This window comes from Erigeron canadensis, chromosome 1 (genome assembly GCF_010389155.1).
Source record: "Erigeron canadensis isolate Cc75 chromosome 1, C_canadensis_v1, whole genome shotgun sequence".
Classification (NCBI taxonomy): Eukaryota; Viridiplantae; Streptophyta; class Magnoliopsida; order Asterales; family Asteraceae; genus Erigeron; species Erigeron canadensis.
In genome coordinates this window covers 50,386,770-50,458,858 of record NC_057761.1, presented here as the reverse complement: position 1 = coordinate 50,458,858, position 72,089 = coordinate 50,386,770, and the positions used below count along the sequence as shown (strand labels likewise).

The window sequence follows — 72,089 nt, the reverse complement described above, 5'->3', positions numbered from 1 at the left end:
TCCATAGGGAAAATGACGATTTATGGAACTTTGCCAAAATAAAAACGTTTTTATTTTTCGTCAACAGAAACAAAATTAAAAGCCACCTTCACATTCATTAAAAAGAGAAAAAAAAAAAACTGCCAAAAACCATATATAGAGGATGCTAACATAAAATTTTCACAAAAAACACAACTGCAGAATGGAATTTTATTTTTTTTCTTTCTTATACTCAGAAAAACCCCATGCACTCAACAACCCGGTTACTCAAATTTTGACCAAAATGCAAGATCATTGAACCCTGTATATATAACGGGGTTTCCACAAAAATACGTTACAAAAAGATAAACTAGTTTATATATATATATATCAATGACATTTCCAAAAAAATTAAAATAATAACAGATTGTTTACATACATGAAAGTTTGGAGGTTTTTTGAGCAAGTCCATTAGAAGCATACTTGTTGATAAGTTTTGATGGTTATGAATGTTTTGGGGTTAGTGGGGGGTCTATATGTAGGATTGGGAAGCCATAATGTTTTAAATTTTTTTAAAATGAAAAAAGTAACTACTTTTCTGTTCTGTTGGGTGCAAGATTGAGTGCTTCTATATTGGAACTTGGAGTACCCGAAAACTAGCTACTGAAGATTGTGAATAAGTCAAAAACAATCCTTGAAGTTTTGTGAAAGAATTATGCTGCAATTGTTGGTTTTTGACTAAAGTTTTAGAAAGATATCACGTACGAGTATTATGTGTTGCTTTTACTTTGAAGCTTGAGCTTGTACTTGTCTAAGTCAAATAATAATATCGTATTTTAGTCTTTAAAGTAAATTGATTTTAAAGTAAATTGTTTGTAGTTTCAAAAGGATCAAATATGAATGGCTTGGTAGTCATTTTGTAACACAAATGGGCTTATGTAGGTATCACTTGAACTATGTTCAATTTGATTTAAATATGGACTTAATTTTTTTGAAAAATTATTTATAGTCAAGCATCCTACGAATACGAGTGTGATGTTCAAAGGAAACGATCGAACAGGAGCCACATGTACCGTTGGAGGGGCCGTGTCTATAAACATCAACAGTAGAAATTTAAAGGTACTGTATAATTTAGTGAGGTTTTGTTCTATCAAAATGTTTGGCCCACGCCTAGGTTAAACCTTCAAAACCTGTAAATAGATTGGCCCACTTACTTAAAATATCTCTTTGAAAGTTTTGATTTTAAACATTCGATCCGCTAAATTTCGAACTCAAGCCTTACAGGCTTATTAATATTTTTATATACCAACTTGGGGACTTGATTACGTATGTTGTTACATACATATTAACGATGCTCAAGAGCACGACAAGAAAACCCCTTTTAGCGCCATCCGTGGGACCCGACAAAACAATTTTCGTGTCAACAAATCGATCAACAAACGAGACAGATCCTCGTATCTGGAAATACAAACACGCCATTACCAATTAATCTGTGCTTCATTAGCTTTTTGCATAATGTAAACAATGCATGCTTGATCCAAGAGATATTAGTTGTCAAAGCTCCTTTTTTTTTTCTCATTTGATGTTTTATGATTATCACTTTTCTTCACCTTACTCTTTTCCCTTAAAGGTTTTATATATTCCATACATTTATGTTAGATTGTTAATGTTATGAGTGTGCTATTTGAAATGCTTACTGACCATTAATAAACGGTGCAACTAATACTTTGTAATATTCACATGGACCAATGGACGTCACAAACGAACTTTTTTACTATATATAAAACCCCACACATAATATATGGAAATTTAAATAATCGCTTTTGTATAACAAAAACAACATATAGTTTATTAATTATTGGCAACGTAATTAAAGTTGATCCATGGTCCATAAAAAATATACACAGATAGCTAGGGACAAAATCGATAAAAGTTGTAATTAACTTTTATTTTATTCATCAATTTCTGAACTTTATCTAAAAAGTTGAAGTGTGGAACAAACATAGATAATAATAGAACCAACAACAAAAACGTTTATTAAGTATAGATAGCTAACGAAATTTACAATGTTTAAAACTTAATTTCGAAACCATTTTGGTACTTGTCTATTTCGATACATCCGCCTCAGTAGTGCCCTTACCCACGACACCGACCATTAGCACCTCGACCATCATGTTTTGTACGAGTATATACTGAAATAAAAATAAATAGTGGGTACATAAAAACGACAAGATCAAAGTGGGAGAGAAAGGTCACGGGATGGGAGAAAAATAGGCTAGGCTTGTGACAAAAGAAGCAAGCGTGATTAAACTCAACCCCACCCATCCATGATCCACCTGTCTTTCCTAACTCACGTGACTTGTCACGTGGGATTGTTCTTCCTACATATATCCCTACCAGTAGGGGTGAGTACGGTTCAGTTTTGGTCGGTTTTTAACAAAAACTGAACCGTTATAATTCGGTTTTTGAAAACTAAAACCATTAGTTTTTAGGTTTTTTCGGTTTGGGTTTATATCGGGTTTTAATCGGTTTTTAACCACTTGTAGTTTGAGTCAAATTGAGCTTGAAAAGTTTATAAGTTTATACCTTATAATTACACCATAGTTAATTTCAACAAATTTTCAAAACAATATTACTAGCAATAACACTACAACAATGACAACAAATCCATAAAAACAAATTGTACAAATTTCAAACAAATTTTATATATAACTATTTATATGTTTTACGTGTTGTTTAATTATACAATTATTAAAGCAAATTAATCTTGTTATGTATTTTCACTTAAAACATATAAATGATATTATTATATACACCTAAAATGCAAATATATTAATATATTTCTCAAAAATTAATAATAAAATGATATAAATATAAAATAAAGTAAACACTATATATTTTTTATTCGGTTCGGTTTTATGGTTCAGTTATTCATTAGAAACCAAAACCCAGTGTCGACCCCGAGGATTTATGGACCTAGTCCGAGCAAAAAAAAAACTCCTAAACTAAGTGTAACAAATTATATTAAATAAACTGATAATCAAAAATTAATTTGTGAGACGATTAATATTTTAATAATCTAAATTTAAAACATAAATAGAGATTCAATATGTTCAAAATAATATAAAAATCTTTAAAAAATGATAAGCAACAAACTGTTATGTTATTATTTTCTTAAATAATATATGAGAAAAGTGAATATGTGATTGTCATGTACCTAAACTTAAATATAAAATACATACATATTAATTTTTTTTAATATTTTTTGTATAATGAATATTAAAAAAATGATTGGGCTCAATGTTTTTATGATTAAAAAAATTAAATGTGTGAGTTTTATACATAAATTCAGGTACATGACAACTACATTTTCCTCATTTGGAGATAACATACCGAAAAATGACTACTTACGCTGTCAAAAAAAAGTAGACAATCAAGTGACAATGTCACGGCGTTTTGACTGCCCAGTTAACGTACTGAATAAACTTTTTTCTATCTAAAAAAGTATGTAAGTAACTTTTGTATGCGGGTTAAATTATATACTTTAGTTTTATATTTATTGTTAGAATTTATAATAGACTTATTTAATTACATATACGAATACATAACATTTTAATATATACAAGATTAAAAATAGAAAAATCGGATCCCCTTAAAAATCGGGCCTCGGCCGGTCGGCCACCATCTAAGTCGGCCATGCCAAAACCGAACCATAAATTTCAGTTTTTAGAAAACCAAAACTAATGGTTTTCGGCTTTTATGAGTTTTTTCGGTTCAATTTTTGCACACCGCTGTCTACCAAACTCGCTACCATCAAATATCCATCTATTTTACGTATTCCGTGACCGTTGTTTTTCTAATATTAATAACATAAAACAAAACGATCAGATATATAAGCTAGCTTTTATTAGAAACATATTCAATTCGTGTGATAATCTTATTTATAAATTCTTTTATCAAATTTGTAAGCTGATCACACACCTAATTCAATAAGAAGTCAAAAAAACTAAAACGAGTAACAGTGCTAAACCTTTTTATTTTTTAAATCTGTCATGCAACATTGACGAGTTATATCTCTTGGATCAAGCATGCTTAACATTATGCTTCATGTTTCTTTTTATGGAGAAAACTAACATCAATAGTAGCTCCAAATCTGAATAAACTTATTTGGAGAAGATTAAGACGCGTTTAGTAATGCAAAATGTTTTTTAGTTTTCTATTTCTATTTTTTGAAAACGGGATGAACTTTTATCTCTAGAACATAAATGAAAATTTTGAAAACACATTTAAAACTAGAAAATGTTATTATCATTTTCCATATTGAAAAGCATGTTCTGTGTCACACCCCACCTTAGGCGGAATCGTAGGATATGACTAAAAGATATAGCAAAGGCACATGGACTTTATAATAGAGTCATACTAAATGAAATTCAAATAAATGTAAATTCCATAAACGGAAGGTCTAGGCAACACGCCTCAAATAGCAAAGAAGTAATAACTGCAAATAGCGTTCAATGTTTCACATGCAATCTAGGAGTCCATGAAGGATCTCTTTATTGGTCTTCCTAAAGTCCATAAGCTCAATCTTCTTAAACATTGTTATTACCTGAAAATGAATGCTCGAAAATGTCAACATAATGTTGGTGAGTTCGTAGGTTTAAAGGAATTCAAATGAATTTGTTGTGCATGATATATGAGGTTTGGACAATAGTGTAAAAATAAACATGTAGCAGCTTGTATGCAATCCAAATAGTAATCAATGTCATCATAGTTATCCAACAACACAATCCCCATCACTCCTGCCAACAACTCAATCATGCTTTAAATACCAACAACTACCAGCTGTAGTATATAGTTGGTCGATAGATATCAAATAGTCTTCAATAGATATCAACAGACATCTATTGCATCATGGAATCAACACAAACAAGCTAGCATACACATTTCATAATTACACGTATTTGTCCAAGAAAACAAAAAAGTTTGGCACAACTACTAAAGAAATGAAAAGTGTTTTGAGCATCATTTTCCCCAAACAAATAAAATAAAAAGGGGCCACGAAACTCACCTCAACAAGCAAGTAGTTATGCAATTCCAACAAGGTCGCTAGAATCTACACAACATATAAATATGAACAAGTTACAATTATGGACATGGTCAAGAACTGTCCATTGTAACCCGTATTTGATGAAATACACATATGGCTACTTTCAAAATATTCACAATTGATTTGTCATATATTATTAAGTTACAAGTCACATAACTTAATATATAATATTTGTTTTACTGATTTAAGATTAAATTCTACAAGTTCATATTAACTGAAATTTTTGGTAACTTTATCTATTTTTTTATTAGGATGAAACGAATGATTCAAGATTCCAAATCTTAACTACTGTTACCTTAGAGTGTTATATACTTACATGAATTTTTTTATAATTTATTTGGCACGTTAACTATTTTTAAAAATTCAATGATTACAGACTAGTCAGAAAAATCACTGTTTGCGCACAGAAAAGTTTTATAAAAGTTAAGGGCCTTCGAAGCTTCAAAAAAATCCAATTTTTTACTGTACAATCTTAACATCTCAAAAACGTTTCTGGAGAAAAATAATTTTCCAGTTCATAAAATCGACCAAGATATGACTATTTGAAGTCGACCAAAATCTGTTCGGAAAACTCAGCTTTGCGCAGTTTTGTTATAAAATTCGTTTGACAACCTTAAACTTCATATTTTGACACGAAACCACTTCCACCAGAAAGTAGACTTCCTGAACTTAATTTTAGACACCAAAAACGTGACTTAACCATCTCCCATGACCAAGATACGACCTCTCAAAGTTAACAAAATGAATCTGTCCAGATTCTGAAATAACCCAAACAAACTGTTTTAAAGACTACTACAACTAATATTTATATATAAAATTTCAAATCTTTCCAACACCTAATTAAATCTGTTATTATGATTTTCATGCCTTCATAATTGGATTTCTTTTATTACATTAATTATTATGCTTCATTGAATACTTAAACTTTTAACATTAATATGATTTATTATTCAAGCTTTTGATTTAACCCTAAAAAAAAAACCCTTTCATTCATTATTATAAATTTGCCATAATATATTCATCAAATAGGTTACTTATAAATAAAATTAATAAAAAAAAAATATGCTTATATATATATATATATATATATATATTAATAATTAAAAGACTAATATATATGAAAAGAGAAGACAAGTGATTTTACCCCAAGATTGATGATCTTCTTCTTAGACACCTTGAAAAGAAGAATAGAATATAATCTTTAAGAATTTTATTATTAATTGTAATTTAAATCAAGATTCAATAGAATTATAATTAAACTTACCAAAATCCAAGAACTCCTTAAGATGATTTTTTTGAGAATTGAGTGATAAAAAAAAAAATAGATTTGTGATGGTGTTTTGTTTGATGATGTTCGACGGCAGGAGGAATCAAAGATAGGTTATATTTTTTTTTTTTTTTTTGTTTAGGGTATAGTCATTATTTATATATATATGTGATAAGTGTTTTAGTTAGTTTATGATTAGACTTAATGTATCATAAGAATTCTAATGGAATTAAAATTCCTTGCTCACCATTAAATTGTGGTAATATATATATGACTAAAATTTTTTACTAAACATATGATATTTACTATTACTATTACCATCTTACGACTTATACTAATTATATATTACTTTTATAATTATTGATTTCGTTCACCACTAAATAGCGTATACTAATTTATCAATGTCTATAAATAAATATGACTAACAACTACAAGTCTAGAAATTACGGGGATAGTTATAGTCATCTACGTTTAGGAAGATCAAATATCTCAATCCTAAACTATTGAATATCAAGTAATAGAGATCCCATATTGGAAATGATCACCACATTTCTATGCTTGTTATACTATATAGGCACATTGACTAGTCAAGAAATTTGGAATGTAAGTTAGAGACTATAATAAATTACCAGTTTTGTTGACGGATGTCACAGTCTCCCCTACTTGAGAAAATTTCGTCTCGAAATTTTGTTGGAGTTACGGTTGGAAGTCGTAGCATCAAATAGATGTGGATATTTGATTTTCATTTGATCCTCTCGCTCCCAAGTAAACTCTGGCCCTCGTTTTGAATTCCACCGGACCTTGACAATTGGAATTTTACTACGTTTTAATGTCTTAAGTTCTCGATCCATGATCTCAACTGGTTCTTCCACAAAATGTAACTTGTCATCAATCTTAATGTCGTCTAGCGGTACATGCAAACTTGTATCCGCGAGACACTTCTTGAGATTTGACACGTGGAATGTATCATGTATCCTACTTAGTTCTTGAGGTAGTCTTAAACGATAAGCTACCGGACCAATCCGTTCAACAATTTCAAACGGTCCAACGTACCTTGGTGCCAACTTTCCTTTCTTTCCAAATCGAACCATGCCCTTCCAAGGCGACACTTTAAGTAACACTTTATCACCAACATAGAATTCTAAAGGCCTTCGCCGTTTGTCGGCGTAGCTCTTTTGGCGGTCTCTAGCTGCTTTCAGTCTTTCTTTGATTTGAAAAATCCTATCTGTTGTCTCTTGTACAATCTCCGGGCCAATCAACTGACTTTCTCCAATCTCAGCCCAAACAACAGGTGAGCGACATTTCCGCCCATATAAAGCTTCAAATGGAGCACACTTAATACTTGAATGATAACTATTATTGTACGAGAACTCAACTAGAGGAAGGTGAATATCCCAGCTTCCCCCAAAGTCCATCACACACGCCCTAAGCATATCTTCCAAAGTCTGAATAGTACGCTCACTTTGTCCATCGGTTTGAGGATGGTAAGCCGTACTCAGGTCTAAACGTGTTCCCAATGCCTTTTGCAATGACTGCCAAAATCGTGATGTGAAATGACTATCACGATCAGATATAATAGACACCGGAATTCCATGCTTTGCCACTATCTCCTTTATATAAATCCTTGCTAACTGCTCCATTGTGTAGCTCTCACGGATAGCTATAAAGTGCGCAGACTTTGTCAATCTATCTACTATCACCCAAATCTTGTCATGCCCACTACTAGTTCTTGGCAGCTTTGTAATAAAATCCATGGTTATTCTTTCCCATTTCCATTCGGGAAGTTGTGGTTGCACTAATAAACCCGGTGGTTTATTATGTTCAGCTTTGACTTTTAGACATGTTAAGCATCCACTGACATAACTGGCTATATCTCTTTTCATTCTCGGCCACCAATACAAATCCTTAAGGTCGTGATACATTTTATCAGCTCCCGGTGTACGGAGTATCTCGTACTATGTGCCTCGTCCAAAATCACTGTTCTTAATCCACCTGCAAGTGGAATCCATATTCGTCCTACAAAGTACAGTACTCCATCCTCTTTACGCTCCATTTGCTGATCAAGGTCACGTAACCCTTCTTTTTCTACATTGATATTCTGCAATGCTTCATCTTGAGCCCGACTTATCATTGATTTATATCCGAATGAATTGTCATGATCAATGCTCGTACTTGCTTTGACTTAATTCTTTCTTTCCTACTTAACGCGTCAGCCACAACATTCGCCTTACCCGGATGGTAACGAATCTCACAATCATAGTCACTAAATAATTCAATCCACCGCCTCTGTCGCATATTCAACTCTTTTTGATCGAAAATATGTTGGAGACTCTTGTGATCGGTGTAGATCACACTTTTCGTCCCATAGAGATAGTGCCTCCAACATTTGAGTGCAAAAACCACTGCACCAAGCTCCAAGTCATGGGTGGTGTAGTTTTTCTCATGGATTTTGAGTTGCCGAGAGGCATAAGCAATCACTTTACCCCTTTGCATTAGTACACATCCCAAGCCTTGATTTGAAGCATCACAATAAACTACAAAATCGTCCGGACCATCGGGGAGGGTAAGAATAGGAGCGTTACATAGATTTTCTTTCAGTGTTTGGAATGCCTTTTCTTGCTTATCTCCCCAATCAAACTTCTTATCCTTTTGGGTTAACTGAGTAAGTGGTTGAGCGATTTTCGAGAAGTTAGCGATGAATCGTCGATAATACCCGGCCAAGCCTAGAAATGAACGAACCTCTGATGGCGTCGTAGGAGTCTTCCAATCTTTTACTGCTTCGATCTTACTGGGGTCAACATGGATTCCTTCACTATTCACTACATGCCCAAGGAAATGAACTTCTTGTAACCAAAAGTCGCACTTCGAAAACTTAGCAAACAATCTCTCTTTCCAAAGTAGTTCAAGAATCATTTTCAAGTGAGATTCATGTTCTTCCTTAGACTTCGAATAGATTAAAATGTCATCAATGAATACAATAACAAACTTATCGAGATAGGGTTTGCATACACGGTTCATCAAATCCATGAAAACTGCGGGTGCATTAGTCAAACCGAAAGGCATGACTAAGAACTCAAAATGTCCATATCGAGTCCTGAATGCTGTTTTTGGAATATCTGCTTCATTAACTCTGAGTTGATGATATCCGGACCGAAGGTCTATTTTCGAGAAAAACTTCGCACCTTGAAGTTGATCGAATAAGTCGTCGATTCTAGGAAGAGGGTAACGATTCTTAACTGTCAGTTTGTTCAACTCCCGGTAATCGATGCACATACGAAACGAACCATCTTTCTTCTTGACAAACAATACTGGTGCTCCCCAAGGCGAATGACTAGGTCTGATGAAGCCTTTTTCTTGGAGCTCTTGGAGTTGATTAGACAGTTCTTGCATTTCGGTAGGTGCTAAACGGTATGGAGCTTTGGCGACTGGCGTCGCTCCCGGAATAAGATCTATACGGAATTCAACTTGTCTTACAGGAGGTAATCCTGTTAGATCTTCGGGAAAAACTTGTGGAAAAACCCGTACGATAGGAATATTTTCGAGTTTCTTCTCGTTAGCCTGAATGCCCATGAGGTGCTTCTGATTTTCCTCCATTAGCTACCACTTGATTCTGATTGTTAGCTCTTTGTCCCTGATTATTTCCTTGATTCTGAGTTCCACCAATAGCTAGTACTTGATTTGGATTATTACCCCTCTGACCCCATGCTCGGTTCAAATTTGGACACGTGTTGCGGTAATGGTTATGACTACCGCACTCATAGCACGTTCCACGGTTATTTATCGGGTTAACAGCATTCACCGGAGCCACCTGCTTGACTCCCACTCGACAGTCCCTAGCAAGGTGTCCAAATCGGTTGCAGTTTGTACACAAACGGCAAGGTGAATTTTGGAAATGATGGAATTGACATTTTGTACACTTTGGAGCAGTACCCGTATATCCGATCTTAGTCGCATCCGTTGCCATCAACCCCGTTGCCATTTTTGCCTTCTTGTTATTTCCATTAGTATTCTTTGACCCACTTGTCTCAGTACCATCCTTCCTTTTCTCATTAACCTTAGACAATGACCCATTTCTCACCATTTCATCCGTTAAAGAACCTGCTTTCTGAATAGCACTTTGAATCGTGGTTGGCTCAGTTGCTGACACAAGCCCACGAATTTGGGGAACAAGACCATAGATATACCTCTGGATCCTATTTGATTCAGGTCTAACTAGATGAGGTACTAGTTTGGCAAGCTCATAAAACCGATCAGTGTAAGCGGCATGTTTGGCTCCTACCATTGAATGATTCCAAAATTCATTTTCCAACTTTTGCATTTCATTTTTCGGACAGAATTCTTCCAGTAGTAATTCCTTAAACTCGTCCCATGTCATCCCCACAGCTGCTACTCTACCCCTAGCTTGTATCTCAGTGTTCCACCATGTCAATGCTTTATTAGTCAGTGAAGCTGCGGCATACTTCACCTTTTGATTCTCTGCACAGTTGCTAATATCCATGACAGCTTCCATTTTCTCTATCCATCTAGTGGCTGCCAATGCTCCTCCCTTGCCATCAAAATCTGGTGGTTTACAATATTGAAACTCCCTATAGGTGCATCCATTATTATTGCCTCCAATGATGTTGTTATTCTGATTACCATCATTGTTATTTTCATTATTGTTATTATTGTTCTCATTATTGTTATTGTTGTTCTCATTGTTGTTATTGTTATTCTCATTATTGTTATTATTATTAGGGTTATTGTTGTTGGCATTAAGAACAGCAGCGGTCACTTGAGTAACAATAGTAGGAATAGCGGCAGCTATTTGCTGAGTGATCATGTTTGCAATATCCGGATTGCCACCATCACCTTCTCCATCATTAACCCCATTATTTCCACCACGTCCACCACCTCTACCTCCACGTCCTCCATTTCTTCCTCCTCTATTCATTTTCTACACAAAGAGAAAGGATTTATAAGTACTTGATGAAGACTTTCAATGAATAACTACTACTCATGGCAAAATTCTTACACCTTGTCCAATTTGTTAATTGTGTTGAGTTTGATCAGCAAACTTGGTCATATAAGCGCATGTGTGTTGTGATGTATTTGTAATTACGTTGCGCACCGTAATTACAACTACATCCCACCACACACGTTTTTATCGTCCAAATTCACATGTCACAAATTCAGCACATCCTTCATAAATAATTGCCACAAAACACATAGATCCATATACCAAGCACGACATTTCGATTAATCAATCAATCTAAAAAAAAAAATTTATAAATCCAAGAAATTTCCAAATTCGAAAGAAGGAATCCAAGACATAAGAATAAAATCCAAAACTAAGAAAGTAAGAAAAAAGAAGCTAATGCAAGTTCGATAGGATTCCTAGATAGTCCTTAAAGGCTAGCCCTCCCACGTGCAAGTGGCGTCATAAGGGGAGTTGGAGGAAATGGTGGGAGGATAAGAAGCTTGTTGTCGTGTTGGTCCGACCCGGCTCTCTTGAGAGCTTACTGAGCTAGTAGGACTATAGCTTCTGTTGTCCTTTATCGTAGCCTCCATTGTCTTTCCCTTATGAACGCTTTCGGAGTCTGCCTTAGAATCATAGTCCGATTCTTCCTCCGGCTCGCTGTCAGAATCGATGATTATAACTGTCTTGGAGTAGTAGTTAGGATCTTCTGACGGTTCGCTTTCAGAGGAAACTCTAGGCTTCTGAGATGGTTCTTGAGCGGGGGTTTCCTTGTTAGCTGCGACGTCCCTTTTAAGTTGTCGACGGATGATTATGTCCCTCCATGCGGAACTCTTACGGGCTGTTTTCTTTGTACGTGCCATGACTAAGTAAAACTAGCTACGTTAAAATTACAGGCTGAAACTTTGCACTAATCTAAGCACATAAGGCTTCATCATAATTAGCAATTAAACGCAAATATAAGGCTCACATAACTAGTGCTATCTAATGAAAGTACTCACACATATACGATGCACAAATAGTTCCTATAATGTACACTATATGAGGGTACTTAGGTTATAGTCTAGGCCAAACCACCTAATTCTCTATAACCACGGCTCTGATACCAATCTGTCACACCCCACCTTAGGCGGAATCGTAGGATATGACTAAAAGATATAGCAAAGGCACATGGACTTTATAATAGAGTCATACTAAATGAAATTCAAATAAATGTAAATTCCATAAACGGAAGGTCTAGGCAACACGCCTCAAATAGCAAAGAAGTAATAACTGCAAATAGCGTTCAATGTTTCACATGCAATCTAGGAGTCCATGAAGGATCTCTTTATTGGTCTTCCTAAAGTCCATAAGCTCAATCTTCTTAAACATTGTTATTACCTGAAAATGAATGCTCGAAAATGTCAACATAATGTTGGTGAGTTCGTAGGTTTAAAGGAATTCAAATGAATTTGTTGTGCATGATATATGAGGTTTGGACAATAGTGTAAAAATAAACATGTAGCAGCTTGTATGCAATCCAAATAGTAATCAATGTCATCATAGTTATCCAACAACACAATCCCCATCACTCCTGCCAACAACTCAATCATGCTTTAAATACCAACAACTACCAGCTGTAGTATATAGTTGGTCGATAGATATCAAATAGTCTTCAATAGATATCAACAGACATCTATTGCATCATGGAATCAACACAAACAAGCTAGCATACACATTTCATAATTACACGTATTTGTCCAAGAAAACAAAAAAGTTTGGCACAACTACTAAAGAAATGAAAAGTGTTTGAGCATCATTTTCCCCCAAACAAATAAAATAAAAAGGGGCCACGAAACTCACCTCAACAAGCAAGTAGTTATGCAATTCCAACAAGGTCGCTAGAATCTACACAACATATAAATATGAACAAGTTACAATTATGGACATGGTCAAGAACTGTCCATTGTAACCCGTATTTGATGAAATACACATATGGCTACTTTCAAAATATTCACAATTGATTTGTCATATATTATTAAGTTACAAGTCACATAACTTAATATATAATATTTGTTTTACTGATTTAAGATTAAATTCTACAAGTTCATATTAACTGAAATTTTTGGTAACTTTATCTATTTTTTTATTAGGATGAAACGAATGATTCAAGATTCCAAATCTTAACTACTGTTACCTTAGAGTGTTATATACTTACATGAATTTTTTTATAATTTATTTGGCACGTTAACTATTTTTAAAAATTCAATGATTACAGACTAGTCAGAAAAATCACTGTTTGCGCACAGAAAAGTTTTATAAAAGTTAAGGGCCTTCGAAGCTTCAAAAAAATCCAATTTTTTTACTGTACAATCTTAACATCTCAAAAACGTTTCTGGAGAAAAATAATTTTCCAGTTCATAAAATCGACCAAGATATGACTATTTGAAGTCGACCAAAATCTGTTCGGAAAACTCAGCTTTGCGCAGTTTTGTTATAAAATTCGTTTGACAACCTTAAACTTCATATTTTGACACGAAACCACTTCCACCAGAAAGTAGACTTCCTGAACTTAATTTTAGACACCAAAAACGTGACTTAACCATCTCCCATGACCAAGATACGACCTCTCAAAGTTAACAAAATGAATCTGTCCAGATTCTGAAATAACCCAAACAAACTGTTTTAAAGACTACTACAACTAATATTTATATATAAAATTTCAAATCTTTCCAACACCTAATTAAATCTGTTATTATGATTTTCATGCCTTCATAATTGGATTTCTTTTATTACATTAATTATTATGCTTCATTGAATACTTAAACTTTTAACATTAATATGATTTATTATTCAAGCTTTTGATTTAACCCTAAAAAAAAAACCCTTTCATTCATTATTATAAATTTGCCATAATATATATTCATCAAATAGGTTACTTATAAATAAAAATTAATAAAAAAAAAAATATGCTTATATATATATATATATATATATATATTAATAATTAAAAAGACTAATATATATGAAAAGAGAAGACAAGTGATTTTACCCCAAGATTGATGATCTTCTTCTTAGACACCTTGAAAAGAAGAATAGAATATAATCTTTAAGAATTTTATTATTAATTGTAATTTAAATCAAGATTCAATAGAATTATAATTAAACTTACCAAAATCCAAGAACTCCTTAAGATGATTTTTTTGAGAATTGAGTGATAAAAAAAAAAATAGATTTGTGATGGTGTTTTGTTTGATGATGTTCGACGGCAGGAGGAATCAAAGATAGGTTATATTTTTTTTTTTTTTTTTTGTTTAGGGTATAGTCATTATTTATATATATGTGATAAGTGTTTTAGTTAGTTTATGATTAGACTTAATGTATCATAAGAATTCTAATGGAATTAAAATTCCTTGCTCACCATTAAATGTGGTAATATATATGACTAAAATTTTTACTAAACATATGATATTTTACTATTACTATTACCATCTTACGACTTATACTAATTATATATTACTTTTATAATTATTGATTTCGTTCACCACTAAATAGCGTATACTAATTTATCAATGTCTATAAATAAATATGACTAACAACTACAAGTCTAGAAATTACGGGGATAGTTATAGTCATCTACGTTTAGGAAGATCAAATATCTCAATCCTAAACTATTGAATATCAAGTAATAGAGATCCCATATTGGAAATGATCACCACATTTCTATGCTTGTTATACTATATAGGCACATTGACTAGTCAAGAAATTTGGAATGTAAGTTAGAGACTATAATAAATTACCAGTTTTGTTGACGGATGTCACATTCTGAGCTACCTAGTGGAAAGGAGCAAGGGGTGACCGAGGGAATATTTTAAAAACTGATATATTAGTCATACCGGTGTGGACAAATTTTGCGGTATTATCGGTATTACTGGAAATACCGACCGATACAATTATTTTAAATTATTTATTTTTTAATAAAAATTATACAAAACTTGTTACAATTTTAAAGAATAGTCAAAATACATTTATAATCCACTGAAAAATATTAGTAATTATGTATTTCATAACAAAAAATAAGTTTTAAAGTTTACTAATAATAAAAAATAACACTAAAGTATGATAAAAATAATTTTTAAAAAAATTCAATTTTTTTTTTTAAATACTGGAAAGACCGGAATGGTAATACCGAAAAATATCGGAATACCGAAAATACCGGCCATTATTGAATAATGAAAATACTGGGCATAAAATACCGGAATACCTTCCAATACCGATAATACTGGTAATACTGGCTAGTATTTACCGGTATTTAAAACATTGGACCGGGGGCCAAGGGCTGACTGGGGCAAGGGCAAAGGCGTAAGGGAAAGAGTTAACATATTTTGAGATTTTTAGGACAAGTTTAGTTGGAAAAAACACCCATTATTTTTAATTTTTGTTTTCCAATAAAACATGAAAAACAGAAAACGCGTTTAAATCATAGTTTTCTAAAAATGTTTTCCATATAATCAGAAAACATTGCTTTTCACTTTTCTATGGAAATTTAGAAAATATTTTTTTTATTGTTTTCTACTTTTCATTTTCTAAAATTTGAACGCGATTTCAAAATTTTAATTTGCATCCAGAGACGGAAAACTCATTTTATTTTCTAGAAAATTGAAAATAGAAAACTATATAACATTTTCTACAACTAAAAATGCAATTAAAATATGGAAAATAGAAAATGAAAACTGGAAAACCATAAAAAGTGTTTTTTAATTTTTCATTGAATAGTGGAAAACAATGTTTTCTGTTTTCTTGAAAACTTCTTTAGAAAAACTATAATTTAATCGCGTTTTCTGCTATTCATGTTTTTTTTTAAAACCAAAAATGGAAAACAAAAAGTGTATTTTGGAATAAACACCTTCTTACATATTAGGGCAACCTCATTCCCTTCCACACAACTAATTTATTACGATTGAGTTTATCAGTTAACCTCAAGCTCCTACACCAGAGACAGAGCCACGAACTCTTTTGCGAGGGGACAATTTTGAAAGTTGTATGTCATACTTATAAGAGTCGTATCCGAGAATGTAAAAAAAATGGGTCTAGCTCGAGAATAGAAAATGGACCCTCAAAAGAATTTTGTTCCCTACAACCCTCATATTTACATACAAGTTTTTTTAAAATAAATAAAGACCACACGTATCGCCGGACAAGGTCTTATTAAATGAAACCTATTCAATCATAATGCAAGAAACAACAAAAAAAAACTTTTTTAGGATATAATTAGCTTGTATATGTATCTTTTCTACATAACTATTATGATTATTATAATTAGTTGTTCGTGATAAATATATATAACAATTTGAAAGAAAATCACAAACAGCTACACTATTAATGTACTACATATTTAAACACCCAAATAGAGAAAACTTTTTCTTTAATCTTTCTTCATTCTTTGTACTAAAAATCAAAACAACTCAAGTTTTTTATTCTCCCAAAGATCTATCTTAAAATTAATGCTTCGATGACCAATGATTCTAAAGAATGGGATTATGACGACGAAGGGAACATTTGTATTTAGTTACTACTTATTTTTTCTTACAATTTTTAAAAATTACATTGTATTAAAATTGGAAGCCATACTCCTCCGTCCTTGCATTTGGCCATATATATATAATAACAAATAAGAGTAGGGGGAGTTTCACACTCATTTTCGACACTTTCTCTCATCTCATACCCTCCTTTTAGGAATGACAATGGATTGTGCATGGATCGGGTTAAAGACCTAATTCAATATCCAATTCCAAATCCGGAATCAGACTTGAAGGATCGCTGTTTACTTAGTTACTATCAAATTAGTAACAAGTTTATTCATGGATAATGAGGGATTTGTTAACGTTTTATTTTTATTTAGATCTATTTACTTATTACAAATCTACTAAAAAAACAAAGTTAAAAAAGCGAAAATGTACTCTTAGAGGGATCGATGAGGACGAAATCTACTAAAGAAAAACTTAAAGGACGAAATCTACTAAAAAAACCTTAGAGGGATTGATGAAAACCACGAAAATGTGCAAACCCCGGATGATTTGTGCAATTAACTCTTTCAAAAATTAACACAAGTTGGCCCAACTAAGAAAGTAAGAAACAGATATAAACATAATGGGCTAAGCTATATTATTGGATATTGGGCTATGATCAAACTACGGGCCTGAAGAGGTTACCCATTAACCTAGAAGCCAGAAGAGGTGACTTTGACTCGTTGAGGTTGAGCATTCATATTCTTCCTATAAAAATGTATTCATGCTATAAAATTTCATAAACCATCTTTTGGGGACATTTACTTTTCAGTCAACAAGGATAAAGGAAGAAAGGTGCTATATATATATATATATATATATATTAGTTAATCAGTCCGGCTTCAACCCGGACATTTTTAATAAAATTTTAAAAGCAATAAAAAACTAAAAAAATGTATATAATTTTTGTTATTGATATATAATAACTCGGCTTGAAGATATTAAATTGATTAACACAATAATTATATATATTACTACCTATTGCATTAATAAAACATAAAAAGACATTTATGATATTATATAAAAAAGTATTTATTTTGTTTTCTAATAAAAGAATAAATTTGTAAACATTATAAATAAAATAAAACATTTTGAAAATATTTAATTGGCTATTTATCTTTAAAATTTTGCTAATTAGATATGACATCATAAATAAAATAATTAAAAAACATTTTAAAAAAATTTGTAGACATGCCACATCATAATTGTTTCTAAAAATAGTTTAAAAAACAATCATTCTTTATTATATATAAAGATTAACAAAATAAAATAAAATCGAAACCCAGTTTTAGAAGGTCGTCACACAGTAGTTTCCGTTCAAAACTTTTGTAATCCTAATTTCTATAGTATTTGCATCATTGAAATGCTTTTGTTATAGAACTATATATCTCCATTCTTATATACTAGCTACACAACGAGTCTTAGTATCCGATCGATAAGAACTTACTTACAAAATTAACTTGTAGTACTAATTTCTTTTACTTGTAGTACTAATTTCTTTCATTCGGTTTTACATAATTCTATTTGAATGAATACATAATTAATCAGGAGTACTATATATAACTGATCAAGGCCGGCTGCCACAAATATATCATGTAGTAGGGGAAAAAAAAGGATATTAATGATGTTATTACGTACGTGTATATATATAATTCATTGCTTATTGAAGCCAATTATAATGTTAATGCAAATATCAGCCGAGTTTATTGGTTATTTCTTCTACATGTAGTTGTTACATTTGCATGAAAGACCAACCAATGAAGTAAACCAAATCAGATGCTATATATATATACACACACATTGGTAATTAATCAAACATACATATATTATTAGTTTTAATTTATTAATTTCACACATGATATGCAAACAAGATAACAAATTAAATACGATCGAGCACTCACAAACATGTCCCTAGCTAGATGATGAAAAAGCTGTCGAAATGAAAGACTCAAAACATGCTGCAATTAATTGATTGATGGATCACTACTTATCTCCAAACAAGTATCCAATGGATGAGTTTCCGCCAGGAGCTGACGTAACTCTAGTCGACGGACGCCCCTAAAATTACATCACGAGAAAAAAGAAAGTAACTTATGATCTAGCTTGTTTAATTAAAAGCCTTAATTAATTAAGGTTGAAAGATGGGCTTACAGTGATGAGAAAACCTCCTGACGATGAACTACTTTTATTGCCATCAACTTTATGGTATACTACACAATTAGTATTACTACTACTCTTGGGCGAGGGGCGGCCGTTGTGGTAGCTGTCATCTTTCTTGATCAATGGATGAGAAGGTGTTGTGTTCATCTCCACCATGTCGTCGTCGTCATGGGTGCCATAGGGTGGTAATAATGTAGTTGGTGAAGAAGATACTTTAACTAATTCATCATTATGATGGTTGCTAGTTATTTCTTGGCTTAATAATAATGCAGCATTGGAACCAAACAAGTATCCTAAAGAAGTTTGACCTCCACCGGAATTAGAAACTGGTGCAGGTGATCTCATCATCTTGGAGTGATCTTGTTGGTCATCTACCTCATCATCATTAGAAGAAGTAGTACCAAACAGATAGCCTAGAGAACTTTGTCCTCTGCCGGATCCAGAGCTTCTCCTTTTACTCATGATTCGAGTGCGCTGCCAAGAAAACACAAACCAAACCCTAAGCTTATGTTTTGCTTTTATAAATAAAGTATATATTTTGCTTCAATTAACTTATAGCATATGATATGATCGAGGAATGTATGAGAAGGACTCACTACCCGCCTCTAGTTATAGCACTACATATATGTATGAACATGAGTAGCATCGATCACTTTATTTATAAAGTTCATAGCTAGTGGGTATCCTATGTACCAGATTAAGGGGACGCCCGATGTATATTGTGTAATGATATCCAGAAATATCAAATATGTATGTTTTGCACTAATAAGCTTTTCCATGAATATTTAGAGCATGTCTTTCACGTAGGAGTTAATGTAGCTATTGCAGAATACATTTATAAACATCGGTTAGTATAACTTAGATGGTAATGATTGAAATTTGTTGGATATTTTAGTGTAATTGTGTTAATATAAATCATAATAGATATCTTGTAATTCTGGTGGTGCGGGGTGTGCACGTTTATTATGATTTTAGGGGCGAAGCCCCTAATTAATGGGAGTCCAGGGGAAGTGCCCCTGGTAGCAGGGTCCAAGGGGCGGCAGGCCCTGGCTGGGGTCGAGCTGTATTAAAAACTGCCTAAAGGCAGTTTCCAAGCCCTAAAACGGCATATGCATATTCCCTGTATGTTGGTCTCTCTCTGGTTCGAAATCCTCTCTAAAACGCACACACTTTTGTTCTTCGATTCTCCAAATTGTATCATATCAATTTATTTGGGGCGAACCATCAAATATATTTGATCTGAAAGTGTTATAAATGCTTTTCAGGAACATCTTTTCAGTAATTTCCCAGTAAAATTTTGTTACAGTAAATAATAAGTTGTAACGTTTATTATGCAATGATAATTTGAGAGAAATTTATTACATTTCCCTGCAATAAGTCATTACAAATATTCCAGAAGAAAAGAATTTGAAAGTTACACTTTAGTTCAAACTTAATTATCATTCGTATAAGTTGTAATTTGTAAACTACATTTTGGGGGAATTAAACAAAGACTATATGAGTGCATATCCGCTATACACATTTTCTTTTAACGAAAAAAGTTATGGGAAAGCGATTGATTAATGGGGTTCAATCAGCAGAAAGAGACTTTAAATTTAACAAGTTTTAAATTAATTACTTGGTTTCACTCAAAAGTGTTTAGAGACTTAAGGAGTGTTTGATATGATAGAAGGGAGAGAAAAAAAAGTAAAAACTTCTTTTGTTTGATTGTATTAAAAAAGATATTGAGAATAGAAAAGTGAGAAAGATTATTAATATATTGACATAAAGATTAATTAAAACTCATGATTTTCAGATAAAAAAAACCATCTGTATTCATATTATTTTATACTGTACAGCACATTTAACCTACTATATAACTTTTACTCGCAATAAATCATCTTTTAAATATTATTTACCTTTATAATACATAATTATTATTTTTTTTCTCTTAGAATTTTTGCAATATTCTTTCAATAAACAAACTCTAATCTCTAAACCACAAACCAAATTCACATCTCGTCATCACCTCCATCATCTCACCACCGCCATCACGGTTTCTACCATGACCCTGCCACATTATGCGAACAACTTGCTAGTATTTATGTATATTATATTCGGTCCATCAATAAATTGGTTGTCATGTTTGAAATTGAAAGTTATGGTCGTGTGGGAGGGAAACTTGTAGGCCAAGGTTATTAATAAACTAATTAAGACTTTATTGGTTGCATCTTACTAATCTAGCCATAATTACACCAAAGAAAACACTTAACCAACCATCTAGAAGACTAAAGCATACGTCTTAGACCACCATTAATCCATTATAATTAAACATAATGACAAACAAGTTAATCAGAAGGGAATTCTAGTCTTTTCGTTCTGTAAATAATCTCGAAGACAATTCTAATATCTTTAATGCTATGGACACATATCGCACAATAAAATTCCAGAGATTCACATAGAAAGACAGTATCGGGCTTATGAATGGGACCAGAAGTATGCTATAAACCTTTAACAATACTTGCACTATGACATTTTGACTCCGAAAGAACCCTGAAATGAAAACAGTCAAGTTTTAACATTTGATATTGACAATCGCTAAAAAATCAATTATATACAAAGAGTATTTAATGAGGGTGACTATATAAACATACATTCGGTAGCCTCTGGGAAAGCATCAAATAATGAAGTCACAATCTTTAAGAGGATCTACACAATCGTAATCCACAATTCAAATTTACCAATAAATTAAAACAGGATTGACATATTCTTGAAATGACACGTAGCGTAATTTTTATCGACACGTGTCTTTTTAATTTATTTATTTAAATTAGATTTTTTGGTTGTATATAAATTCAATTTCCTTATTAGATTTAAACTCTAACTCTTAGTTTATTAATACAAAAGACATTATAACCTTATTTGATTAATCGTTTTCCCATTAATATATTGTCTCTTTTTCTTTCTCAATTCTTCAATCCTACTACTTATATTAATTATAATAAGTTATTAACATGGAGACTTCAAAAAATTGAGTTTACGATCCGAAATCACAAGACTATTTGTCATCATACCCTATGCTTACAAGTTCCGATTTTGACGTGGTTCTAAAAATTTAAGGTAAATCCAAAATTGTAACTACATATATTATATTTATCATTATTGTTTATTATAATTTAGTTTCGATCATCGATTTACTTTAACAACAATTTATTTTATACTCACGAATCATGTATAAGGCATATTCGAATTTATCTATGATACAATCTATATAGCTACCATACATTGTACGGGTATTAGGACTATTGGAGTATATAATTGTGTTTAGACTAACGCATAGGTACATACCAGGAACAAATCTCCAGGTTTGATTGGTGACTCAACGAAAACTTGTGCATTCCTGCATGCGATTTATCATTCTATGGTATTGTTAAGTTGCGCTTAATTGCGCATATTATGCATGAGTCTAGCAATTCGTACCTTATTATTAGTCTTTCGCCTTCTTGTGTTAATGTGTAGAGACTGCATCCTCTTGTAAAGGGCACCTGCTTGTTTTTCCATTCTGTCGTACACAAGTAACACAACTTTCAAATTAATCGGAAATAGCAATCTTTGAGTAATTTACTTATAGATGGCTGGTTACAATTTATCTCTAACGGGTCAAACAAAATATTAGCTGAAGGGGAAAGAGGTCAAATGTACAAAATGGGTTGAAATTAGCCCGAAATGCACTTTGAATACATAAGATCTCCTAAATTACTTCATTCCAACAATAGATTATCTGAACTAAATATAAATGAAATTTAAACCTGTTTGACATAAGAGTTATCTATAAAAGGTGAGTCTCAAGTGCTCAACCTGGTAGAGCACAACACAATCTGACCCGTTACCCACAACCAAATAACCTATGTATTTTACCGCTCTACGACTAATAAAAATAAACATAACAGAGTCTGATTCTTCAGTTTCTGGTTGGCAGACATACCAAGGTGCCAATTTACTCCAGCTGTAAGATTATCGTTGCCTTCATAGATATGACCAACATGAAACTGGATGTTTGGACCCATTCCTGTGATTAGTTGATCAAGAAAATGTACAACCTCCTGCAAAATAGTTTCAATTATTGTCTTAATACACTAACAAATTAATCGTTTTGAAAAAGCATTACCTTTTTGCCCTTGAACGGTTTTGGAAAGGAGAGGTCTTCAAAGAAGCAATCACTCGATATGTAGTTTTCAAGTTGCTTTACATTTTTTTCGTTAATGCAGTTGAAGAATTCTTTGATCGTACTTGATGGTGTAGGATCACATGCAAAGATTGAATCCTTGAATGATGACATGGTTTTGATCCTGTAACATAAGTTGTCACTGTGTGTTTTTAGACGCAGCTGCATTTTGCACTTATTAGCTTCGTGTTTGTAAGATGATGTTGAAAGGAAAACACCAAGGGGTGAAAATGGTGTTCTGGTGCCCATTGGGTAAAAGTGTTAACTCAACGTTGTTAGCAAACGATATGTATGTCTATGTATGTTGATGAGATTGGGATGGTTGAATTTGTTTATTGATGAAAGCTTATTTGGATCGAAAGCGAAGAACCACATTGTGTGTTCCTTGGGCAATAATCAAAGAACCAATACTTTGGTTCTCAACACATCTTTGCAATAATTGCAACGTTTATTCTTGATTAAAAAGACCTGATAAACAAATTTCACATACACTAACCACATATACAATTCCTACATATATTGCTGACTTGTATTCAAATGCAGTATTAAAAGAATAACAAAAGGTATTGGACACTAGCACCACACCTTCGAAGGCAACTTTAAATTACTGAAATAACTAAACATGGAGCATATTATCATCATTTATGTATCTTCTAACATTGAATAAAAAAAGTAATCACATAAATCATTTTGCAAATTCAAAACAGCACCAGTCATAAAAGTTAACAAACGAAAAGACTCAAAATTATGTATGTCCTGGAAAGGAAAACATAAAAATAAAATTATTCGGTGGGAGTGGTCACTTCTTGCCATTCTCCATCAGCAGCTTCTTTCCATAAAGTGACATTATTGTCCCCAGAAGCGACAGCCAACAAGTTTCCAGTAAGAGACCAAGAGACCCTCCAAACAGGGGCCTTGTAGTCATTTAACACCTTACCCTTCCATTCGCCGCCTTCTTTTCCCAGAGTCCATATCACAACTGTACCATCCTGTGACCCACTTGCAATCGTGGACTTTGGAAGGCCCAGACTTGGAGCCCAAGCCACATCCCGCACCATATCAGTGTGCATTTTAAGGGCTGAAGCGCAGTCTAATTTCCATTCTCCATTAGAGAACTTCCAAATTTTCACAGTGTTATCATTACCACCAGAAGCCAGTTTCTGAACCGGGTCAAACTCACCAGAACCGATTAACGAGCCTGGCTCCATTGAAGGGGCCCATGTAATCGAGGTGACTCCTACAGGGTGAGCTTGGTATATCTTTGTGGTGTCCCACCCACCATCTGACCTGGCAGTGTGAACCGAGATATTCCCGTCAGAAGACCCACAAGCCAAGACAAGACCAAGCTCGTGAGGTGCCCATGCAATTGAGTTTACCGATGACTTATGGTCATTGAAGGTATGAACCGGTGTCCAATTGTTTGAATTCCCTTCTTTCCAAATAATCACAGTGCCATCGTATGAACACGATGCAAGAAGTGACCCGAACTTAGGATGGGCCCAAGCAGCCTGCCAAACAGGCCCATTATGACCAGTCAAAGTGGCAAGGTGTTGTGAGCCTACACTGCTTATCTTAACAGTGGCATCAGAGGAGGCAGATGCCACACGCTTTCCATAGTAATCCATGCTGACATCATGGATGATACCTTCGTGACTTATTTCAATCTTTTGACCAGGCATAATGTCTACCACCTTGTTAATCCTGCAGTTCCAAAAGTTCAGCTTTAAAAAAGAGATTTTTTTAATTCAAATAATGGTAAAGTTTGATAGAACAATAGGTTCAATACTCATATTGTAACCACACCATGTTATATATCGTTGAATATGCAGGCAATTACATACAATAAACCAAGCATTATGAATAAACTGAAAAACGAAGATTCCATTACTTCAGTGAAGTATGTCATCCTCAATAGAATACAATGTATATTAATTTGTGAAAACTTCAACTTTCGTAGATATTAAAACTTCGTTCAAAACTAAACTATATCTCCGAAAAAGCATACCAAGTAAAGGTACTTATATCATGCTTTATTTGGATTGTTTTGGTATTCGTGAAATAATCAAAACCTACTTCAAACTGGGGAAGTGTCAATCGCATATCAACGACGTATGTATCCCCGCAAGCTACACTTGAAATTTGATACTAGACCTAGTAATTTACATATTAAGTGTAATATAGATTTGACAAAAAATACTACTCACTTGTCTTGTCTAGCTCTATTCTCCAATCACAATGTACGCAACCCATCTACATTTTTACTCAATCAAACGCGACACAGAATAATACCTTCGTTACTCGTAAGCCCTAACACTACATAAATGAGAAACACATAAAGGCAATGATATCTTAACACCTTCGTTCTTCTGTTATAAAGCCATCTAAAAAGTTTAATATACTTTGAAACTTTTCTCTGTAAATGCTTAAACAAAATACCAACTTGACCAGTGATTTCCCCTAAATCCTAAATCAGCTGGAACTACCTAATATCCAAATTCAACAAAGACGGCGTAATAATATTTAACGGCACGAAAGAGAGGATATGATCGAAAATATAAAGTCTCTATATCATCTCAATTCTTAATTTTCCTAAATAGACCAAAAAAAAAGGAAGTTGTTGCACGACATGAATACAAGGTTGTACATAATAGAATTTTGCAAATAAAATCACACAATTTGATAAACATCAACTAATTGCACATTCATAAAAGTATGTATATTCATTTATATATAAATAATATAGATATATAGACACGATTTTATGATGAAGGATTTTCAAGATACAGACATAGATCTGAACGTATAACATAATTATAAGGATTGATTGATCGATACAGATCGATCTGATGATAGATATAGATATAGATATATAGATAGATAAATAATAAAAAGAAAAAAAAGATGGAGGAGGAGAAAGAGTACCTTTCGAATCAGTTGCAGATGTGAATTGGTTATTTGGATCCGGGTTGTATACTTGTATCGCCTAAACCGGCCTCCTTCAGCTATGTTTGTGATCTGATTAAAGAAGAACTAAAAATATTAACCTTTATTGAGTATGTTAAGCAACCATGTTTTTTTTTTTTTTTTTTTTAACTAAAATGATATTTTTATCACAACAAATGATAAATATATTTTATAAATTAATTAAAAATAAAGATATGCTTATCATTTCTTTTATTTATCCTTCATAGAATTATTTACCCTAGTTTATCTTTATACTTATAAACTTATAATGACTTAAAATTGGAGAAAATATTAAACCGTATAAATTAAAAAACAAAAATCTATCAAAATAAATTATATCAAAAAAAAAATCATTAGTTGAGACAATATGACAATTCGAGCTTTAACACAAAATAAAAAGTTTGAAAAATATATGAAGAGTAAAAGAATGAGACTCATATATCAATTTTTGGATTTATTAAATATATCCATTATTGTCTCTTATAAGATAGCTAATTCCTTCCCTTTTTGTATACAATTAAGAAAAATGAGATATTAAAAATAACTCAATTTTCATTAACGAACATTAATAAAAATTCATAAAAGTTACTCAATTTGTTTAAATGAATTAATTTACACCTAAGCTTTTATCTTGTTAATTTAGCAGCATGGTTGAATCAGTGGTAAATACCCTTGCCTCTGGAGACAGAGGTTATGGGTTCGATCCTCATCCCATGCAAAGGTTGGAGGGCTTTTTCTACTATTTAGGTAGAAACTGGAAGCAGTCTCTCTACTTAGGTAGAGGTAAGGTCTGCCTACATCTTAACCTCCCCCATACACCGTCGAGGTATTGAGGCTCAAAACCCGCGGAAGGCGATACTGAGCAGTTACTTACTTACTTACTTACTTCTTTTATCTTGTTAATTTGCACCCTAAACTTTTATAATATAAAAGATTTTAGATACTTTCTTTACATCAATTACATTTACATCTTATATTACTCGAGCACCACCATCACCAATAGTCGCCATTATCACCACCTATCGCTATCACTGCCACAACATTACATGATAGTATGAAACCGTGCTAATTTGAACTAATACACGTACATTTTAGATCTATATATCGAGTTGTGAGTCTTTTACCGTAACACAAGACCTGAGTATTCACAGGACCGCAGCTATATGGTGGGAAATCTGTCGGCCCATTTTGCATACCCATATGGCCATATGAATACCCCATTAGCTAATTGATTCCTGGCCCAATTCTTAACGGCCATAATTCACAACAATTTTTCTTTTTAAACAGTGAAACTATTTTTTTAAGGAAATGATGAATGTACCACAGTTTTTGATTCATCTATCACATTGTAAAAATTTTATTAGGGGTGAGCAAAAACCAAACCGAAAACCGAAAAAACCATAAAAACCGAACCGAAAAAACCAAAAACCATTGGTTTTGGTTTTCTAAAAACCGAAAGTTGTGGTTTGGTTTTGGTTTCTAATGAAAAACCGAATCATAAAAACTGAACCGAACCAAAAATATATATTTTTACTTTATTCTATATTTATATCATTTTATTATTAATTTTTGATAAATATGTTATTATATTTGCATTTTTAGGTGTATATAATAATATCATTTATATGTTTTAAGTAAAAATACACAACAAAATTAATTTGTTTTAATAATTGTATAATTAAACAACGCGTAAAAGATATAAATAGTTATATATAAAATTTGTTTGAAGTTTGTACAACTCACTTTTATGGATTTGTTGTCATTATTGTTGTGTTATTGTTACTAATAATGTTTTGAAACTTGTTGAAATTAATTAAGGTGTAATTATATGGTATAAACTTATAAACTTTTGAAGCTCAATTTGATCCAAACCACAAGTGGTTAAAAACCGATTAAAACCGAAAAACCGAACCGAAATAGACCAAAACCAAAAAACCGAAACCGAAAAAACCGAAACCCAATGGTTTTAATTTTCAAAAACCGAATTATAACGATTCGGTTTCGGTTTTAGTCAAAAACCGAACCAAACCGAACCGTACTCACCCCTAAGTTTTATAACTAACTGTACAAGTCAGTAATGCATAATAGTGGTAGATATATTAAAGCTTGTGGTACATTACCTCCCATTCTCTTATTCCGTCCAATATTAATTTTCCAATTTTGACTTGTCAAGTCTTCTGCTTGCAACTTTGACCATAAATATCTTTTATCGTGTTATATAATAGTTGATGAAAGTTATATCAATGAAAAGTACATTGAAAACTCAATCTATCCATATATTTTATATGAAGTGTTATATAATACAGATATATATTTTTCGGGTCAAAGTTTAAAGCAGAAGACTTGACAAGTCAAAATTGGACATTTAATGAGTATGAGATAGCTACAACGATGATTATGCTATCTTTTTTAATTAAATAATCTCCCAATTTAACTAAAAGTTAGTAATTTGACTAGAAAATCCACGTTACCATAGTATCCGTGTAATGTTAAAAAAAAAAAAAGAAATCGTTTATATATTACTAGGTATTTTACCCGCACGATGCGCGTTAATTTTAAATGATTACTCAATGTTTTTTGTGAAAATTAGACGTTAATAGATAATTATTCAATTTATTTAGTATAATATGTTATTTGTTTTAGAATTTCTTTTACCTTTATACATGAATCTAAGATATTAAAAAATAAATATTTAATTAGAGAACTTGCTAATATATTAAAAATGAATTAGGAATTTGCTCATATGAAGATATCTCGTAATGTGTTAGCATGGCAAAGCAAACCTCAACCTAACACAACCAAATCTTATACAACCATTCAGATACATCTGACAACAAAATTAGATATAACCGATCAAAGTAGAATAAAATATGATCAGGCCCTTAATTAAGCATAAATATTACAACCCATCTCCTTATAATACAAATAAAACTACTATACATACATATTAATAATGTGTAAGTGATCTGTAAAATAAACCAAAGAGGACCGATAGGTTGATCAATGGCACATAAACAATTTCTAAACTACTTACCATGAGGACCGATCAATGGAATACATAATCAACCTCCAATAACCCACATACGTTATGCAACAAAGAAACTAATTTTAAATTATAAACAAAAAATTAGAGTGAAATAACTCATTATCAAGAAAGACTTTTCATACCAATATTTATATATTAAGAAAAGTCAAAAATTGGAAATACGTATATATGACTAAAAAAAAAGAGAAAACTTAAAGAAAAAATCAATTTAGAAGCAAATGATTTATCTCTTTTTTCATTTTTTTTTTCTTATAAAGCTAAGCAATTGAATTTAAAGTATGGAACGTGATGGACGGATTCTTGAATGGGAAGAAGTCGAATAGATTGTTAAAATGAGATTTGATATATATTTTCAAGATTTAATTTATATTGTAGGATTTGGTATTATCTTTCCCTAAAAATATTGAATCTAATAAGGGATTTTGTAATTTTAAATAGTTTTTTATTTAATAAAAATTCAGATTAATATGGAGATGCCACATAGGATTTTTCCTATGTGGCAATTTTATAAGCTAGTTTTGAATTGAAGATGGTCTAGAAACATTCGGTTAACTACGGTTTTAATAAATATATAGATAGATTGTAAACTTTTATACTATCTGATGGTAAGTAGATGAAAACAGCTTGACCAAGAGTTGCTAGAGGATTATTCAGCTAAGTCAGTAAAGCCAGAAAAGCCTTGCTCTAAAGGGGTTAAACCCTTTTCAGTAGTGTTTTTCTTTGAGTGCGAGAGCCTACCAATGGGTAGCTTCGAACAGAAAAATCCAGCGCCTATCCACATTCCCATAATGAGACAAAAGAAGTCTAGGAAAGAAGTATGAATGTTAGCTAGTTACTCGAATTAATGTAAAAGAGCCAAAGAGATCGAAATATATCACATGTTAAAAATCTAACTTAGATGATTAAAAAAAATAGTTTTCTATAAAAAGTGTAATTTATTAAAAAGATAATAATTTATTTATAATTGTCTCTCATAAAAGTATACGTACGGTCTTAATACGGTACCTCGAGCTTTAAGAATTTAAAATATGATTCCAAGAAAAACATTATAAAACTCGCATATATTTTTGTAAACTTTTTTTTCCCCGTATATATTCAAGTTTCTTGTCCCCGTAAATATCAACAAATAATTTTCACAAAAAAAACCATTTCGGACCCTAACATCAAAATCTTAAGCACCATCAAGAGAATCGAATTAAATATCACGATTTTAATCTGGATATTGCATACACTTTGTGAGACATCATCATAAATATATATTCACTATTAATAATTACTCACATGGTTTAATAATGTAAAATGTTCTTAATTACTCTCTTCTACTGTTTCTTCTTTATTGTTTGGCTTGCTAAACAATTTCGATCTTTTTTGCAAAGAGACCGATACTTTCCGCAATTTTAATCACACATTACAAATCAAACAAGTTATAAATTAAGGACAATACCGTTCATATATTGTTACAACATATCTTGGGCACAACTGTCTGGTCCTGAGCCCATGGTTAAATCTTGAAGATGATGGCTCATAAGTGAAGTGATAATATAGCAAATATAGGTGCGTGGTATGTTGTTTTTCTTAATTTTGAGCTGTTGAAAGGCTATGAAGACGTTGCCTTGTATGGTTGATTGTATTTTGAAACCGTTATTTTTTTATTAATTTATTTTACTTTCACCAATTTTATCATTTTATGTCACATGTCCACTGCAAATTTTATGCTATGAGCTATGATGCAGTTTCATACGCAATCAAATGGTCCAATGCTAATAGATTAAATCAAAGACGAAAACCATAAAAATTTTTTTGACAAAATGTTAATATTTTTATAAACTCAAATAATAATTCACCTCTAATATAGGAAACAAATCAATTCATATTTATCATAATAAATAAAAAGATAACTTATAAGAATAAAGATTATTTAATAAACCATAAAAATAGAAGATCACGCTACTGCATTATTCTCTCCCTCTTCGGAAAAAACTCATCCTCGAGTTTTGTATTCCCGTTAAAACCATCGGGATCAAATGGAACCAACATGTAGTCAAGCTAGGCTCCACTTTGCAAGATTGGTATTTGGCGTACTAAAAAATTAAGGATTCAAATGTCATATTTAATCCTCCATTATCTGTATTCTTTTTTTGAAATTGAAATCTATTTTCAATTTTTCAGTTTTTCACCATTAAACAAATGGATTGACCTCTTCAGAATTCTACTATATTTGGTTGTCTTCATTACCTTGAATGCATTCACACATAAATTATTGTTTTTGAAGATAGATAATTTATCACTAGATGATTGCAGATAATGTTGAAGTAGAAAACTTTGAGCCGGGGAAACCCTCATGATTATTGATCGTGACCCAAAATTGTTGGATGGGATTTTCTCTTGATCTTCATATAGATCTAATTTCTTTACTTCTACGTTAACATTATCGTTTTTTAAGCACCCATAAAATAACTTGGCAGCAAGTTCACCAACACCACCATCTAACCAAAAATACTATTCTTCATCTTCGTACTCATCAAACACGGGAGGTGATTGATAGAGGGTGTTACAATTCCCAAGATACTCCTCCTTCTCGAAGTTCTCATCCCGGATGAAAGCCTTTGAGTCGGTTTCTTGAAACTTGTAACCATCTCCGTCTTCAGGATGCTCCTCTTTCCCAATGATATCATCCCAGATGACATCTTTTGGGTCAGTTTCGTGGATCTTGCGATCTTGTGAATAGAACACGATTTTATCGCTGCCTTGTTCAGCGATTCGGCGAGTAAAAAAGTGGTTCTCATCACGCAAAGCCATTTGTATTAACCTGGCTCAGATACCAACTGATGCAGTTTCACACGCAATCAAATGGCTCAATGCTAATAGATTAAATCAAAGGCCAAAACCATAAAGGTTTTCTTGACAAAATGTCAATATTCTTATAAGCTCAGATAATAATTCACCTCTAAAATAAGAAACAAATCAATTCATATTTATCATAATAAATAAAAAGATAATTTATAAAAATAAAAAATTATATAATAAACCATAAAAATAGAAGATCATGTTACTGCATTAAGTTGTTTTTAACAAAGCAATTGTATTGTAGTACAGTGGTACTAGGAATTTCAGAATTTGTATTTAAGCAAATATACAAGTAAATTTTGTCATTCATTGATTTATTCCTGCAGGTAAAATGTCTATATTCAGATTTCTGATTAATGGTTATGAATTATTGATTCTCTTTGTCAATATATAAAAGTTGTTGACGTGACCAGTGGCGGATTCAAAGTTTTATTAGGGGGGTCACAGGCCCACTCTCAAATAGAAAAGAGCCCAACTATTTTTGTTAATTTTACTATTAAACCACAACTAAAAAAATAAGTAAACTGGAGTTTTTTTTGTTTTTTTTTTCATTTTCCATTTATTTGTTTTTATTTTTTAAATCAATCCAATTAACACTTCTTTTCAATTCACATGCTATAAGGCAATTTCTCAATCCACTTCTTCACTATTACGAACATTCAATAGAAAGGTAATTAAATTATGAAACAATTAATTTGTTATTATTTTTTTTATAATGGCATAACTATTTAAATTGTTGGATGATATGACAATTTGCTATGAAGTTTGTTATTAAGAGTTACACATAAATAGTAATGTAATGTGTAATTTGTGAATTATTAATAAATTGTGGATTAGTTATACTTTTTTTTTTAGGAAACATGGAAAACTATCAATATGCATGTTTATTTGTTTATGCAGGTTTTTTGTCAGGTTTCTTGCTTTTCATTTTTCCTTTTGTTTTGCATTCATATTAGTGTTGTCTAAGAGCTATTTATTATCTTGTTTTGCAATTGTTTGGGAGCTTTTTCGCAGCTGTTTTGGTTTCGTGTTGTTATTTTGTCCTTTAGCGGCTGTTATTATTGTTGTTATTGCAGTTATTTGGACCTTATTTCGCAGTTGTTATAGCTCTCTTGATGTTCTAGTAATTTTTTTTGTTTGCCCCACCCTCACACAAATCTCTGAATTACAAATCTCTGGATTTGTCACTGGACGTGACTGCAAGCATATGTAAGAAATGATTTTTTTTTACTTGTGCTACATGCAGCCATATTTAAACAATAATTAATTTACGCGTTAACTCGATCAAACGTACGTGTTTTGACATTTGCTTATACTTCAACTAGCTAGTTACTTGACTAGCTCATATACAATAGTACGTATTTAGTCTAGATCAAATTATTATTGTTGGAACTGGCTTTAATTGGTTGACAACTTAAAATATGCGTTGCTAGTCATATCTCGATCTTCTTTTCTCGATCGGTGAACAATCTTAAGCTAGCTAGTTAAATAATCAGTTATGTATGAAATTAACTAGACATATCATAATTCCTATTTCTTAGGTGAATGATCTTACCAGATGCATTATGTATGAGTATGACATTGGATAAACTAAGGGATCGAGACCGTATCTATCACTATAAGCACTGCACATTTTACGAACTCTATAATCTAGTGTGTTTGGGCGAAATTAATGGTGCCAAAAACAAAGTCGTGCTATGTGGGGCAAAGCGGAAGTTGTTGCGACCAAGGTAAGACTGGGACTTAAAAGTGGTATTGAAACAAGTCTTTTCTAAAGCTGCTTCTTTGGGAATTTTAAGGGGTATCCGACTTCCAAATGAGGGCCCCATCATCACTCATTTCATGTGGGAAATGATCAGGCCCGTGCCATGAATTTTGGGTGTCCAGCTCGATAATATATTAATGATGCCCATTAAACGTTAAAATTTGTCATTAACGACTGAAGTATAGTAAGTATATATAAAAAGGTATCAAAACAACCATAACAATAATGTCGTTCGAAAATATAAAGTAACTATAGCAAAGTTTTCTAAATTATTTTTAAATGCATCAAATTTAAGTTTTGATAACTAATACCATAAGTTGTTTAAGTCTCACATAAAAAAATTAATCAAAGTATATAAATCAATATATATGTTTGAACAATGAACACTTCCAGTTTGCGTATTTACTCTTTGCGACTATCTGCATATATTAACGTCAAAAAATATAGGATGGGATTATTATGTATGGTATAATAATAAAACAATAATATAATTCATAAGATATTGATGGACTAAGATATTGATGGACTAGTGGACTTTAATATATAAGATAACAATAACATCTTTTGCCTATAGATATATCTTTAGCAGCAAAATTAATTTAATATATCAATATATAGAGTGACTAAGTGACGTATTGTATACAAAATTTGGTGCCCCTTACTTTTTGGTGCCCTGCTCAATTGAGCCTTTCGCACTTGCCCAAGACCGGGTCTGGAAATGATCCCTACACAACAATTTTTAGCCATATACAATACTGTGTGCATTATACAGTTGTACAGTACAACCGTATAATGCATATATTTGTTGTGTATGGTAAAAATAAGTTGTGTATGGATCACTTCCCATATACAATATTGTGTGCATTATACAGTTGTACATTACAATCGTATAATGCATATATTTGTTGTGTATGACAAAAATAAGTTGTGTAGGGATCACTTCCTTTTACAGATGATCTTATTGTTTTAGGAGAGTGGTCTTCCTTGAATGCTTTAAACATCACTAGGATAATGAGGTGCTTCTCTCTAGTGTCGGGTCTTGAAATGAATACCACCAAAAGCAACATTTTCGGTCTTAATGTAGACCATAATACTGTTAGCACCATTGCTAATCAGATTTTTCAGTCTTAATGTAGACCATAATACTGTTAGCACCATTGCTAATCAGATTGGGTGTAGAGTGGGCCAACTTCCCTTTGAATACCTTGGACTTAAAATGGGCGCGGACATGAACAGATGCAATAATTGGTCTGAAGTTATTGATACTTTTAAGTATCGTTTGTCATCTTGGAAAGCAAATCGACTTTCTCTAGCTGGGAGAGTTGTTCTCATAAAATATGTTCTCGATAGTCTACCTGTTTATTACTTCTCATTGTTTAAAGCCTTTTCAAAAGTCATTGAAGAACTTGAGAAGATCAGAAGACGGTTCTTATGGGGAAGCTCAGAAAGCTCATCCAAAATTAGTTGGGTGTGCTGGTCAAAAGTTACAGCACCTAAGGATGAAGGTGGATTAGGACTTGGCTCACTTAAGCATCTTAATATTAGTTTGCTCTTAAAATGGTGGTGGCATTTTCATCAAGAAACTAATGTCATCTGGAGTCAAGCCATCAAAGCAATTCACAAGAGTAAAACCAATACCTCACTGATCCCCTCCAAAAAGGGACTCTCGAGTACATGATTGAATATTAGTAAGGTACCGAAAGATTTTTTTAGATTACAACTTAGATATTTCTGATATCATGACAAAAGAGAATGGTCGTTGGGTCTGGAAGGGAAACAGTTCTGGAATTTTTAGTGTTGCCTCTGCAAGAAATATCCTTAAAATTCCACGATATAGGCAAAAGAATTTCATTTCAAATGGAGTAAATGGGTTCCTGGTAAAGTCCACTTATTTGCCTGGAGGGCAGAGATGGATCGAATTCCTACAAAAATTGGGTTGGTAAAACGAAACATTCAGGTTACCTCTACCCTTTGTTCTTTATGTAACCAGTTTCAAGAGTCCACCGAGCATCTTTTAATATCTTGTGAATTTGCTAACATGTTGTGGTGTTTTATTAGCTCATGGTGCAAAATTCCTCCCATATTTGCTTTTTCAGTCCGTGACCTCCTGACTCTTTTCGATAAGGAAAATAATGGTAAATTCCAAATCATTCATGCGATTATTCTTACGGCTTGTTGGTGCCTGTGGATAGCAAGGAACGAGACATGCTTTAAGGATATTAATCCATCAAGTCAGCGGCTAAATGAAGAGGTTAAAAGCCAGAGTTTTTTGTGGATTAAAAATCGAGCTAAGCCTCAAGACTTAACATGGGAAGACTGGTGCGATTTCAAGTTATAAATGTGGTGCACTCATTGACCTTGTGCATCTCCTGATCTATATATTCTTGTAGCTCAATGGTGTTTGTATATCGTTCTTGGCGTGTAATGTTTCTCAGCTCATCTTCTGGTCTGCTTGTTTTATTGCTGGTGTATAATTTTTGGATCATAGTTTTCATTGGGGTATCATGGTCGACCGGGTCTGTATGGGGAATTACCAAAAACGAGCTAGGGTAAAAATCGGTGGCTCGGCCCCTAGTCTCGGGGATTTTTTCCTGGGTTACCTCAGGTTTTTTTCCATCCATTTTAGTTCCCTCGCAGTTAAGATCCGGTCATTTATGGTGTTTTAGATCAGGTCAAATGGTGGTTATGGTCAGGTGTAAGGATTGTAAGTGTAGCTAGCTCCTATCTTATATGTATAGTCTGCACCTTTGCATCTTTCTAGCATCTTGCTAGCACTTTGTTTATTGTTAATATATACTACTGCCTTTCAAAAAAAGATTTTTGGACAATTTTTTATTTATTTTTTTAAATTTTATGAACGGCTATTTTTGGACAATTGGCACAACTTAACTAGGAGAATAGGTGTATCATTGGGAAATCCCATCCATACAACGCTTGACTACCAAAGTATCAAGGAAGATGCTCAGAATAGATTCATTCGAAATGAAATACGTGTATGCCATGAATTAGCGACCCATATAGTCAAAACTACACATACAAAGTAACCAAAAGTAACCACAATCGTTTTCCTAAAGTCGAATGTGTTGTTGCCACTATTGAAAGCTTTCCTATTATTAACAATAATTTTGTTGCACTACAAGAATAATGAAATTTAGCAAGAAAATTGTATAGCAAGGACACCATTTCCTCTCTAAATCTCGCTAAAAGACAAAAATAATGGGTCCAGTTGATTTTCTAATTTAACCAGACATTTAGCAAGGACTATGTTCTTGTAATGTATGTCGAACATACTTGCATATTAAAAAATAAATAAAGGGGACGTGTAGGCCGACCACCCCTCATGTAACCCGACCACCCCTTTTGGAGCGACAGTCGCTCCTAAAGGGGTAGTAGGATACGACAACGGGCGACAGCATACGACAACATTACTGTACGATTCGTAGCCACCCACCCTTTAGGAGCGACAGTCGCTCCAAAAGGGTGGGTGGGTACGAATCGTACAGTAATGTTGCTGTTTCCCGTGACGATTCATCCTTTATAACATCTCGTTTCATATTCATTCTTGGAGCAACATTTCCATTTTGATATTCAATCGTTTTGATATTCGATTGGTTTTATATTCATTCATTTTGATTTATTCGTTTTCATTTATTACTGTTTCCCCGTGACGATTCATCCTTTATAACATCTCGTTTCATATTCATTCTTGGAGCAACATTTCCATTTTGATATTCAATCGTTTTGATATTCGATTGGTTTTATATTCATTCATTTTGATTTATTCGTTTTCATTTATTACTGTTAAGTGTTTTTATTATTTTAGATGGATTGCTTGGAGGAAATTTTTTTAAATCCAAATGCGCCGGAAGATGTAAATGAAGAGTTTGTGTACGAAGAGCCCGATGACGAATTTGAATCCCCAGATGTCCGTGATGAATTTGATTACGATCACGATGTTTTTTATACCAAGGAGGTATGTATATAATCCAACCTTTTCATTTTTTGTGTTGTTATTTTGTGAGTAATTGTATTTTGTTATTATTCATTAGATTTGTTGCTATAAAAGTATGTAAGAAAACTAATTATTAAAACTACGGATAAAAATTGTTTATAAAAACATATTAAAAAATGTACGTAAAAATGTAGATTAACAAAAGCTATTAAAAGATTGTTAAAAAAAAGTGTACAAAAAAGTGTATTATAAAAAAGTGTATAAAAAGTGTATTATAAAAAAGTGTATAAGAAAGTGGATTATAAAAAGTATATAAAATAGTGTATTAAAAAAAATGTATTATAAAAAAGTGCATAAAAAGTGTATTAAGAAAAAGTGTATAAAATATTGCTATAAAAGTATGTAAGAAAACTAATTATTAAAACTACGGATAAAAAATTGTTTATAAAAACATATTAAAAAATGTACGTAAAAATGTAGATTAACAAAAGCTATTAAAAGATTGTTAAAAAAAAGGTGTACAAAAAAGTGTATTATAAAAAGTGTATAAAAAGTGTATTATAAAAAAGTGTATAAGAAAGTGGATTATAAAAAAGTATATAAAATAGTGTATTAAAAAAAAATGTATTATAAAAAAGTGCATAAAAAGTGTATTAAGAAAAAGTGTATAAAATATTGCTATAAAAGTATGTAAGAAAACTAATTATTAAAACTACGGATAAAAATTGTTTATAAAAACATATTAAAAAATGTACGTAAAAATGTAGATTAACAAAAGCTATTAAAAGATTGTTAAAAAAAAGGTGTACAAAAAAGTGTATTATAAAAAAGTGTATAAAAAGTGTATTATAAAAAAGTGTATAAGAAAGTGGATTATAAAAAGTATATAAAATAGTGTATTAAAAAAAATGTATTATAAAAAAGTGCATAAAAAGTGTATTAAAAAAAAGTGTATAAAATATTTCAGGTGTTTGACACACACATAGATTTGGTAGACTGGGCTCAAAGAACGGCAAAGGAGCTTGGTTATGTGTTAGTAACACGAAGATCAAATGTCACAAAAGGCGGAGAAGTTAAAAAGGTGGTCCTTATTTGCAACCGTGGTGGAAAAAAAGATAAGCGGTCAACCGGGGCACCCAAAGGGAGTACCAAAATTGACTGTCCATTCAAATTGGTAGGCCGTCTGACAAAGGACCATAGTTGGTGGGTTGAAGTTATAGATCACCGACATAACCATCCATCAGCTTGTAATTTGGAAGGTATTGCGTACGCAAGACGACTAACCGATGTTCAAAAAGAATTTGTGGACGAAAAGGCGTTGCTAGGTTTAGGGCCAAATAGCATAAGGGACCAATTGAAGGATGCATTTCCCGGTATCTTGACCCGTTCACAAGACATTTCTAACTACCTGCGGCAACACCGGCTAAAGCACGCCCAACAACGAGGGGAAACTCGAATGCAGGTGAAATAAGAAACATACCTGCATGTGGATCATATAACTATATGTTTATTTTTTTAAAAAAATACGAATTCCTTATACTTTGGTTGTTTACCCGTTGCAGATCGTGCTCCAATTACTATCTGACCATCAATACACGTATCAGTACACGACGGATAGCAAAACCGGATGTTTGACCAATCTCTTTTTCGTACATCCTACATCACTTGACATATGGCGTGCATTTCCTTGGATCATTGAAATAGACGCCACGTATAAAACCAACGTTTACAACATGCCGCTTGTTGAGATTGTGGGTGTCACTCCAACTGGCAAGACATTCAGCATTGCGCACGCACTTATTGAAAATGAGCAACATGCGACATACACATGGGTGTTACAGTGCTTGAGGTCGACGCTCGAAGAAGGCCTCGTCGTGCGTGTGGCACTCACTGATCGGGATCTGGCCCTCATGAAAGCGGTTAAGGATGTGATGCCGGAAACGAAGCTGATACTGTGTAGAATACACATTTGGAGGAATATTGAGTTACATGCCAACCCATCGTTTAGGTCAAAAAAAGATTATGGTTTGTTTAGACACCGGTGGGATCAACTCGTAAACTCAATCACGGTTAAAGAATACGCAGAGAATGAGCAGCGGCTAAAAGTATTCTTGGCAGATAAACCAAGTATATACATCCCGTCCCCATACTGTTTTTATGATAACGCTTACGATGTAACCATGTAGCTAAATCACTTTTTATTTTCCTGCAGATCTTTATAAGTATCTACAAATACAGTGGCTTGCCTCGTACAAGGAGTTATTTGTGTCATGTTGGGTCGACCAACACCGCAACTATCGTAACTACACTACCAACAGGGTTGAAAGCGAGCATTCTTTGCTGAAGTCAGTTATGCATCAAAAGCGGCTTACGTTCCACAGAATCGTTGAATGTGTTAACTCTGTTGTCAGCGGGCAATACACCGAAATAAAGGGGTCACTGGAACATTGCAGGCAGTACAATCAAAATAAACACAACTATCCCTGTTTAAAGGATTTGCTCGGTAAAGCCTCCCATGTAGCCTTGCAAATTATGGTTGACGAAATTGATCGATTGAAAAATACAGTAAAAGGGGACGTGTCAAAGTGCGGGTGTACGGTATGGGCTAGTTGTGGCTTGCCATGTAGTTGTCGACTTCTAACATACATGCAGGAACGTAAGTACAGTTCATTCAGATACAAATGGTCCATTTTACTTAAAAATACTTAATGTAATATTTTTATTCCTGCAGGAAGGCGTGTACAAGAATATGAGATAGATGCATTTTGGTGCAGGCTCGATATAACCCAGTCCACCTGCCTGCCTGGAAATGTGAAGAAAGACTCGGATGATGACGAGCCTGTTGAGGCCTTTTGTGGCGAGGTTACTGCTGTCTTGGAACGACAACCCATAAAACAAAGGAAAAGCTTGATGTCCAAAATAAAGGACCTCATCTATCCGGGTCGGTCCAAAATCAAGGATCCAGAGGTCCAAAAGAAAACACGTGGTAGACCTGTTGGGTCAAAGAAAAAGGTATATTATTATAGTCTAGCAAATTATTACTTGTTAAATACTATCATCTAACTTAATTATTCATTCATTCATTGCAGATGCCAGACTTGAACGTATCACCTCCGATGCCACCACCACCAAAGTTGAAAAAGTCAAGGTCCGTGCACGTGACCACACCTAAATATCCGGATACCGCACCAGACTCAGGCTCATGCTACAGAGACTTTCATCCGGCGAGACACAGTGAGCATGTGCCCACGCAGTCACGTTTCGCGGAGCCTGACACCGAATTACGGGAGGACACCCGTGGATATATTGATGACTTGATCCGATCGTCACAATATTCAACAGCAGGGCCGAGTAATGAGCCTACAACCGAAACCCCATTCTTAGATCAGTTGTTCGGCGCAGCCGAACCCGCGTACTATCCTGTGCCACCAACAGCACCAACAGGCTTAATGGATCAGTTCTTCAGTGCCGATACTTATTTTACTGCAGGTCCTAGCACTACGATGCCAGCTGCACCATCATCGTACTTTGATTTTTTCAATACGCCCACACAACCTTCGATGCCACCAGCACCATCACCTCCGATGCCAGCAGAACCAGCACCATCACCAATATCTCCCATATCAGCTGAGCAGCAATTGGCTGCTCTACCAGTACCACCACCTAACACTAGCCCACTGCAGACGACGGGTATAAAGGGTTACCTTGACGACATACCGAATGTATTTAGACCATACGTCAAGGGGATTATTAATGTCAGGGGTGATGGCAACTGTGGATTCAGGGCACTTGCTGTTGCATTGAGATACGATGAAAACGAAGGTTACGAGTGGATCCGACTACATATGTTGGCCGAGTATGAAAATAACAAACAATTCTACGATGAACTAACAAGATGGGGATAGGTTGAAGCGAGCTTTTTTGAGGGGTTATCGCGGTCTTATGTAGGGGTGTTTAGACCAACTGCCTACTGGATGCACATGACTATGGGGACTATGTTGTTGTCCAACAGGATGGGTATAGTAATTAACTGTTTATCTACTGCCGCCAGTTGGACTTCGTTCCCATTTACCTATGGTCCTGATGAGATGCCTAGGACAGAGCCCATATCAATAGCATTAGTACAGGGTCACGGTCACTATATCATGGTGCAGTTGGAAGGTGACTACCCGATGGCCCCGGAGATCGCATATTGGGTACAGGATCGTGTAAGGCCTCCCGTGAGCAAATGGAAAGATTTGTACGGACACCGCCAGTTAGCCTACAATAGATATATAGATGCAACTAAACCTCCTCCCATCTATATGGGAACAGTGGACTCATCTGATTAGGATTGTAATAAAGTTATTTGTTTTTTGTTTTACCCATTTTTTTCTCCTTTTTTTTTTATTAAAGGAAACTTGGGGTGTTACTTCATAACTTTATCATGTTTTTACTTGGTATATTTCTTATAATAATATATTAATACTACGAAATTTGGGGTGTTAAATTTTTGCAAACCGGATAGTCCAGCATCATTATAAACAAAAAGTACACAAATAATAAAAAAGTCCATATCAAACACAAATAATAAAAATGTACATAACAAACTGTATTTATAAAAATGTCCCTATTTCGTACAAACAAAAAAAGTCTAATCATCGGAATCGTCATCGTCCTCACCGGCATTATCATCACCCACACCTGGTCCGGATACAGAGCCTGTCCCACTAAAAAATCCACTCATATCCGAGAAGCTACCAAAATCCCCTGATGGAGGTCCAAAATGCGCCGATCTCCCACCCCATAACTGGCGGGGGTCGAAATAGTCATCACCAGGGTGGTTCAAGTCAACATGGTAGCCGGAAGGTTGGGATGCAGAGGGGCCAGAATAGGATGCAGAGGGGCCGGAGGAGGATCCTTCCGGAGGTCCATAATGTGGTTGCGGCAACTCACCAGGGAAATCATGGGATCCGAAACCCCTGAGAATCCTCCCTAGTCCGCGCTGATGTCCGGATCGCGATCCAAACGCTTCCGGGAACAACTGCGTTGGAGGTGTCGGTGCAGGATCCTGTGAATGTCTCTGCTGCACAGCTTCCAGACGGGACTGCATATAAATAGTAAGGTAAGTTTAATAGATGGAGCAGTAATTAAAAGTAATTTAACTTAAAGTTATGTATATACCGCAACTTCCGGAGGTTGTAGTCTGTGGGTTGCCGCCCAAGTCGACTCCCACGTGGGGGGTGGCCCCTCCTTCTTTTCGTTATGGTGCTTGGCCTGCAAACAAGTCAAATAATTAGCATTTAAAAAACACAACAATTGTATACTTTTGTTAAAACCAAACGTACCAACGCCCGATCGTGGGCAAGAGAAATAGATCGCCGACCCTGAGTCCCCACCGCCTGTTTGGACCGGTTTGTCTTGTTTGTCTCGGCCCGCTTCACCCGGTCATCCCTCGTATAGAAACTCAATAGTTTTCCCCACTCTTCCGGGTCCATACCAGTTGGCGGTGCTGTCTGCAGGGTATCTGCTGAGCCTACACCCCCCCGTGCTGTAAAATGGTGAGATTTGAATTTTGACTTTCTCTGCCTATATATGCTAGCTGCATCAGCACGGAAAGCCAGTTTTGCTGCCTTCCGGGTGGGGTCGTCCTCATCAAGCTCTAAGTACTGGTCCATCGCAAAATAGCGCTACGTTGTTTACAAATACAAGTTAGCATTTTCAGGGTTATCATTGAAAAACATATTAAGTAAAAAAATATAAAAAGAAACATATTCTAACCTGTACTTCCTCCAAGATATGGTCCCTCATAGACTCAGGCACATCGTCCCATGACTCGTAGTACTGGGGGACATCTCCGATCAACGAGCCTAACAAAGATTTGTACATAGCCCCGTAGTCCCCGATCGACTGAAAGGTCTTTGATTTGTAGTCGAAGTACATGGGTAACGGGCCTCCATTTTTCTTCAAGGCAGCCTCAAGTTTTAGATTTTTGGCTGCCCCTCTTGGTGGTGGTGGTGTTTTCTTCGAGCCTACAAAACCAATAAGTAACAATAACATAAATAAGTTACTTTAAACGATAAGAATAAAATTATTTCAATGCATAACTAAATTTAATGTAAAGTCAATTTTCTTACCGCTGTTTTTGCAGCCTGATATTTTCTTCCACCACGATCGGTGCGGATCCCTCCCATCGCCGTCGCCGCCGTGAGCTCCTAGCATTTTTCTTATATCTACATAAATAATACACGTATTATAATACTTTTTATATCAACTTTTTTAACAACTTTTTTTTAACTTAATTTTTTATATGACTTTTGTACTACTACTTTTTCAATATATGTTTTAATATCTTTTTATACTTATGTTTTAATACCTTTTTTACTTATACATTTTCCTAGCATTTTTCTTATATCTACATAAATAATACACGTATTATAATACTTTTTATATCAACTTTTTTAACAACTTTTTTTTAACTTAATTTTTTATATGACTTTTGTACTACTACTTTTTCAATATATGTTTTAATATCTTTTTATACTTATGTTTTAATACCTTTTTTACTTATACATTTTCCTAGCATTTTTCTTATATCTACATAAATAATACACGTATTATAATACTTTTTATATCAACTTTTTTAACAACTTTTTTTTAACTTAATTTTTTATATGACTTTTGTACTACTACTTTTTCAATATATGTTTTAATATCTTTTTATACTTATGTTTTAATACCTTTTTTACTTATACATTTTCCTAGCATTTTTCTTATATCTACATAAATAATACACGTATTATAATACTTTTTATATCAACTTTTTTAACAACTTTTTTTTAACTTAATTTTTTATGTCTTTTGTACTACTACTTTTTCAATATATGTTTTAATATCTTTTTATACTTATGTTTTAATACCTTTTTTATTTATACATTTTTATATTTTCTAATACAAACATTTTCTAGTACAAACTTTTATAAACTTTTTTTTAAATATATTTTTTATATACTATGTAATACACTTTTTTTACATTTTATATTATTTACACTTTTTTACAAACATTTTTACATAACAAAAACAACAACAACAACAACACAACAACAACAATACGTTAAATCTATGGGCATATAAGATCGATCCTAATACATTTATGCATAACAAGAATAACATCAAACTAATACATATACTATATAGCAAATTAATAGATACAAAATAAAAAAAAAAAATTTAAAACTTACTTCGACGTTCGGAAAGGGATAACGACGGGTCGCTCCTAAAGCCTCACTGAAAAAGTGGGTCGCTCCTAAAGCCTCACCGGAATACCATGGGGGAGAGGGGGGTTGGATCGGTTGGGGTTTACGAAAGAGGTAACGACGGGTCGCTCCTAAAGCCTCACCGGAATATCTTGGCCGGAAAATATGGGGGAGAGAGGGGTTGGATCGGTTGGAAAGGAGAAGAGAAAAGCGGGGGTCGGAAAATATGGAGTAGGAGTATGGAGAAACTGATGAAGAAGAAGGGGGGATCGATCGGTTTTTATTTATTCGAGGCACCCTTTAGGAGCGACCGTCGCTCCTAAAGAGGGGGTTTAATGCACCCCTTTAGGAGCGACCGTCGCTCCTAAAGAGGGGGTTGACGGGTCAGCGGGTCAGCGGGTATATGCATAGGTATCCGCGAGCAATTAATGGGTCTACACTTTAGGAGCGACTGTCGCTCCTAAAGAGGGGTGGTCGGGTTACAGAATATTCCGTGGTCGGGGTATGTGGCCTGTAAATAAATTACACAGATGGTTCATGTGGTTTTTTTTTTCTCATGAATAGCTCACTTCAATTACTAATAATACGTACATATCCATCTCTATGTTAACTTTTTCCAAATTCATTAATTACTTATGTCATACGGAGTACTTCTGTATCAATAATCACCTCTGTAAACCAAACTTTAAGGGAACAAAACCATATATGTGGTGAAATGTTCAAAGGATAGTAGATCTTGTGTTTAATTGACTATATGGATTGCTCTAATTAAGACAATCCGTTAAATGAGATTAAGTCAAATTCTTAGATGTTTAGTTATTTTATCCAGAATGGTTATGTTGCACGAAGTAAGAAAAATACATAATGCAGATAATATAGATGCTTAAAACTATAAAATGCACGAAGTAAGAAAAATACTCGTATAAAATGCAGATAATATAAAATGCAAGTGCAAATAATTCATGTCTCCACTAAAAAAAGTTAAGATATGATCGACCTTTTAGTAGTCAAATAACTTTCTAACTTTCTCCTTTCTAGCTTAAATAACTTTTTAACTCTCTCCTTTCTAGCTTAGAATAACCGTATTAATGTAGATACGGGTAATATAGATAAGACTCAAGTTCCGTAATATGATGAGTATGTGATATTGTGCTTAATATCAATAAGATTTAAATGGTTATAAAAGCCCCCTTCCTTTTGTTTTGGAGGGAGAGGAATGGAAGCGGCATGAAGGCAGGGTTGCTCAACCCTTCGAGCAAACACTGGCGCCATCCCTGCGGGTTGATAGCGGGCTCGAGTTGAGCGGGTAAAAAGCCAGCCACGGCTTGGAGGAAGATGGTCGTTGGGGAGCGTGTGGGAGTGGGTCCAAACCAAAGATTTGACCGTTTGATGAATAAAAAAAAAAAATTAATGATGGCTATATATATGTATATCTATTATGTAAATATGTGTGTATGTGGTTCGAGCTACAAGACGCAGTGTATATATATAATGTATATAATATATTTGTATTTGTATAGAAAACTTGTGTTGTAGATTTGTGGAGAAGACAAAGGCCACGTATGTGATCAGTGATCACTTTTGCCAAGTATATGAATTTTTTTAATTGTTTATTTACATATGCAATATCTATTATTTGCCATATTTATAACTTTGTAATTTAATTAAGGATAAAAAAAAGTTGTTATGTTTTTAAATATTATGTTGCTTAATTATTTATTATATTGTTTTGTTAAAAATTAAGTTGATTAAATTAAATGAAAAAGAAAAAAAAAATTGGGAGAGTTTAAAATGTGATAAATGCCATTGAAAATAGTTTGGATTGAGATATATCCTCTAAAGTTATTTAGAACTTTACTAATAAAGTTGGTGATTCTAACCATTTGATTAAAATCAATGATTAAGATTCAAACATAATTCTTAAATCTTGACCTTTGATTTCAATCCAAAGGTCAAGATGCTTCCAACTTTACTAGTAAAGTTGAAAGCAACTTTAAAAGATCCCAATCAGGACTTTGGAGGGTTGGTTGGGAGGGTTGAAAAGAAAAAATGAGTTGCAGGTTTGTGATTGGTGGGATTTGAGAGGGTTGAAAATTTCAACCACATGACTCCCTTCCTCCTTATCTCTTTTCAAAATTCAAATATATATTGATTTATTTGACTATGATCAGGGATGGCATGTTATCTTTTAGTGTTGGGAAAAACTCGTCTAGACCCATCATAGGTGGAAGTTAAATATCTATTGTCACCTCAAATATTTTTTAAGTAGGATTCGAATCCTGACCTCTTGTGAGGAAAGAGGCATGTTATCATTTAGTTAACGAGTCAACTAAACTATATTGCCTAGGGGTGGATCTGAGCCTCCGAGTGTGTTCGGGCTACAATGTACCACACGATTTTTTCTCGCGTAATGTAAAATCTGTCAAAAGACTCAATTTTTTCAAATGCACTAGGATTAAGAGTAATGGACCATGTCAAAATATTTTGTGAACCTAGTGATATTTGATTCCGGGCATGCAGAGAAGGTATTAAGAAAAAATTCCAAAGGGGGCAAAATGTTAAAAACTTATAGAAATTTTTTAAAAATTTATGAAAAATTTAAAAATACATGACAAAATTTAAATTTGGAGGGGGGCATTGGACCCCCTTGCCCCCCTTTAGTACCGCCCCTGCTGGCATGCTATTGGTTTTGTTATGTACAAAAGAATTTTTTTCGAGAATTAGGATGTATGAAACTTGAGGAGAAAAAGAGTTTTGGTACTATTCGTTTGGTTGCACGTTTAACTAAAACGATCGACACGTTAATTATTTACATTCTCTACTTATTGAAATTGGGTGTTACATTCTTCACCACCCTAGTTAAAGAGACGTCATTAGAGGCTTATTCGCTTGTGATCGACTTGCATCCATTAAAGTATTAAACAATGTATTTTGCATTACGCATTAAATTATATATGATCTGATTCATGCCTTTTACAGATATCGGTTATGACATTATCTGAAATTTAAGCATATGTTGTAACACCCCGAGCTAGGCTCGAAATACTACCGAAAAGATATAGCGTATGCATGGGATTATCGTAGAACGTGAACTATATGAAAATTAAAGGGATTCGGTGAATCCATCATCAACAAACAAGTACATAAAGCATAATGCAGATAGGGGCAAATGAATCCTTGATTCATGTAAGACCAAGCCCAAACTCTAGCGCAAGCATCCATCAAGCATCACGTCTTGGATTCACAAGGTTACCTGAAAAGTGTACTACACAAGGTCAACACTAGGTTGGTGAGTTCGTAGGGGCAATGACGAGGATCTAATGCCAAAGCCATTCACAATATGAACTAAGCTAATGAACAAGGAACACACTTACAGTAAGCCCTTAAAAGGCACGAGTACTCAATATAGGTTGGCTCGTAGCGCAACCTGGACCCACATGTATCCATTGCACAATCATACCATAGCTAGAACACTCATAATGCACAAGAACACAGAATGTCGACATCAACAAATATCCATCAAGTTCTAAAATGTCAAACATGTCCATCAATGTCCCTCAATTGTTCTCATGTCATCTAATTGTCATCAAGTACGTATAGCACTCGTTTATTGCACATGCACACATTGTCCCCCTATTGTCATCGATATTGTTATCAAGTACATAAGTACCCGTTTAATGTCATCAAGTACATAAGTACCCGTTTAATGTCGTCAAGTACGTAAGTACCCGTTTATTTGTACATGCACACATTGTCCCTCTATTGTCATCGATATTGTCATCAAGTACATAAGTACCCGTTTAATGTCATCAAGTACATAAGTACCCGTTTAATGTCATCAAGTACGTAAGTACCCGTTTATTGTCATCAAATACGTAAGTACCCGTTTAATGTCATCATGTCCATCAACTCAACCATGCACAATGCACATACATTTCATACGACTTTACATTTAAGGAATCTTAGATGTTTGTATACAGGGTCACCCGCAGCCTTCCCACCACATCTCCAACTCATTAAATGTATCATCGTCTTCCGTGTATGTACAACTACCCTAATCATAAATAATCAATCATACTCAAACAATACATAATCAATCAATGTCCATCAATGACCCTCACATATGTACTCACATAATGAACTACACAAGGTATTTAGAATACGCATAGTAAACAAGAACAAGTAATAATGATATCAAGAAGTATCCAACAAGTTCTATAATGCCCAACATGTCTATCAACGTCCCTCAATTGCACTCAATTACACGTAATGTACCTCATTGTACTCAATTGCGCGTAATGTACTTCATTGTACTCAATTGCGCGTAATGTACTTCATTGTACTCAGTTGCACCATGACCATCAATGTCCACCCAGAAACAAACACTATGTGTATATACTTCGTACGATACTACTTTTGAAAGGCCTTTGATGCTTATATATAGGGTCACCCGCAGTCTTCCCACCACATCTCCAACCTTTTGAAGGTATTATCGTCTTCCATATATACACAACTAACCTAAAAGTCAACCAAACACGCACATACAATAATCATATAACAACCACGTATTTACACGTTAACAATTCCATCAATCAAACAATGTCATCACTTAAGACGCTCAACATATGCACAATCAAGTCATGTCATCATCAAGGAAATCAAACGTATGCTCAATTGAACTATGTCATCAATCAAGGCAACACATAATTGCACAAACAACAAGTTAACTCACAAAGGTTGTACACTTTTCAGCCCGAATCTCAAACGAGTAGGGAGCTACGAACTCACCTTGATCGGCAATAGCAAGCTAATATCAAGCTACAAATGCCCAATGGTCGTCAAAAGTCCACAACCTAACAATATATGTCACAATACAAGACATGGTCAATACTAGTTATACTATACCACAATTTCCCCTAAAGATGTTTTATAAGTCATTCGAGAACGTTTAAATGACAAATGAAGAGTTTTGGTTAGACACGGTTCAATGACTTAACACCAAAATTCCACTTGAAAATCAAAGTGTTTAGAATTGTGTTTAACCAATTTTGTTAACCTTAGTATGTTAATATAAGACCAATAAACAAGTTTTGGATCATTAAAAGTCGACCGATAACCGAACGAAAAAGTTGGGAAAGGAACAGAAATACTGCGGCCGCTTGCACGGTCGGCCGTACGAGCGTCTGCAGTAACTGGGCATGTTCTTAATAATAGCACGGCCACAAGCACAGAGCGTCTGTCTGAGCGACCATGCTCCAACTGGGCAGGTTTTGACTTCAAGATTGACTAAGCTAGCTTCAAAACATATTTTTATGCATAAATCACCATATTTTAACATCATTGAACATAACCCATATCATAATTTTGATTCATAACATCAAATCCTTGCTCAAATCCATTTTGACCCATGTCAAAACCCTAATTGAACCCTAATTCGTTTTGACCTGATTTGTGACCCGAATTTACTTGAAATCAACTAGAACAAGTTAATAAACATAAAATGATGATTTTGAGTCAAGTTTAACTTACCAAAACTTTCACTAAGTGATAAATCCGAATTTTGAGCTAAAGGAGAAGTTTCTTGCACTTTGATAACCCAAATCTTTGCTAGATGATGATGATGATGATAATAACCCTTGAATCTACTAACACTTTCACTAATAACAATGTTTGGATGCAAGAATTTTAGAGAGAGATATATGTGTTTGTTTGTGTGTGTTTTTCTTGCAAGAGAAAAGAAAGAGATAAATGATAAGAAATGAAATGGGTGGAGGAGGAAATGGAAGGGGGAGGCCGTCCTAAGTTCCAAAAAGGGTAGGCTCCCGCTCCGCCAAATTCGACGAATAGCAAATCGTCAATCCTTCAAATGCCAAAACGAACCCACAACATAACTTAACTTAATGACCTCGACTGACACATACGTCCCAAATTGCACGACAAATTGATTTATATGTACACATTGCACTTAATGAACTTCAAATTGCACTTGAACTATATTAACCAACTCGATAGTTAGTTAAATTGTACATATGGTCAAAAGGTCAGGAACCACGATTGTTACATATGTATTTTTTGTCATATTATTATTATTATTATTGGTTGGTACAAATTACGAGTATGAAATAAGCTTGAGCTCGATTCCTGAATACAAGCAAATATTTGATATTTGCTATACAAAATTAATCTATATATCTATATTAAAAGAGTAGGAATCCTAGCCTTTTCAAGCCTCTTCAAATCTAAAGTTATGCTAAAAAATTGCCAACTATGATTTATCCTACGTGTCATCTCCAAACTTTTTTTATATATATTTATTTAAATTTAGATAGATTTGAATTAATTAGGTAAACATTATATCAAATTAAACATTATAATTACAATTATTTATTTGAGACATTAATTCCATCCATTTTTTTAAAAAAATTATATTCAATATATTTTTTTTAACAAATCTAAGTTTTGATAAGATATTCAAGCATATTTAACATTAATATTATGCTAACTAAACCAAATTTTAATTATCAATATCATATTAAAATCTTTAATAATTCAATTAAATAACCGCACATCGTGCGGGTAAAAAACTTAGTATATATATAAAAGGCTATCTCAAAATGTTCACGTGGCAGTCTCTGAGCTCGCCACATCAGCATTTTTTTACGTGGCGTCACCATATTAATCCGAGCAACACGTTAGTGTCCATGTAAGCACTATATCGGCAGCCACATAAGCATGTAAGTAGGAGCAATAATGTTTTTAATTTAAAAAGAATATGTCGTTGAAGGGATTGGAACCCACGCCAATCTTTTAGGAAACATAAAAACAATCCACTTCATCTATGTTTCTTTTTGTTTATCATTGTTGATGCTATAGTAATTAAAGGATATTAAAGTTATGGCAAGTTTGACATATTTTTCATTCCATATCAAATTGACATATTTACGGATCTTGCTACCTTATTTTTTTAAAAATTCGAATATTAGTTAAAATTTAGGAGAATTTAATTATAGCTTTCCACCTAATAATCCCAACTTTTTTCATCAATTCCTTAATTTTATTGAAATGAATTCAAATCCCTCACATATATTTTCATTGCCTTTGAATCATGATCTAAGTTTTTTTCATCAGTAATAAATTTCAAGAAATATTGTTAATATCATTTTCTGCCTTGTACTGATACGATTTTGAATAACAATAGATAACTTCAAATCCATAAATTTTAGGATTTGAGGGTTTTCTATTAAAAGACGTTTATCCTAATTTTTAAAATCAAAACCCTAGCCTCATCACTGCATGGATTCCAAGAGCAGGCATGTTCTTTTTAATATAAAAAAGCATTAATTCTTGTGTTTTTATGAATGGATTTTGATTAGGCCATCCATAATGGAGAAAAGCTTTTAAAAGCTTTTTATTTTGCCACCTAATCCATTTACCATTTTCAACCTCTTGAAAAGTCATCTCGATCCTCCAATGGATAGCTCTTTTTAAAGCTTTTTTTTACCATTAAACAAGAAAAAAGTTTTTGATCAAAAGGTTGAGGATTGTCAACCTATTCATCAAAAAAACCATTCACTCCAATGATATCAACTTTTACAAAGACTTTTTGTTTCAAAAAAAGCTTTTCATTAACTCACCATTGGAGATGCTTTTAGTTCATAGATATAACTTCCTTCATAATCGAATTAGTACAATGCTTTATTTTTAATTTTTTTCTTTGTTGGTGTTAATAGTTTTAAAATTGGTTTTATGTGCCTTCACATAAATTGGTGTTAAAGTTTTAACAAAATTAGTTTTAATATCACATTTCAGTTTAACAATTGACATTTTTAATATTTTTCATTTACATTTTAGCTGTAGATTACATTTCAATGCCGTCTAACTTATTTGGCATTTCGTCACTAAAAGTATCCGGTTATTAGTTTATCCATGCTATCTACCCTATCCTTTTTGTTCTCATTAGCGTATATTATAGCTTTGTATAATGTACTAGCTAATCAACCCGCATATTATGCAGGTAGCTGAATAAATTTGATGTTAAGATTACAATGCTGAATAAATTGATGTTAAGATTACAATTTGTTTAAAAATCATAATATATAAATCACATTAGCTATGTTAAAAATCTAATAATGATTCAAATCTCATATTTCTAAATCCAAAATAATATTACAATAATCAGTTTTAATTTACAAATTTGTTTTCTACTTTCATTAGGCTATCTTTGTCACAAGCTTTTCAAGAGATTTTCAGGACCTTTAACTTTACTTTTAAACTAAAAGCTCATATAGTGTTAAAACTTTGTTTAGAAGTAGCTAGCTTTAACTTTTATTTGAAAAAAAACTCCAAAATGAAACGCTACTTCACAGTAGCGTTTCAGAAGCTTTTAATTTCGATGAAACTTTTAATTTTTTAAATTACACAAATACCTAGCTACATCAACCATATAAAACATATCTAGGAAATAAAAGCTTTAGGTAACCATTTTGTTTAAAAGCTAGAGCTTACAACTTTATCTAAAAGCTACAGCTACCTCTGCCAAACATACTTTTTAGTGTTTAAAATGTACCAATAATCTTAAATTGAGTTAAGATGAACATATGAGATTCTAAATGTATGCTTTTGTGAGGTCAGTTAGCTTTGAATTACACTACTATTAAAAAACAATATTGAAAATATAAAATTTTATACACACTATATGGTTGCTACAACTACTTTTGCCCTCCGTGTAGATCTGCCACTAAATTCTATGATCGTTTTGTTGTATATTATTTATGAGAAATCAATGAGAAATAAAATAGCTCGGGGCAACGCCCGGGTATAACCTAGTCATATAATATATTTGGCAGCATAACATTAATTTTTTTTTATTTTTTTTTTTTTGGGGTTTTAAAAAATCTAGGAAATATCATGACAACCTTTTTCAGTGTGGCAAATAGAATTAACCACATTTAAAGTTATCTAATTAATTTTATATGCTCCTTCCGTCTCGTCTACGAATAAAAAATGTTTATTTTATGATATGTGTAATTTATGAAGCTTTGCAATATATATTTTATAGATAGATAGATACAAGTTGGTGCATTGCATGCATTTGAATTTAATGTGATCTAAGATGTGTACCGTACGTGCTCTTCTTTCTTCTTTTCGGTTTAAAGCCCACAAGAGTTGTTTGAGAGTTGTATCTTTCCGGTGTACGAATTCACAAGAGTTGGTTGATTTCTACTTATAAACAAGTTTGTTGATATAGATTTAATTACCATAGTTTTCTTTTCTGGAAACGACTTGTCAGCGTAGCAATTTTGTTGAGTGAAGCTTGGTGAAAAAGTTAGTAAAGTCTTGGAAGCTTTGACCAGTTTATCAAGACTTGACTTTTCTGTACGTTATACTTTTTAATTTGAAGCTATACAGTCATATCGTGAAATTGGGGTTGTTTAGAGTGTCTTACAAATAAATTAATCAATAAATCAAAAATGGCATTATGTAGGTGGACACCAAAATACTCCTAACTATATGTTCGGATGGTGTTTAAATTTCTTTTGACAAACACAATCACAAATCGTAGAGATAAAGATAATAATATTTCAAGATGTAATGTCAGGATTCTTTATTTATTATAGAAGTACTTAATAACATTTGTAGTATATGAGGATCTTTGATGACTTTTGAAATTGGATATCAACCTTTCAAGTTTGATGAGCCATGTCTAGTATGTCATAAAGCGCGTTTAGATTCTTTTGACGATCACGTTGTCCACTGTAAAGAGCCATCATGTTTTAAATATCAGCATGGTTGGGTGAGAGATGTGTTACGTGATATATTTAAACGGGCCGGGATCTCTACCAAGAAAGAAGCCCATGTGAACTTCTTAACCGATCCTTTAGAAGAAAGGTCCACTTTATGCCCGACGGACATTCTTGTGTTTGGTTGGGAACAGTGGCGGATCTTAAAATTTTTATTGGTGGGGGCCAAATTTTTTATTTTTTTTTTATCATCGCTATGTTCCAGGTATTATATTATGGTCATGCAATACACTTAATCGGGTTTGGTCAAACAAAAATAACACTATTAATCTAAGTTTTCCATTCAAATTACCAATACCTTTTTAACCAACAAAAAATTTCAAAGACTTATGAATATACCAAGAGAAAAGACGTTGGATTGTGGGAGAAATACCTTGTTACGTGGATTGTGGATTGTTGGCTAAAACATAGAATTATGAATGAAGTAAGTTAATTGTGGGTTTATAAAAACTAAAAAGGTAATTTTTTTTTCTGGAGCTTAAAACTCAAAAAAGAGAGAAAGACCTTGTTACATGAATTGTCAATTGCAGGCTAAAACATAGAATTATGAATGGACTAAGTTAATTGTGGGTTATAAAAACCAAAAAGGTAAATTTTATAAGACTATTAAATTTATTAAACATATCAAAAGTTTTTTAAAAAATAATTCTTGGGGACCGACTTAATAGATATAAATTATTTTGGACGAAATACGGATATATTAGTACTACTAAACAAAAAAACGGTAGTGGCTCGGGCCCCCACGGGCCCCTAAAGAGAACTGCCTCTGGTTGGGAAGGGGGGAACACCTGTGTGTAGACCTAATAAGAGGACCATGGTTTTGTTGCGGGACAGGTCGCACTCAAGACTGAATTGAGAAAAGTCGCAAAACACGAGAAAGCTTGTATATATTGAGAATCAACATGTATTTGTGCCGTTTGGTTTTAACACCTTTGGTGTTCATGCTCCGGACATTGTACGATTTTTGAAACGGGTTCAGAAAGTTGTTAATTTGTAATTCCTCGACCCTTTGGGTTTGCTTAAAAGGGGGTAGCGGCAAAACTTAGAGCCCGATTACCTGTCATTGTAATATAAAAAAAAATAAAAATAAAAATAAAAATAAAATAAAATAATTAGTTGGATGTGATGCTCACGTGATGGGAGCAAAGTGAACCTTGGTCACAATGTGAATGTGGCCCTATATGATGATTTTATGTGTTTTATTTCGAGGTCTAGTTTCAATGTGATAATAAGATTGAAAAATTGCCTTAGTTAAAAACAAATATAAAGTTATAGGATAAATTTTTAAGGGTGATAGTTTGATGGTAATAATGGTTCTAATAGGACATTCCCAATGGAGCTTTTTATAAAGTTTTTTTTAAAGTTTTTTCATTATTTCATTAAGTTTTTGGACAAAATTTTATAATTTGAGTGAAAAGTTTTTTTTATAATGGGTAGAAGAATTTCAAGTCTTTGAATGAATTTACACTATTTTTTCTTTGTTTCATAACTAAAAAGTAATTAAAAGCTTTTTGAAGGTTTAACCGTTGCGGCAATGACTTGATGAAAAGCTATTTAAAAAAAGCTTTTAACCAATAACTTGACCATTGGAGGTGGTCTAAGATCGTCCACGATAGCTGGCATACGTGACTTTTAGCACGCAAATGTTGAGTGTCAATGCGCAAGTCAGATCTCTTAGTTTGTTCGATTTATTTTCATTACTTTCGTTTATATATGCACATCTACATATTTATGTATGTTCCTACAATGTGAATGTATGTGTTTTATTGATTATGTCGTTTGATTCTTGATTTCTTGCAAACACAGGATACTTGACACGTTATAAGTTACAATATTGCACGTGCGTGTCAATACGCACAACGCCTAGTATACATCGTTTACTACCATCTTTAACACTATGTTGTTGGTTTTTTTTTTTTTTTTTAAAAAAAATGAAAAAAAGACAAGTGATCGATAAGACAAAAATAAAAGGTTTTTCAAACAAAAACAACTATTAAATTATTTCAAATCCTATCATTTCCTTTTTCATGTTAAAAAGGAAACTTAAAAATATAATTTACTTTAAAGTTATCCGGATTTTTTTTCTTTCATCTTCAACAAAACTCACAAACAAAGTGTAAAACTCCACAATACATACCAAATGAAGGAGCTCATGGTTTTACTTTAAATATGGCAAAATATGTTACTCAATAATTAAATCCAAAGAAAATTTTTTTTTATGTAAATCATTAATATATTTTCTTAATCTCTTTTAAAAAGAGTGTTTATTATATATATTATTTTTTTAAAAACAAAATATATATCTTTATTCCTTTTGGGTGTCCAATGTATTTAAAAATTATATATATTATCTATAGTTTTATATTTATAGACGAGCCAAGCAATCCGGGTTCAACCCGGACATTGTAATCAAAATTTTAAAAATAAAAAAATGTAAAAGAATGTATGTAATTTTTGTTATCAATATATTATAACTTGATACGAAGATAGTGAATCGACTAAAACAATGATATGTAAAATAAGAGTACTTGTTACGTTAACAAAGTATAAAAATAAGCACTAAGTGAGAATTTTTTTTTTGTCAAATATGACATCATAAATGAAAGAAAAAACCTTTTAAAAAATGTGTGATCTTGACACATCATAATCTTTTTAAAAATACTTCTTAAAAACAATCCTTAATTATTATTATATATAAAGATTTCAAACATATGTTTTAAATTGGTATAATTACGCATTAAAAAATTAAAAAATATATATATATACAATTACATCTTACATAGCGCAATATATAATCTCGCGTTATGTCAATGTCATACGCATATACTTTGTTGTAAAAAGAAATTTCAACTTATAAAATGTATAACAATATTAATTAAGGAAAATGATAATGACAACCCTAAGGGCTGTCACTAACAACATATTACATGCTTAAAAATTTGTACATTATATATTAAAAACCGCCCCTTGATTTTTCTAACAGCAAGATACAAATTTTAATGCACCCAATTAATTTTTACTGACAACCCTAAGGGCTGTAACTAACAAAACCCATTAATTAATTATCAAAAAAATTTTGAGCATCAAATGAAATACTATTCCCAAAATCCAGTGAAATAATATATGATCCAATCTACTAGTAGGTACTCCCTCCGTCCCAATTTAAATGTCACGTTGACTAACTTTGACCGTAAATAACTCTATTTGTGTCATGTAACACTTGATATAAAATATATGAATGGATTGAGTTTTTAATGTACTTTTTGTTCATATAAGTTTCATCAACTACTATATAGTACAAACAAAGTTATTTACGGTCAAAGTTAGTCAACGTAACATTTAAATTGGGACGGATGAAGTATATAACAAGAAGATAAACAAATCAGAGAATTTTTAGTGCACAAATTTCTCACTCTATATATATGTACACATCTCAATCTCTCTCTATCACAGCAAACAAAAACCATAAACCTCTTCACATCAAATCTACCATTTCTTTTTCTTTGTCCCTCTCCATGTGAACCGCCCTTAATTTACCCTCTTCTCTCTCTACACTCGTCTGTGGCACAAACATCCATACACACTCTCAAATACACTCCCAAAATACACATCTATACGTACACCTATACACACACACACACTCATATATAGTCATCATCTTCACCTTCACCTCCTGACCTTCATTCAGGGGAGTGTGCAAGCTGGCACCATTGCATGCTCTCCCAACTAATAATATATATAAAAAAGACCAAAACTTTACTCTTTTCTAAAACCCCCAAAAATCATATAGACTAATAATAATTTCAAGATTCAATATTTAAGATTTTAGCCTTTCATTTCCATAGATCTAGCTCTAAAATGAAATTAGTCCAAAAAGATTCAGAAAAAATCATATGGGATCAAATGAGATCCAACACGACAACACCTATTCGGGTCAATTCCGGGTATCCATATCCAAAACTTATGCTTTATCTAATCTTGTTTGTGTGTGCTACATATCTTGTCTACACTCTAAAGCTTCTCAACACACCAACTTCATGTACCAACAATGATCAAGATTTAATCTTTTTAACTCATAACACTATACCCAACAAAACCCATTTCCCGCCGGCGCCGGCGGCCATTGTGCCGGAAAAAACAGAGCTCAAACACATAGTTTTTGGGATAGCTGCCTCAGCTAAGCTATGGGAAAAAAGGAAAAATTACATTAAATTATGGTGGAAAACGGAGGAAAAAATGAAGGGTATTGTTTGGTTAGATTCTCCGGTGAAAACCCAGATCGGCGAAAATGATGGGTTGCCGCCGGTGAAGATTTCCGGCGAGACATCACATTTTGCTTACAAGAATAAACAGGGGCATAGGTCAGCAATAAGGATATCAAGAATAATATCTGAGACAATAAGATTGAAAAATATGAATAATGTGAGATGGTTTGTGATGGGTGATGATGATACAGTTTTTATAACTGAAAATCTTGTTAGAGTGTTGAATAAATATGATCATAATCAGTTTTGGTATATTGGAAGTTTGTCTGAAAGTCATTTACAAAATATATATTTTAGCTATGGAATGGCTTATGGCGGTGGTGGTTTTGCTATAAGTTATCCATTAGCTAAAGCTTTGGAAAAGATGCAAGATAGATGTATTCAGAGGTATCCTGGACTGTATGGCTCAGATGATCGGATGCAAGCTTGTATGGCTGAACTTGGTGTGCCACTTACTAAAGAACTTGGCTTTCATCAGGTTAGTTCGATGTTTTTATTTTTAATTTTATTAATTTAGTGGTGTTGTTGATGTGGTTTGTTGAATTGTTCATTGTGTTAGTTTAGTTGAACTTTTGGATACTGGAATAGTTCAAGAGTAGTTTAGTTGAGTAGATGGATAAAGCCCACTAGATAAGTAGTACTTTAGTTGGATTTTACATAGATTTGCTGTTTGGTTAGTGAAAGTTAAACCTTTTGTGTTTGTTGTGACATTTTTGTTGGATGTACATTGTGTTAGATTAGTTGTATCTTATATCTTCAAGTAGTCAAGGATTGATTTAATAGAGTAATTAAGCAAAACCGTTTTGTCGAATGTTGTTTTCTATTGTTAAGTTGGTAATCATGCCTTTTTATTAGTTTTATCGGTCTTGCCAAGTTCTGCAAGCATTTTTGGCTAGTTTCTTGGTTAAAGTTTACACTTTTCCTAGTATTAAGTTCCTTTTGTTAAATGGAATTCGCTAATTTTATCTTTATTGAAGGTTACTTTAGACGTACTGTATGTGAACGTTTTCGGTGGTGCATTATCATGTTTCACAAGTCAAGTGTGATGTTTTTTACATCCATATCAGAAAGTTATCACACCTATGGTAGTTTTAGTACGATTATTGTTATATAATATGAGCATTGTCATCTTAACAGTATGATTCTATCTTTTTAAAACCGTAATGAAGCTCTATAAGTGGAAACAGAAACAATGTACTAAACTCCTTCCACTTTTATCTACATTCTTCCTCGGTTATTTGCAAGATTTGCAAACCAAACTCTATTAGTTGAATAGATTCATCATTTATGCCCTTTCTTGTCACGATTTTACACCAGTTATTTGTAGGTCTATTGATGCTAAGCTTTACCAAAACACTTCATGGAAGGTAGGGGCTAATCTGTATGATTTTTTCCTTTTTTAGCACAACAACATTTGACAATTTGTCTTGATATAAATTAATTTGTGGTAGGAAACCCTTGGATTTTTAGGCTAATGTTTAGAAGAATCAATCATTTTCCTTATTTTAATTTTTTGATGTGAATTTAGAGCAATAATTGAGGCACATGGTAAACAACAATTTCTGAATCATTGTCTAGTACTATTGTTGGGCGTATGGTGTTTTTTACCTTAATTTGTTTTCACTTCACTACATGCTGATGAAAATTTTACACTTCAGTGAAGGATGGGCTACCCATCTTGTGAATAAGTTTGTCTGATATGGGTCTACTCTGAAAATTCAAATTCTTACATATGAAATCATAAATTCTTTTGTTTTGTTTTGTCTCTAGAGCAGTAACATTAAAATTACAGAAAGTTCTGTTCTTTTTAATTTATTCTTTTCAGTAATTATAAATGTTGTGTGCTGAGTTATACAAAATATACCTTATCTTTTTAAGTGATGATTCTAAAATATATACTGTTGTTGTATCCAGTATGATGTATATGGTAACTTATTCGGGCTGCTTGCTGCACATCCTGTAACACCATTAGTCTCGTTGCACCATCTTGATGTTGTCGAACCAATTTTCCCGGAGGTGACACGGGTTGAAGCTTTAAAAAGACTAATGCAACCAATGAAACTCGACTCGGCGGGGCTCATACAACAATCAATTTGTTATGATCCATCCAAGAGTTGGACGGTTTCAGTTTCTTGGGGGTTTGCAATTCAAGTGTTCAGAGGAATCTTGTCCCCCCGTGAGGTAGAAATGCCATCTAGAACTTTTTTGAATTGGTATCGAAGAGCAGATTACACAGCATATGCATTCAACACACGTCCGGTTGCCAGGAACCCATGTCAAAAACCATTTGTATTCTATATGACGAAGGTTCGGTTAAATTCTACGACTAATATGACTACTAGCGAATATGCACGCCATCGTGTGCCTCATCCGGCTTGCAAATGGAAGATGGCAGATCCTTCCAATCTGGATAAAGTTGTCGTTTATAAAAGACCCGATCCACAATTATGGGACAGGGTAAGTCCAATGCTCCTTACACATATCTTTCTTGTTTTACTATTGCAAGGATAAAGTTTTGACCCATTTGCTTGTGAATGTTTTGATTTGGGTTGCATTTTATTTCAAATTGGTTGAGGATTGTATTTGTTTTTGCAGTCTCCCCGAAGAAACTGTTGCAGGGTTTTGGAGTCAAAGAGAAAAGGTTTGGTTGTGGATGTTGGCTTATGTGGAGATGGCGAGATTAGTGAAGTATAATAACAAGCATTGCTTATTTTCTTGTAAGATATTCTTTTATGTCAATTTTTAGTATAATTTCTTTAATTTATTTCAAAATTTCACGCATTTAGCTACTATCGTACATGGGTTCTTTGTTCCTTCCCCGTTCTCACTGACACATTAGATTAGGAATTATGTCAATGTATACACTTTTGTGGCTTACACGCAATAAACATGATTATTGGTAGAATTATTTAGTTAGTCGACCTTGTAGCTGCTGTCTTAAAGTGTTCTTATAACCCATGTTTGCGCTCCCAAAATAAAACTTCACAATTATGTTTTCATTTATGTCTTTAGCTAAGATCTTGAATACATTCTTGAAGTTGCTGACCATAACATGTGTTTTTGAGTAAAAGCAATGTCTGCAATGCAAGTAATGATCCTGTGGGCATAACTTATATGTTAAGCATCCATCATTAATGCCTTCGATTTACACAAATATGATAGTTATCTCAAGATGCTCATGTTTACTCAGATTCCATTTGCTTCTTGATTTTTTGTACACAATAAAACTTTATGATACACAGGTATTTGTAAGTAGTACATTACACATTATATATATGTGCATATATCATACTAAAAAAATGTCTAAATCTTGTCGTGTAAATTTCATATCCCTACAATTACAATTATTGATGTTCCACTTGCAAACAAAATATGTGACAAATAATCATAAAAGCAAAGCTTGGAATCCAAGTGAAAGATATGTTTACAAGTATAATAACATAGTATTAAATGTAGCATTTTGGTAATTATTTAACTAACATTATGATTATTTAAATGAAAGGATGGAAATCAAAGCGACCTTGTTGACTTGTATAGGTGTAACTGGAATAAAGAATCACTAATTGAATGTTTTATTTTAATCAGGTGTTTGTTTACCTAATGATAATTAATCATGCATGAAAATGAAATATATATATATATAATATAAAATGAACACCGACAGAAATAAATGGAAGCATTGTGATTTGGGGTTGGTGAAAATTGGAGTATAATTGGAGAGTGGGTCACACTCTGTTCTGTTTATGATGATCTTTTCAAAGGTTTGGAAAAAATCGACAGTATTTTTATTCATTTTGTATTACTAAAGTTTACGACCTTTGTCTTGGAATCAAATATAGGACACACTAGAATAGATTTTAACAATAAAAAAAGAGGTTATTTTATTAGTAGTCATTTTTGTTGCTTGTCATTAGCAGTTATTTCCATTCTACTGTAATACATGCATGCGCTTTTTACGATAATTAACTCTCAAAATGTCTGTTAAAAACTTTTCAATAATCGTAATACATAGATACTATTTTAGCATGTCACCAAAAATAACCAACCTTGGATTCGTGTAATAAAAGGGTGAAAACTGAAAAGTGATGGATGAATGAGGGTAAAAGAAATGAAATCAAGTTGCAACATGTCTTGGTTTATGTTCCAAGTGGAAAATATGTCACTTATCAAAAAAAATTTTGGGATCAAATAGTCAAATCAAACCGACATTTTGATAGGAAAGCCATTCACTCACTTGAATTGGTCATTCGTTTTACCCAATTCAAGATACCGATATCAAAGGATTGTGTAAAAAGTCTGAAAGAACTTTCTCTATATAGCGTATAATCTGCTTTTGCAACAAAAAAGATGGGATAACTACATATCAAACTTTGACTAACAATGAAGTAGTGTTTATCTTCACTAATTTGTTCCCCAAATGTTACTTTAATATGATAACTTTAATTAGTACGGATAATATAAACAAGGTTAACTTCATCCGTTCACTTGTTTTTTTTTTGAAGGTGAATTTCCCTTGAGAACTTTGTGTCACGATATGACAGCGAGGGGTCTAACATACGTTGTTTTAAACGGGTCCGCGTTAGAGAGCTTTCTCGAAGTAGAAATGTTTATTTCAAATACCCGATGGGGGGAAAACCCCCTACTAATCCGCCCGAAGGGGCGACGATCAATAGCGGTAAATCCTGCCTCCTCAGACTTGAACTTGGGTATGCTCAAGTCAAGCCTTCATAGAAAGACTTCCTATGTGCTTCCCAAGTCTTGAACCTAAGACCTCCTGCTTGTAAGGCAGATGCTCAACCACTTATTTTTAGTTTTATTTGTTTCATGAAGTTCCATTCGATTAAAGTTCGTGGGTCAAGCTCCACATATCAACGTACTTGGCTACATGCTGATCAGTACGCGCCTCAAGCCAGCGTCTATTATCAACATGATCACATATGTCTGGTTTCTTTTAGCCATTAGTGTTGGCAATGTATGCGACACATATGTGTGGTGCCACACCCACACCACGCGGTAACAAAGTCGCCAATGTTGTGGGGGGTGTGGTGTGGCTTGAAATGTTTTGTTTCCTTTTCTTTTGTTTTTCTATGCGATTTTTTTATTTTTGAGGTGTAGTATGGATGTCCTGTGGTATGACAACGTCAACGAAATAATGAGAAATGGTATATTGGTATGGGAAATATAAAAGTGAGGTGAAAATGTGAAATAAAATAATTGATATATGGAAAAAATAAGAGATGAGATACCATAACCTTTACTTAGTTTTTCCATGGTGAATAGCAATTTAATTAGCAAAACGATAATAAATGACAGCTCTCGAGACTAAAACGTACATGTCTATTTCCAATTTTATCATTATCTATTTCTATTCTGTTCTATTTCTTGTCTAGTAACGTCGACCATCCTCTGTCTATATACGAGTAGTATGTAAATATACTTAAAAAAAAGATTATGTTCTAAAATCATACCGAATCCTTACCATTTTCATCCCATAATACTTACAGGTGTTTGGGATTACGATATAAAATGATTATCTGATTATTACGTTCGTAAAACACAAATAATCTAAAAAAGTGTTTGAGTGAAAAAGTAATTATTTGCTATGAAAACGCAGTTTTAGAGAAACATGTACCTACATGCTTTTTCAAAACGCAGTTTTGAAAACGCATAATCTATTTTGAAAACGCAAAATTTATTTTGTAAACACAACTCCAAACACCCCCTTATTATATTGGTAAAATACATTTATTTAATACCTAGATAATTTGGATATCCTTAAAAATTGAACTCAAATCTTTTCTATATCTATAATCCCTTATGAAACAAACTAGACCCTCAATTTTAAGTAATTAATAACTTAAAAAGATTATATTACTTTTTTACTTTTTGAGATTTGCTAGCTATTGGGTGCCTCTGTGACATTGTTTAACTCCAATTAATAAACTGATAATTTCCATATTTTTGTTGCTTTAGTATTTAATGAATTTAATGAAATTTAGTAAATTGCCCGTGATTAGATATTATATCCATGACTTCCGTCCACTTATATGTATGGATCTTTAAATTTACCTTGATATCAACATTACATTAAACAAAATGAACAAAATTGAGACTTTAAAATAGAATATTATTTTTTATTTGGTTTGATAGGATGAAATCTTATTGATTTGTGATTATCTTCGAACAAAAGACATTTTGTTTACTCTTTAAAATTAATATCGTTAGGTTGATTATTTTTTATAATATATGTAAGAAATATCTATTATTGAACTTTGATGATTTTATAGACTATTTATATCTTTTTTTTCTTATCGAATCCTTATTTTTGTTCGTCTATAATGAAAAATTGTGTATACATGTGTCATAGGAGCTTCAAAAGTAAAAGTATTTATGGTTATGTGTTGTTCGTTTGTTTGCAAAATATGAGTGATATTGTGTGTTTGTCTAGAATTTGTTTGATACAAGTTTTCTTTTAAACATATATAATCGTTTGTTTGTTTGTTTTTTTATTTATTTAATGTTTAGGTACTACTTACAAAAGTTAAAAAGTAAAAATTCATTTACATAACATAATATAAGACATTGTTGTTGGTTAATTAACTGGAGAAATATAAACAATGCAAAATAACGTAATGAGCTAGGGCAAATTCGATACACAAAATTACGTTAATTCAATTAATGCTACAACACTATATATATAGAAGTTATGAGATAATTAATTAAAATTAGACAATGTCGGAGGGGCATCTAATAGCAAATCCTTTTCTTTCTTTTTTTTTTTTTTTTACTCTTTTATATATCACATACACAATTAAACTAAAATACCCTTAAAAAATTTCAACCCAAAACTATCATTACACATACAATGAAACCCTTTTATAAATAGCATTTGAATCAAACGGTATACATAAAACATGTTGTAATTTATTGGTGCCGTCACAACATGCGGACACCATCTAGTAATTTTTAAATGTAAACCCAAATTAGTGATTGATAGAGTACCTAATAAAACGCCAATTGTCACCTTTTTAGTTTTTCCCCCTTTCTTATTATCTACCAGAATGTTTACAGTAGAAATAATATACTCCATCTACTTCACAATCAACGACTACTTTGAAAATGTACACAGTTTTAAAAGTTTGCAATCATAATAAAGAGTCATATATATCCACGAACTTTTTTCGATTGGTTAAACATAAAAATGATTATATATATTAAATACGTCCAAAATACAGATATGAACACTTTATTTTAATAGAGGGAGAGGGACTATATGTTTTTGGCATGGCATGAAATTTATTACAATTTGTTTACAAAGATGGATGAATTTGTCAGTGCAAAATGCCTAGAATATTAACTTAACGATTTATATTTTGTAAACATAATGCTTAGAACATTTAAAATGCCAAGTAACGGGTGTATGAAGTATGAGTTAGAATGTACTTTATTTTAAAAAAAATGAAGTATATTGCTACTCTTAGAAACAGATTGTTCAACCAAACATAATTTGACCCACGTTTACAAAAGTTATTATTCTCTAAGTTTAAATAATTCATCATTTGTTCACTAAATAATATATTTACAAACTCACTGTTTAAAATATATATATATATATATATATATATATATATATATATATATACATTTTAAAATTTGCAATCATAAAGAATACAAAAAAGAAATATCTAAAGAGTAGCGACCTTATTGTGTATCGTATGATTGTGAATAATTTATTGTAATTGTAACTGTGGATCATTTTAAGAGCAACACGAGTTAATTTAAGAAAAATGATAAATCCTTTTGTGATCATGACATTTGGTGAAATCAAAAGCTAAGATTAAACAAAAGAATAAGTGAATTAGACATGTCATGTTTTAAGATTTTTTAAAAAATTATTAGGCTATTTATCAAGAGGATATATTATTTTCCTTAATTTAATCAAGATTTTGATTCATTTTACATTTTTCTTCTAACAACATGTTGATTACAAGGGAGTAAGCAAAATACATATATCCTTTCAAACGCCATTAATCTTCTATAACTTCTATTCAAAAGATTTGATCATTATTGCCTTTTTGGTAATACAGCTTGTCAAATCGCATAAATGCAATCTAAAAAAGACGGATAAAAAAATGTGGACACTTCAGCTACACCCATATGAATTTTGACGTGTCTTCTAACCCCAAGTCCCAACGAATCTTATTTCAAGTAGTTTACAAAGATTAGCAGGACTCATATAAATTACGTTTGTAAATATCTCTACACTAGCGATATGATTATATTTGATCATATACATCCAGAGAAAAATGCATGCATGGTACACATTCGCTTCCACATCTGCATTAACATCCACATAAGGGATAACAGGGCAACGTAAAAATTCAAGTGTACAATCTAAGACAACAAATAAACTGTACACAACATAAGAAATATGGAAACTTAAAGTTAGAAACACAAACTTCTGTTAACACCCATATATCACTTTTCATCTTCATCAATGTCATCATCGTCATCATCTTCAGGCACTCCCATGTCATCACCAATGCCTTCAAGTAAAGTATCCACATCCTCTCCTAACTCGGTCAATCGTGCACGGAGTTTGTCCACTTTACTCTGTTCTTGGCCAAGACAAACAAGAAGATCATTCAGTTCCCCTTCACTCTCCTTTTGAGCTTCTTCCTTTGCTTCTGCTTTAATGGCCTCAATATCCAAACTTGATGTTGACCCACCATTCTTCAAGGCTTTGACTTCATTTTCTAAGTTGTAATTTGCCTGTTCTAGACTGTTGTAGGCATCTGATAAACTCTTTAAATCACTTTCTATCTTTTCAGATAACTTCTTATAAGATGAAGCTTCATTTTCAATTTTGGATTTATCTGTTTTAAGCATCTCAATCTGTTGGGATGTTTCTAGAAGATTTCTTCTTAGTGTGTCCAGTTGGACCCTGTCTGAACCACCATTAGGTCTAGGTTCGGTTTGAGATGAGCCACCCCCACCCGTGTTGGCTAGGTTTTCAGCTAATGTTGCATTTCTGTTAAGTAGATCCTGTTGATAGTGTAAACACTTCAAGTAAAGAACACCAGAAAATACAGGCAGCGAGTTCAACTATTCTACTAATAAATAGGTTGTTTTGGGTAGCCTTTAATCTCAAACATGAAAAATTATGATAAAGGGGAACGGCCTCAAGTGGTCAAATTTAGTTGAAACTTGAAACTAGAAAGCCAACTGAAGTATTTTTATTTTATTGCAACCACCTCCTAAATCAATCTATATGAAGATATAGCTTATCTTAATTATACTGCTTTTGTAATCAATATCCATGCATTATCTATTTATAATTTATTCCTTCTGATATAAATAAGTGTTTGCAAATCAACACAACCGGATAAGACCTGTTTCAACCTAAACTCATTTTCATTTGTTCCGTCCATGTCCATGTTACCTCTACAAGAACGTATGAATCAAGGGTCTTATAGAAAATTGTTGGTTGCAGATGGAGCATGTGTAGAATTAACAAAACTAACCTGTATCTCGGAGCATTGTTTCTCCAGAAAGGATTTGAGTCGGTTGATGTATTCCACATCAGGCTCATCCTTTTTCTGTTCCAATTCTGCGGGAATGACAGACACATTGTTCTTGGGGTGACTATAGATTTTTACGATTCCATCTCTAATACTAACTTCCAAATTTTTTATAAAGATGAGAAACTGGGGGTCAAACATTCCAGCAAGCATAGGGTGGTCCTCGTTCTTGTGCTCGATTGGCATGTCATCATCAATCTCTTCTATTTCCGCAATTCTGTCGGCATTTGTTTTTGTCGCCAGTCCATGGGATTGATCCCCGTTTGTAGATGTAAATACAAAGCTTTTCTGCATCTCATCTAGCCTTAGAAAGTATGATGTGAGCCCCGCTTTTTGGCTTATGGCATCAACCACGGTAAAAGCATCTTTTCCCGCCTCAACTGATTTATTAAAGATAGCACATTCCCCTAACAGCACAGCTGCCAATCCTCTTACACAAACAGTCGCATCGACGTTTGATACTAATTCAACTATATAAGTTAAATGAGAACGTGAGGCAAGAAACAAATGTACAGCATTTGGGCAATCAGAGAGCCACGTGACGAGTAGCTTTAGTATTATTGGTTGGACATATGAACTTGTTGGAATAGCTAATTTTCCATCTTTGCCCTTCTTGGAAGATGCAAGGGCCAAGTATTTTACCATGCGGTGCAATAGGGGTTCCGAGGATTCTAAGGAGGGCATTGATGACTCGAGTTTAATTTGTAAAACCTGAATTCATTTAGGCAAAAATAAGACAAGGTATGACCAGTGTAAAACTTTTAACCCATGTACAGCATGAAATTGCATACCTTTTCCTTGCACTGCAGATTATCCTTTAGTAAATAAGAAAGAACACTTGCAGCTCTGCAACTAGTCTACAGTATAATACTTCATCAGGCGACATTGGATAGATGATTAAAGGAAACAAAGGACAGCTTTCACCAAAAAAAAGTACCTCGAGGTCTCCATCATGTTCACTCGAGGCAAGACCATGTAGAAGCATGCTGCAAAAAAAAAAAAAAACGATAGATCAAGAGAGCATGCATGCAACAAGTGCCCTGAAAGTCTACTTTTCATTCAACACCTATGTGACCTACTAAATTGCTTTACTCAAAGAATCAAAGATTTGGGTAGCTACCAGAGTAAATAATGTTTTTGTAATATGATTGAAGATTTAACAATCTAATAATTTACTTAAATGATAAACCAAAAAATGCAGTTGGGTCCAACCCAACCAGGCCAGGTCCTTTTCAACACGTTGTAAAACGAATTATCTTGCCACCTCTAAGCAAGAGGCTTCTACAATCCTGATAAAGAAAATCTCAGTCATGAAAACATGTACAAATATACAATGTATACCTTCCAAAAGACATCTTGACATCATCCTCAAGCGGAGCATGGGTCATTGACAATGGTTGGGGAATTAAGGTTGAGGCTAGCATTGTTTGACCATCAGTATTTTGCTGTCAAGCGTAAAAAAGAAAGCGAGTTCATTTTGGCATCAAAACTGAGGAAATATAAATACGAAAATGTAAGGCCACAACATGGTTGTATACAGCCAAAAAATTAAAAAAATACATTCAGACGTGATGTTATGAATGAGAACCTCACAAAAGCACTTGAAAACATAGTCAGCTGCAATTAATTCTTGCATGCTAGACGTCCTTAAGGTAATCTGCAGAATTGAATTCAGAGCTGGCTCAGCCTGTGGCTCATCACCAAGGAATTTGCTTGCAAGAATGTCCAGATTTTGGTGATGTCCAAATATTAGATCACCTATGCATCGAAAAGCCTGAAATTGTGATATAAGTAATTGTTATGTTTTAAACAAAAAATGCAGATATAAAATATTTATGGTCGGCAACTTACAGCACAACGGACAGAAACAGGAGCATATTGACTTTCAACTCCTAGCATAAGTAGATGGTCCATAACTTTCCTCTGTGATAGAAAAGGGGAGAACTAAATGATACTACACACACAGAAGATTATAATCCTTTAAGTAACCATCACAACTGAGGCATGAAAATAACCTGAACCAGAACTGTTTTGTTAGTCGACGTATTCAATTGTTTTGAAGGATCAGCATCAGAACCACCATTCAGCAGTAACCTGATTGTTTCTAAAACACACAGTAGATTTATTGTCTACTGGCATCAATTATGTTTTTAGACAACAATAAGTAACCAGTCAGCCTTCAATATTGAACATAAACAAAAAGATATGTTAAAATAATTTATAAGTATATGAAAGCTAACCTTTTGCTGAGTAAAGTTATATGTGCTCCCCCGAAGTTTTAATATCGAAATCAACAAGTCAAAGCCTATAGTTTCCCGCAGCATCACCTATAGCATGGTTAAAAGCAACATAACATGTATACTATATTCAAAACCACAATAGTTTATAAAACGAAAGAAATAAAATCAACCCAATACCTGATTGGAAGCATTGCTACGAATGAGATTGTTCAGCAATTCAAGGCAATCCTGTGAGGTGATAAAGATATCAGTGGATTGGAAATTTATAAATGGAACTGAAAAGTTTCATCATTCATTCCAAATAATGAAAAACCCTACAGATTTGAAGCATTATTATGTATCAGAAATTAGGAGCCAACAGATCACCTGGACAACGACACCACCATCTGAACCTCCCTCCCCCATAATGATACTGAAAATTTTCTCAAAACCACCTTCAAAGACCAAATATTTTTGAATCTCCTCAGACTCACGGGTCAAATAGGTGAGAAGTAACAATGCCTCATTCCTTATAACCTAAAAGGTAAATCAATACCGTGTTTAAAGATAAAGAAACAGCAGATATCACAGAAATAATTTATGACTTCATTAGTTTATAGGTCCCTGATCCCTACCTCGCGATCCATGAGCATGTCCACAAGACGAGTTATACCACCTTGGATTTTGAGAATGGCTTCCTGTAACCTGGAGAAAACCTCAATAAATATTTCTAACACAACGACATCTATGCAGGAGAGCTTCGAAAATAAAAAGAGAAATTACCTAACGGGTGAGTTCGTTGACAGTGCAGTTAGAAGTTGAAGAGTATAATATCGCACATAGAAGTCATCCTCTGACTGCCCAAAATACTAAATCACCAGGTGCAGGAAGATAGCTAATCTAGAGAATACATGTCTTGAAATATAACTGAATTAAGATATAGAAGCCTTACCAACAGATTCAGAAGAAGGGATATGTTTTGCTCATCCCTTGATAAAAGATCTGCGTTCATCAAAGCTGGCTGAACCTCATTTTTGTGTGATTTTGTATGTGTAGTTGGCGTTAAGGCACTCACAAACGTTTCAACAGCACCACGTACCTTCAATTATTCATTATTACCATGAAACATTATTGATTGAAAGAGAGAAAACCATAAATATGATTAAAAAAGTTAACAATGAAAGATTGTATAATATAACCACTCAAGTGTATTATA

At 33.1% G+C, this 72,089-nt stretch overlaps 7 protein-coding genes across 8 annotated transcripts in view; 2 read left to right on the top strand and 5 right to left on the bottom strand.

Moving 5' to 3' along the window:
• The window catches only part of LOC122583700 (probable polygalacturonase), a 3,659-nt gene extending 3,166 nt beyond the window's left edge, over positions 1-493 (bottom strand). The window contains exon 1 of the mRNA XM_043756080.1: positions 398-493. Within this exon, the coding sequence (XP_043612015.1) occupies positions 398-439 (42 nt within the window). The 5' untranslated portion in view covers positions 440-493. The remainder of the gene's footprint in view (positions 1-397) is intronic.
• Positions 494-18,818: 18,325 nt separating this feature from the next.
• LOC122594282 (protein SPIRAL1-like 5) lies at positions 18,819-19,457 on the bottom strand. Its single transcript, XM_043766758.1, has 3 exons — positions 19,430-19,457; positions 18,987-19,303; positions 18,819-18,893 (listed from the first exon to the last, which is right to left on the bottom strand). The coding sequence occupies exons 1-3, from the start codon at positions 19,455-19,457 to the stop codon at positions 18,819-18,821; spliced, it is 420 nt and encodes a 139-aa protein (XP_043622693.1).
• Positions 19,458-21,279: 1,822 nt separating this feature from the next.
• On the bottom strand, positions 21,280-23,487 carry LOC122586084. 2 transcript variants are annotated; one of them, XM_043758191.1, is made up of 6 exons: positions 23,143-23,487; positions 22,960-23,077; positions 22,455-22,536; positions 22,323-22,374; positions 21,629-21,683; positions 21,280-21,527 (listed from the first exon to the last, which is right to left on the bottom strand). In XM_043758191.1, the coding sequence occupies exons 1-6, from the start codon at positions 23,446-23,448 to the stop codon at positions 21,340-21,342; spliced, it is 801 nt and encodes a 266-aa protein (XP_043614126.1). In that variant the 5' UTR covers positions 23,449-23,487; the 3' UTR covers positions 21,280-21,339. The 2 variants fall into 2 exon arrangements, with proteins under 2 accessions (XP_043614126.1, XP_043614127.1); XM_043758192.1 differs by lacking the exon at positions 21,629-21,683 and having other exon boundaries at positions 21,399-21,527.
• A 371-nt stretch (positions 23,488-23,858) lies between these two features.
• LOC122603152 (protein transport protein SEC13 homolog A-like) lies at positions 23,859-26,229 on the bottom strand. The gene is made up of 2 exons (XM_043775782.1): positions 26,122-26,229; positions 23,859-24,900 (listed from the first exon to the last, which is right to left on the bottom strand). Exon 2 carries the CDS (start codon positions 24,876-24,878, stop codon positions 23,982-23,984), a length of 897 nt encoding a protein of 298 aa, XP_043631717.1. The 5' UTR covers positions 24,879-24,900; positions 26,122-26,229; the 3' UTR covers positions 23,859-23,981.
• Positions 26,230-39,376: 13,147 nt separating this feature from the next.
• LOC122594261 (PKS-NRPS hybrid synthetase cheA-like) lies at positions 39,377-40,531 on the top strand. The gene is made up of 3 exons (XM_043766739.1): positions 39,377-39,900; positions 39,986-40,371; positions 40,505-40,531. The coding sequence occupies exons 1-3, from the start codon at positions 39,507-39,509 to the stop codon at positions 40,529-40,531; spliced, it is 807 nt and encodes a 268-aa protein (XP_043622674.1). The 5' UTR covers positions 39,377-39,506.
• Positions 40,532-58,262: 17,731 nt separating this feature from the next.
• On the top strand, positions 58,263-61,989 carry LOC122584643. The gene is made up of 3 exons (XM_043756687.1): positions 58,263-59,551; positions 60,988-61,530; positions 61,669-61,989. The coding sequence occupies exons 1-3, from the start codon at positions 58,667-58,669 to the stop codon at positions 61,765-61,767; spliced, it is 1,527 nt and encodes a 508-aa protein (XP_043612622.1). The 5' UTR covers positions 58,263-58,666; the 3' UTR covers positions 61,768-61,989.
• A 5,325-nt stretch (positions 61,990-67,314) lies between these two features.
• The window catches only part of LOC122578396 (golgin candidate 6-like), a 6,617-nt gene continuing 1,842 nt past the window's right edge, over positions 67,315-72,089 (bottom strand). Inside the window, exons 6-19 of the mRNA XM_043750355.1 lie at positions 71,826-71,972; positions 71,657-71,730; positions 71,509-71,578; positions 71,261-71,410; positions 71,072-71,122; positions 70,895-70,981; positions 70,670-70,783; positions 70,506-70,577; positions 70,243-70,428; positions 69,996-70,099; positions 69,592-69,640; positions 69,446-69,511; positions 68,598-69,365; positions 67,315-68,118 (exon numbers count right to left, since the gene is read on the bottom strand). Coding sequence (XP_043606290.1) covers positions 67,552-68,118; positions 68,598-69,365; positions 69,446-69,511; positions 69,592-69,640; positions 69,996-70,099; positions 70,243-70,428; positions 70,506-70,577; positions 70,670-70,783; positions 70,895-70,981; positions 71,072-71,122; positions 71,261-71,410; positions 71,509-71,578; positions 71,657-71,730; positions 71,826-71,972 — 2,505 coding nt within the window. The 3' untranslated portion in view covers positions 67,315-67,551. The remainder of the gene's footprint in view (positions 68,119-68,597; positions 69,366-69,445; positions 69,512-69,591; positions 69,641-69,995; positions 70,100-70,242; positions 70,429-70,505; positions 70,578-70,669; positions 70,784-70,894; positions 70,982-71,071; positions 71,123-71,260; positions 71,411-71,508; positions 71,579-71,656; positions 71,731-71,825; positions 71,973-72,089) is intronic.

What these genes read in the sequence shown, in the direction of transcription:
- LOC122594261 (XM_043766739.1), top strand. Translation starts at nt 39,507, where the DNA reads ATGCCGCTTGTTGAGATTGTGGGTGTCACTCCAACTGGCAAGACATTC. An exon ending in ATTCTTGGCAGATAAACCAA is followed by an intron (nt 39,901 to 39,985) that starts GTATATACATCC and finishes ATTTTCCTGCAG; the next exon opens with ATCTTTATAAGTATCTACAA. An exon ending in TGTCAAAGTGCGGGTGTACG is followed by an intron (nt 40,372 to 40,504) that starts GTATGGGCTAGT and finishes TTATTCCTGCAG; the next exon opens with GAAGGCGTGTACAAGAATAT.
- LOC122594282 (XM_043766758.1), bottom strand. Translation starts at nt 19,457, where the DNA reads ATGAGTAAAAGGAGAAGCTCTGGATCCG. An exon ending in AAGGAGAAGCTCTGGATCCG is followed by an intron (nt 19,304 to 19,429) that starts GCAGAGGACAAA and finishes ATTCCGGTGGAG; the next exon opens with GTCAAACTTCTTTAGGATAC. An exon ending in CAGGAGGTTTTCTCATCACT is followed by an intron (nt 18,894 to 18,986) that starts GTAAGCCCATCT and finishes ATGTAATTTTAG; the next exon opens with GGGCGTCCGTCGACTAGAGT.
- LOC122603152 (XM_043775782.1), bottom strand. Translation starts at nt 24,878, where the DNA reads ATGCCTGGTCAAAAGATTGAAATAAGTCACGAAGGTATCATCCATGAT.
- LOC122586084 (XM_043758191.1), bottom strand. Translation starts at nt 23,448, where the DNA reads ATGGGCACCAGAACACCATTTTCACCCCTTGGTGTTTTCCTTTCAACA. An exon ending in TGGAGTAAATTGGCACCTTG is followed by an intron (nt 22,537 to 22,959) that starts GTATGTCTGCCA and finishes TGTGTACGACAG; the next exon opens with AATGGAAAAACAAGCAGGTG. An exon ending in TTTCCCAGAGGCTACCGAAT is followed by an intron (nt 21,528 to 21,628) that starts GTATGTTTATAT and finishes TTTTCATTTCAG; the next exon opens with GGTTCTTTCGGAGTCAAAAT.
- LOC122584643 (XM_043756687.1), top strand. Translation starts at nt 58,667, where the DNA reads ATGAAATTAGTCCAAAAAGATTCAGAAAAAATCATATGGGATCAAATG. An exon ending in AAGAACTTGGCTTTCATCAG is followed by an intron (nt 59,552 to 60,987) that starts GTTAGTTCGATG and finishes TGTTGTATCCAG; the next exon opens with TATGATGTATATGGTAACTT. An exon ending in ATCCACAATTATGGGACAGG is followed by an intron (nt 61,531 to 61,668) that starts GTAAGTCCAATG and finishes TTGTTTTTGCAG; the next exon opens with TCTCCCCGAAGAAACTGTTG.